Raw genomic sequence first — 61,220 nt, forward strand, 5'->3', positions numbered from 1 at the left:
CGTACATTATACTATGTATAATAAATATCAAATCAAATATCAAATGTATTGGATCTTAGAGTCCAACAAATAATTTGAAAGTGATATTGATTATTTTGGTAATACATATTTTATTCACATGTATTCATTAGATTTTTTAGTTTCGCTCTACAGTATAGATTTCAGTGTCTGATATATGATAGGAATATTATGGAGTAAAGGGTAAAATATTATTTAACTCTACCTAGAAACAAAGAGTTCAACATTTAACTACCAAATGTCAAAATTAAAGACCAAGCAGTTCATTCTTCATGGATGACTTTTGTCTGATTAGATCTTGCTTTTAATCTTTACCTTTTATCACTACACATAAAAGAGTTTCAATTAGCAGAGATGGTTGCATGTTGATTTGTTCTTTTTAATTATTTTAAATGTAAAATCACTAGAGGGTATAAAAGGTGTAAATAAAAAATCAAGGAATATAAATATTTTTAAAATGTTAAGTCACAGACAACTGAGACATCACATTAACCAGGAAAAAATATGCTCTCTTTCTCCTATTGCTTGTTCAAATTTTCTTTGTGAGGTTAGTTCTGTTTTATTTCTCATTTAATCCCCCAAATTCTTCTCTTTGGTTACAATAAGAACTTCAATCACATTAGTTCTCCAAAAGGTCTCAATTTAAAAGTGATAGATCCAATTCAAGAAATAATTTTTAAAAGTTCAGTTTCTATATTCTTAAGTCACACACTTTTTTTTTTTTTACTGGTACTAAGGCTTAAACCCATACTCTTGACATGTCAGGGAAATATTCTACCATTGAGTTACAAAATAAAAATTACATGCATGAGATCTAGCTACTTAGAAAGTAAATGTGGATGGTAGCCAGCTAAATGCGACAGATTCTTACTCCTATTTCATGGGCTACAATTATTGCTGGATAGGAGCAGGCGGCCAGCGAGAACATTCTCTACCTTTCCTTACCTCTTGGTAGTGCCTGGTGAGTGTTCTGCCCAGTGAAATGTGAGTAATATTGCATTTCTATTTACCAAGCTGTGTTCCATTTTCTTTTTTCCACTGCTCTTTGTATCAGAGTAAGGAATATAGGGAGGAAAAATCATAAGACAGAAAAATATACCAAATGCACATGAGTACGTGATTTTTATACCTTATTGGTATTAATATTGATTGAAACTATGTTGTTAAGAAAGAAGTTAAGCCTTTATGTATTTTGTGACGCAATTCCCCATGTGAGCCTATTGCCTACGCCCTTTGCAGCCTGTTTATAATAGAAATAGGATGTCTTTCTTTGATGAAGAGTTATAAATTATTATTGACTCACAGAATAGAGTCCCCTACAACAGAAAGAATGAAAAGGGATATAACTTAATGAGCAATTTTCATGTTGTGAAGATGTGTGTGTGTGTGTGTGTGTGTGTGTGTGTGTGTGTGTGTGTGTGAGTGAAATTGTTGCCCTTTCTTTAATGGCATTCCTGTTGGAGCATCGCGGCTCCAATGTCCAAATTTATTCTTACACTTTCTCCTCCTTCTCTCTGAATATTCTACTTTAGGATTTAGAGACACTTGAAAAGGATTTATTTTCTAGATTCAACTATACATGCATAGTTTATTTGATGTCAGCGATTTGGGGTATACTTTAGCCTTTGAAAAATCATAGCCTTTATAAAAATGATCTTTAATTTGTTCACGGACTGAAGGTATATGTCCAGTGAGAACTTCTAAGTTACCACATTGCAGCTTTTTGTGGGACTAACCTGCCTTAGCCAATCTTCTTCTACTCTTATCTCTAGAAGTGGTTTCATTTCACTTGTCCTAATTTCAGAGTATTCTGTTTTTATAACATTTTTCCTACAGAACATATGTGTTTTTTGCAAGCCTTTTGTGATTCTTTTTAATCTCCCTACTGTGTTTCAGTAGCTACTTTGTCAAACCTTCCTTATAATTTTAAGCCTCCTTGGGAGTCATTTTATGAGTATTGTGACTTGAGGTTGCAAACAGAATAGACAAGACACAGCAGTCCTGTTGATTAATTTCAGATCCTCCCAGTGTTTTTCACTTTGGATGATCCCTATCTCTGAAGGCAGGAAATAAGGTTCAGTCATCTTTGCCAGACATAGGCCTGGTACATTGTTGCTTGTTTGAATATTAATCTGCAGAGAAACTACAAGAATTGTTAGTATTTTATGCATTGTAAACACTAAGAAGCTATTTCTCAATTAGAGATATTTTCTTTTAGACTGCTATAATTTGAGCTAAACAAGTCCTTATGTCTTTAAGAGCAGTTAAACATGATGAAGAGAAGCACTGCCAGGTCATGTGGTAAACTTAATGAGACCATACTGCCAATAAGACTTTAAAAGATCTTCCCAGTCTTTAGTTAGAATGGACTTTCCTCTCCATTTGTGAATAATACTCTCTTCCAAATGAACTGCCTTTTATGTTTAGAAAAACTGAAAAATTCCACCAAAATCTCTGATCTTTTGTTTATAATAGTACTAAACATCCAGATTTTTTGAAACATTTAAACAACTGTAGCGTAGTTTGATCTGAGTAATGGCTTCTTAACATCTGTCCATGTAAAATATTTTGGTTATTTTTGCTGTATATCTCTACTGCTTATTTTGTATTTTTAGTGAATCACATTACAGAATTACTGTCAAATTTTTTAGAAGCTACTATACCACAACGCTTTGTGTGTGGTGTGTATGTGGTCTGTGTGTGTGTGTGTGTGTGTGTGTGTGTGTTTTCCCATCAGGAAGATGAGCATATTAATATTAGCCGTATTTATTAGAGCTATTTTTTTCTGGTTAGGAAATTCTGAGTAAGTGCTTTACTTTAGAGACGGCTGAATATATCAATGAATATGTTATGCTCTTGCAATTTATTTCACAGCTTCCAAACCTGAAAATTCCTGTAGTGGGTACTATGTCTGTTTCATTGTAAGTTGGTTCTGAAAACTTCCAGAGAGTATCTGACTTTGCTTCTGTTTACTGTCATGTATACATCACATCCACCACTATACTCTTCTGGAAGAAGATTTCCTTCCAAGTGTGTAGTAGTCTTTATGCCCAGCATTAAAACATCATAGTCCTTAGGCCCACTAGTTCACCCATGAGAGTAGTTTGATGGGAGCTAGACCATTCTTCATCACATGGCAGGGAAACTACTGCAATTGCAGTTGGTAAAGAATGCACTGTTACAAGAAAAATTGGAGACAGAGCAATGGAGAAAATTACATAGGAAACATTAACAGTATAATACTCTTGTTCTCTCATACTTCTGGGAAATCTCCAAGCACCATATCTCTGAGGACTTTGGCTTGAGGTTTTTCCAAAGCCTGAATCTGAGAGTCTGTGAAGTTCTCACACTATTCTATATTTTAAAGAGAGATGAGAGTGACAGAACTGCCAGCTGTTTTGTTGAATATGTGATGAATGTGCTGGAGACTGCAATTCAAGACCTGAAAAGAAATCTTAAGATGATCCAGTCTAGAGAATCCTAAATGTAGCTACACATTAGTAGCACCCTGACAGATTTTTAAATTACAAATGTTGGAGTCAAAACTGCAGAGCTGCTGATTTTTAAGACCTGGAATGGATCCCAGAAGACTTAGTCCTTGAATCCAGACTCTCTTTATACCTTCCTAATCTCTTCTGTTATCTTCCCATGGTACACAATTCAAGAAGCTGCAGACAGCAGGTACATAAAAAAAACGTGAATAGGTGACATGTACTATAAATTCACAATCCATTTTTTACTGACAGTGTATGCCACAGTTGTCCTGTAAAATGACAGAAGTTGAATATTCTTTCAAGATATAATAGCTAGGGAAGTTTCCTTAATTTTGATGGACATCTCTAATTCCTACCTTTTGGTTCACACCTGAAAATTGCTCCCTACCAAAAAAAATAACATGAAATAAATAAAAGTTCCCGAGGGTGACTTGTGTTTAATCTACTTTGCTGAAAAATAATGCTTCTGGATATTCTGGCATATTTCTCAAATACGTATCTCAAATCAGTTTTATAATTCAATGTATAGTTCTACAGAAGAAACCCTACTAAATTGATAGGTTTAGGGACCTTCATAATACTGATGAAAAGTATTTAGGACCACAGAGAAGTCTAAGATATTATCATCCTTTCAGCCTCTGTACCCTTCATAGTTAGCTTGATTTTCTTCCTTTCACATGTTCTGGGATGCAATTCAATGTCTGGATGCACCTTACTTCTAGTGTTTTTGTCTCTTTCAAGGTTACAAGAAGAGATTTATTCTGGTTTGCTTTTATTCAGGCTTTGGTATATTCCCAATTGTCCTCAGTTCTACGTATAAAATCTTAAAAACAAATCTTTATCTCGTTTCTTGATCTTTGCTTTTCATAAGTAACCATATTTAATTCCTGAATGTGGTTTCCGTCCGGCAGATTCCAGGGCAACAGATGAAGAAATGTCCATGCAATGATATCTCATTTGCGATGATTTACTATTGTATAAATAATATTCTAATACCACCATGGGGGTGAGGAATGGGGTAGGCATAGCTAAACCAAAGGTCTCTCCTTCAACCTCCCCCTTTAAAAGTTCAGATTGGCCCAGGGATTTCTTTAGGGAGTTATGAGAAAATAAACAAAAGGGCATGCTCCAAGAAGTAGATAACAAGAAATCAGAATAGACCCAGATAAGTACATAAAGGGATTCCTCCTGTCTTTTGACAGGCTTACTGCAGAAGGTCAAATACTCACACATACATAGCCAGGGTTTTCCACAGGTATCATTCAAACAACAGTGAAATCTCCTGCAGCTATTCACAGTCCCCACAGGGCTTTTGAGTTCCCACACCTAAATTTGTCCTTATTAGAAGAGAATATTACCATGGTTTTTGGGATTGTAAGTCCAATTCAGTTTCTGCAACAGAGATAGTAATAGTCTTGTTTCAGATAACACCAATTACCTGAAATTTGACTATTAGGGGTCATATTGACTGATTCCAGAACAAACTATTTTGTGATCTACATTCTTAAGATGGTTTCTGGGCTTGTCACTACTGTTGACCAACAGGCATCATACCAAGTTGTTATCACTTGATCTTCTATGAGTTTAGCCAATCCTGTTCATAGGGCTGTCAACTGACTTCTGTGTATAACTGATACCACAATCACCAGCTAGAAGGCTGTGTATGATGATATGTGTCTACAATGCCAGCTGTTTAGAAGGCATAGAGAGGAGATTACAGTCTGAGGATAGCCAGGACAAAGTTTGAGCAAGACTCAAATGAAAAGCTAAAGAAGAAGATTGGGGTTGTGAGTCAAGTGGTAGAGTGCTTGCCTAGCAAGTGTGAGCTGTTGAGTTCCATCCTTGGTACTACAGGGAGAAAAACATAAAGATGAAATAGGAAGAAGAAAGAAAATATTACAACTTTACCAGTAAAGTAAAATGTGTATGTGCAATGTCCTGGCCACAGAATAGCGTGATATATGTATCGTAATGTTCTCAGTGTAAAATAAAAATCTAAGAAATGGAAATAAATGGAAATAAGATTTTTGAAAGTAGCGATTCAGTAAATGCTCTACGTAGCAAAATCATGCCATGCCATTATCAGTAGAAGATTTTTCTCTCCTCCTCCTCCTCCTCCTCCTCCTCTTCCTCCTCCTCCTCTGTCTCTTCCTTCTCCTCTTTCTCTTCCTCCTCCTCCTTCTTTTTCCTTAGTGGAATTTTGTGTTTCACATTGAGTTTGGTTGCAAGAGACTCTGTGCCCAACTTTGCCCTGGGTGGCCCTGGAATTGTGATATATTGAAAAAGAAAAAAATCTCTTTACAATAGGTCAACTTAACTGTCAGATGATGTCATTATTCTTCCTCACTATACTGAGAACATGACTTATAGCACCTGTAAAATAGGTAAGAATGGCAAAGAAATATGGGAACAGTGGAATATTTTGACTTCATGGAGGCATGACACCAACCTTGTACTTTGTAACTCCGAATTCCTATGCATCTGAAAAACGAAACATCCAGGCTTGCTCTTCTCCACATGTCCATACCTCACAGTGGACTGCTAATCTCAACTTTACACATAGATTGAAATCACATTAAATTTACTTAACCGTGAATAACACCCTAATGAATTGTTTTCTGCATAAGCTATTAAGGATGAATTTCCAGGATGGTTTACACAGGTGTCCTTTTATTCATATATGTAATGCATAATCATACTTTTAGTATGCATATCAGTAAATTGAAAATAAATTAATCACAGGCATACCATGCTGGATAATTGGTATTTTCCAATGTAAATGCTAAATATTAAACAGAAAAACATATCAGATTGAAACATTCACAAAAGGGATCAAAGGCTAGATGTGGTGTGGCCCACAACTACAAATCCAATGTATTTAGGAGGTAGAGCTTGGGAAGATCACAGTTTGAAGTTAGCTCAGGCAAAAAATTAGTGAGACCTCATCACAATTAGCTGGGGTAGTGATGTGGCCCATCATTCCAACTCTGCAGAAGGTGTTAAGTACTGGATCTCAGGCCTGAGAACAAAGTGTCTGAGTCTCCGTTACACTCATCCCAGCTCCATAGTGGTATATGATATGTATGGAACATGGAATAATGAAACATGTAAAAGTGTTTTAAAGAGAGGACAAGGATAGAAAGAGTAAGAGAGAGATGAACTTGATCAAAATACATTGTGTGTATTTGTGAAAAAAATGTCGTTAGGAAACATACTTCGTATCATTAATATTTAGTAGTGAAAAATAGGAATAAAGAGAAAAAAAAGAGAAACAATGACAATCTTTTATTTTTTCTTTCCCCACTCTTCTGGGAATGCCTCTTTAGGACAGTGTGTTCAATTCAATTCTGTTCTTTTTCACCGCTCAGTTTCAAATCTGAAATGAAAATTCTGACAACCCAGTCATCTATTGTACCACGTGGCGAGTTAGAATCCCTTGAATTTCAATTGAAAATGGGAAAACTTCTGAATTGAGATAGAATTACCAGGAAGTTCCTTCTCTTGAGTAATTCAGATTTGATGGGTGAATATTTGCAACACATAGTTTAGAAATCTCCTTGTAAAGCATTGATCAGCCAGTTCCTGTCACAGATTACAAGTCAGTTTTAGCTGGGGATGTAATTAAAGTCTCAGATATTTTGATTTTCACAAATAGTAGTTTGTCCTCCCTTGTTGCCTTTTATCCCTGCTCAAAGTTCTTTGCAATTAGCTCATTAGTTCTAGTGGATTTTTAAATACTAATTGTAAATGGATAGACCCTATAGAATTAAATATAAAACAAACAGAATGTTAATGGCCAATTTCATGGATGTATGTGCCAATGGCTCAACCACAATTATCTCAACATGTACATTAATAGCGTGTATATTTTAACTCTCCCCTTATCATGATTCCATGCTTCATACACATTTGTACTACAAAACTACTTTCCTTTTTAATGCACTCATTTCAAATTGTAGTGTTTCCAAAATTTCTACAGATGTCAACTTTACCACTTTGACATATTTTTGTGTATTAATGTAGCAAGGTATTTCTTCTGTGCTATAAATAGCAAGTAGAGTATTTTGATCAAATACTCTAATTGTCTGCATACTATGTAAATCTTTACCAAGTATCTTCTATTATCATTGCATTCTATTACCACTTTGTCATGAATGCTTACAATTTTATTTTGCTCTACTATTAAAAATATGAATTGGACTTTCTTATAGAAAAAGCAGTCCTCAAACACCCCTGACACAGTTTTCAGTTCCACATCTCCCTCCCAGTAATCCTTCAGTATGGTGATCCAGATGTCTGGTGACCACTTTCTTGGTGACGACTAGATGCCATCTCCTTGACTTGACTTGCCCACTTGATCCTCACCTTCGGCAAGAACTGTGGGGACAAGCCATAATAATTACCTCCAGCAACCGCCTGCTTGCTTTAAACACTCCAGTGAATCTCTCCATGAGAAATCTGCTTCGATAAAACGTAGGGCTCTATAAAGGCATTTTCACATGGGCCTGCTTCATTCCATTCCTGCTTGGTTTCTGAGCCCCCTATGTGTGTTCTCTGGGTATCTTTGTATCAAGCAGAGTCTGTATTTATTAGATTTCTGAAGTTTTCACATTATGATTGTTTTCTGGAAGTCTTGCCTACAGTCCAAATCCTGAATACAAAGTCCCTGGAAAGGACCCATGTTGGTATTTGCTCTGCTGGTGGTGCTCTTCTCTTCCGGCAGCTGGTGACTCCTGGAGAGAATAGCTACATCCTGAGTCAAATAAGAAATTGGAAGAGTTTCACTCAAAACCTACTTCAGTCTTGGAAATGCCATTTTATTGAGGAACGGAAATAACAGGAGGTGTTGAAGGACTGAAAGAGGACAAAGATTTATCATAAGCGAAGAAGTGACCTGTAGCATTCCTATAGTTGGGGGAAGATAAGGAGTTATGTAGCTGGCAGGTTCTCTTTATCCTCAGAGACACCCCTCCCTTCAGCTGCCCTGTGGCTCTCATTTTGTTCCTAGTGTGCTGACTTGTGGCATTACTCAAGATAAACAGCAGTGTTGCCTTTATCTGGTCCTTAGTTCCCTGGCATTGTCCTCAAGAAGGAATCTTACTGGGTGGGTTAAATAGCAGAAATTTATTGTTGTACACTGCACACGCAAGGCTAGTTCCTTTGGGGAAGCTGTGAAGAAGCATCTCTTCTATGTTTCTCTTCCAGCTTCTGCTAGTTTAGGGCAAAATATGATGCCCATTGGGTGTAATGTGTCATCACTCTGATTTCTATCTTCCTCTTTATGTGGCATTTTCTTTCTATACTTATTTTCAAATGTCTCCTTTTTAAAAAATAGAAGCATCCCAGTCATATGGGCTTAAGAACCCACTGTGCTCCCGTACATATGACCCCATCTTAAATAAAAAATATAGCCTAAATGATTCTGTTTGCAAATAAGGTAGCATTCATAAGTATTCAGGGAAACAATTTGAAAACATAAGTTTTAGGGAATCACATTTCAATCCATAACTGCCCAATATAAATATTTATGCCAATCGGACTCAAAGAGGTTCAGTGAAGATTTCACTGTTAATTCTCAGAAATATTCTCAACATTCCCTTGTTCACTAGGTAAGAGATAAGTGCACTAAGAGACTAAGCAGTTGCAGTTATTCTGTAACCACTGGGTGGGGATAAGGAGCTACTGAAATTAAATCAAACTTCATGGAACTAGAGACAAGGAATATAGACAGAGATGTCAGTTTGCTTCTTATTAAACATGGAGTAAAGCTATATCTGAAGTCAAATGCTTCCTTAATTGCTTGGTTACTTGAGCTAAAACATTCCCCTTTTCCCCTTAAGCTTGTTTAAGTATAACTTTCTGCAACTTTTGACAGGAACGGAGTCAGAGTTAATATGATTGAATAATAGGATTAAAGATAAGGTGTCTAAGTGATCTGCAAAAGAGAGGAGGTTATGAAATGAATATTTCTTTCTGATTTTGAATTATTTTAGGTAAGAGTTGATGAGCTCCTGCACAGCAATATAGTACATTAAAACTGAACAAACACAAGTGAATTTAATATTTCTACTTCTATGAAATATTTAAATCCCTTTACATGACAGAAATATCTTATTCAAAGGCACAATTTCCTGTAACAACAAATCTCCCTGAAAGTTGTGGACCTACATACTAAACCTGTGCCTTGTTGGAAATAAAGGATTAACAGAGCTCAGGAGAAGACGACTAGCATTGAGACGAACAGGGTCAAGTGCAATCAAGGGTCATAGAAAAGTGGTCTTAAAGTTCTGGGTCAGATGGTGAATTGGAACTTTTCTTCATGAGACTCTTTGAATAAGAAGAGTCAGAGTAACAAAATCTCTGTTTTAAAGGCAGAAAGATGAATCAAGGAAGCAGTGATCATCATGGAGAAACAGAAAGATGATGCAAAAACTGAAGAGAAAGCAGCTCACAATTCCAGCCTTCGCTCCCCAAGGGTAGCTGAAACCACAGGGTAAATTTGAAGGACATGGGAAGGCTGATGACAGGAGATTTGCGATTTGTAGTCCCGGTTATAGGAACAACACTGGATTCTTGCATGCTTCAAGCCCACTTCAGGGAAGAATGCTTTTGCATGTCTCTCCGTAGGTCAGAGTGGCATCAACGAGGGGCTATGGTTCTAGATACAGATACTTTGGAGACTCCAAAACAGGGAGCCTGGGGACACTGCAGTATTTCGTAGAGAAAGAGCCACAAGAGGTGATCCTGGAAAGTGGAGATTCACAAGTTTAGGCATGAGTGAGCTCAGGCTGCCGAGGGCATAGTTGATGGCAAGGAGCAAACCACATTACTTCCAGATTCCTGCAGAGATGGAGAGCTCTAAGTCAATGACCATTGATTTGTCTGCTTTGGAGATGCTTCTCTTTTGTGGGTAGTTTACTGCCCATCTAAGCAGCTGAGTTCAGGCCTGATAAGTCACTCAATCTCCATAACCTCTCCCTCCTGCAGGGTGGTTTAGTGATGGACAAGGAGGGGAAGTATGGAGACTACCATGGAGAGGGGTGTTCCCTTTGTTCTAACCTTCCAGGCAGATCTCACTGCCTATTTGCTTCTCCTACTTTCTGAGGTCTTTGAAAACACCCTCTCACTTAGACTTCTCCCACCGAGTCATACAAAAACTGGCATACTCTTTAGGGACTGGGAACTCAGCCATTCCGCAGGTCACAGTGGAGGTTGATACAAGAATGCCCTCCTCTTCTGTATTTCCAGGAGCATTCTGGAGGCATGTTCCATAGGCCTGACAATCACAAATAAGGAAGGATTTACAAATGAAGGGAAACACAATTTCCTAAGTCATAACGCTATAATTTATAATTCATAATCTTGTATAAAACTTTTCAGCAGAATCCAGCCTGACCGACTCAGAAACCTTTCTAATATTGGCTTTCTCTTCTCCTCGGCCTTACTTGCTCATCCTTAACGTGGTTCCTGAGGGTTACCTCCAAATACCTGCACTAAAACTTTCAACTCAGACTGATTTCTGAAAAGACTGAGGTTACCAAATGATATTCTGTGTTCTGTGTTTACCACTTAAGGGATTTACTTGTCACTGAGAAATTTTTCAACCTTTGCAGAGTGGGGAACACTAAAAAAGAGTGGCTAATGTTTACAAATCAAACGATTACCAAAAGAGAGTGGAGAACATCAACTCTTACAGTTTGGGATGGTATTTAAAATCTTACCATTTGTTTTCTCTGTAATGAACGCCCTGATCCAAAGCCATGCAATTCTGATGAGGTTTCCAAGGTTTATTATGGATGATGAAACATTGTGACTTTTATGCACAGTGTATCTTTTGTGAACTATAAAAAGACCACTTTAAGTTTTACAACTTTGTTAATCTTCCCTTCTTTCTTTTTTATCTCACTTTTTCTTTCCTTTCCTTTCCTTTCTTCCTTTCTTTTCACTCATAAGTTTCTACTACAAAGTATTACCTAGTAGAATTCCAGCAATTCTACTTTTCAGAAACTATGTTAAGAAATGGCTGTTTCTTTGTGTCCAGGCATATTTAAACTGCTTCCAATTGTAGCAAATCTCAAGGGAGTTCAAATGTTTAGTTAGTGACTCAAGAGTATGTGTCATTAAAAATTAAACATTGCTTTGTTTTTTTATGTTTTTGACTGATTTTTCTGTTGTGAGCAGGAAAAATTAGTAGAAATAAATAATATAGCACAAGTTTTAATGAACAGATTCTAAGTGTAACAACTTCTCAAGATAACTTTAGTTGAATATGCTCTGTACTTAAGGGATTTTCTGTCACCATGAAACCTAATTTGGGGAAGAACAGGTTTTATAAAGAAAAGGTTTAAATTTGCATAATTCTAAACCATGAATTGTGATTGTTGAATTCTTTTGTTCACTGTGGTAGACATGTGCAGTTATTGTGGAAAATAAAAAGGGAAATTATAGTCATGGTGGGTTCAAGCAAGCGCTAATGAAACCCAGAGAAAAGCAGTAAGATTTCCAAACTGCTATTTCTTCTCATTTATTTTGTCACTCAGTCAACAAACATTTACTTAGAACCTAGTCGCTGAAGCACTGTTCTAAATGGTAGGAATATATATATATATATATATATATATATATATATATATGTAAATAGACCCAAATCTCTGCCTGACTCGAGACTTGAATTTCATGTGTTTTTGACTTGATATTTCATTAGACAAATTTGTGTGCTATTACCAAGGTAACTGAGAATTACTTATTGCTGCTTGTCTGAATAAATTGTGAAAGAAAATTACAGCAGAAATAGGATGCACCCTGTAAATTATAGTAGTGATACTTCAGCTTCATGTATTTGGGAAGATGCATGGAAACACGAGGCGCATGACAACGAAGGCTACATTGAATAATAAAAGTCATCCCAAGCTTGAGACTGCAGAGCTTGTCTTACAGCAGCGAAGTAATTTAGTAAATCATCAGGTCTGAACTGCTTGGCAGAAAGTGTTGCTAACCCATTTGGAAGCGTCAACAAAATACTTAAAAGATATGATTATTTGGCTAGGCCTAAATTGTGATAAGCTGTGTCTCAGGGTGTTCAAGAAATTAAAACCAAATGGACATTTTAATAAGAAATGTAATATCCGGACAGGCAATTCCTTAATAGACTTTGATCTAAACTTCTGATTTTCTCAAAAAACCGTTCTTCAGGTTTAGTCATTTTCTTTTCTTTTTAAACCTGATCTTGTCTGTGATGGGTGCTTTCACACGCACACAAAAAATCCTTATTTGAGTCTCTTGTGTCTTGGAAGTGGGATATTTTATCATGACTTGTTAATTGGGTTTACAGCCCTCACCGGACTGGTAGTCTTGGATTTTGAAATGGAAAGTATGGTTCCGAATATTCCCATCCTAATAACAAGGCATGTTTTGGAATTTTCTCATATTGGGATAATAAAGAAAAGAAAGGAGAAATAAAATCTACAGTAAAAGTGCCTATGAAACAAAAGATGATTAATGACCATGTGTTTTGCCTACTGTGGAAAAGAATTTTTGACAAGCTTTATTTAACATTTTTTTGTTCCATTTTCTTCTTTTATCATCCATTCCCCTCTGTACTCCTTGCTCCTTTTATTCTTCTTCATCTTTGTCTTCTTTCTCTTTTGAGAAAAGGAGGAGGAGGTGACTCTTTGAATTGTACTTCAAGTCACTTTGGACTTCTGCTGAGTGAGCAGTTGGCTTTCTTTCTTCTTTGCAAGTCGCTATGTTGTTCTGTCTCAACTCCAGTTCCTACTGCTAGTGGGAAACAATCGAGGGCATAGTTGTTAGGATCAAGGGCAATAGGTGCATGAATATCACATCGTGCCCATTCTTTAGTCATAGATGGAGATCCACAAAGAGTAGTAATCTTGTCAACCAACCCCGCTGTGTCCTAGGAGCAAGGATTCTGATCTGTAGTGTTCCTTGACCTAGGTACCCTTAAGTTCTGTCATTGAAGCTGATTTCAAGATATCAATGTAAGGTAACTGAATTCAGAGTTAGGAAGAAAGACATTAGGCATTCTTCTTTGGTGAATCACTTTTATTGTTTCTTAAGCCCTTTCATGGTTGATGAAAAGATTGTAGGAAATATAAGAGAAAATCAAACATAAAAACTGCATGAAGGGTTTTGTTGTTTGTTTTTGTGAGAGATTTGGCTGAAATTGAAGGTCATCACTGAAAGAACAGAAAAACTACGTGAGTGTCCTGGAGCTCTTAATTCTGGACCCCAGGATGAGATACTATTAAAGAGTATTCTCTTCCACATTGCTAGAATTTACCTTCTAAATCATTCATCTCCAAATATTTTGCTTTCCTCTTTCTCCAAGTTTAGCATTTATCTAGCTTTTGCAGGCTGTCTAATTTATTTACATTTTATAAAACCTGAAGGGACTCCATCTTCAAAGCTGGGACAGAGGAGTGGAAAGCATGCTGAACTGTGATTATATCTAAAGGTCTTTGAGAAATTAGAGTCAAATTAGCAGTTTAATAAGGAATTTAATATCCTGGAAGGCAATTTCTTATTGACTCTTAACTAAAAACTCTTGGTTCTCTCAAAAAAGCAATTATCCCAGTTTAGTTTAAAATTTTTTTTTCTTCCCTTAATCTTCTCTGTGGCTGGAACTTTCACACTGTGAAATCCTTATCTGAGGATTCAAATAAGGCTAACATGATATTTTTCACAACTATTTGATTGAACCCATCAGATATCACAAGTTATATTTCCTATTTAAGAAGTTGGTATTAATTTATGTAGTTATAAACCCTACTATAAATCAATATCCTGCTGTGTAAGGACCCAAAAGTAGCAGTTTTCATGTAAACTAGTGCCTCCCTTTATCACAGCTTTCCTTCAGTTTGACCAATTACAGATTATGAGATCAGGGGAGAGAGAAATGAGAATGTAGGAAGAAGAATTTATTGAAGGTATCATGAGATGGAAAATATTTTGGTGATTTAAACTCTGAACAAAACAGATGGGTGCAATGACAATTTTGGTGCTGAGAATCTTTGTATCTGAGGACTTTTTAAAATCTGTTTTACTAACATTAGAAATATGTATTCTATACTATAAAAATTAAAAGAATCCCCAAATATATGTAACTTACGATCACAGTCTTACACATAAACTGTAAGAAGACATACCATAATATGAATAGGTTTGTACATATTTATCTGTCTATATAGATGTAGATATGGACTATGGATAATCAATATTCCCTTTTAGTGTCTGTATTTTGTATAATAACAGGGTATTCTATAGTACTGAAATGACAAATTGAACTAATTAAAGTAACACCAGAAGAAAAGAAAATCTTTTAAAATCTTGGCTTTATTTCTTTGTTTGGAAAGTGTCACTCTTTTTGTTATCCTCAACTTTTAAATCCTAAACCAAGAATATTTTTTAAAGTTTGCCTTTAAATTTCCCCCTGAGAAGACTCAGAGATTTTTAGAAGTGAACAGATAACGCTCCGGTGATTTCTCTTTGCCTCCCTCCCCCAAATTGAAACCTTCTGTACCCTGGGTGGCCTTGAGTCAGAGCTTCTGATGGCTTAATTTTTTTCAGGAAAAGTAGGGCAAGGTTAGTGATCAAAGGGCATGTTCGGATATCAAATGGGGTCAGGGATGGTTGAGCAGATCCATTCCATGTGGGTGGTAAGAACCAACAGAGGTTGTTAAATACGAACAAAATACACATTTATCAGAGGATTTGAAAGTGCTATACAGGTCACTTACAGCTGAAGGCAGTTTTAGTTTTATCTCATATTAAGTAAAAGTACTACATGACTTTTGATTAGGCAATGTGTGCTCATTTTGAATAAGGTAAATGGTGGGAAAAAGAAAAATTAATAAAGTTGACAATAATCTCACCCTATAAAGAAACAAAACTACTAAAATTTGGTATGTTTTCCATGAATATAGTTTTGCTTATGGATAAGAACAAAACCTTGTATCTTACAGCCTATAAGGTCCTACTTTACATCTTAACACAAAATGACATAAGAAATTCTCTATTGTTTCTCAAAACACTAAACAAATTTAAAACGTTTAAGTGCAAATTTAAAAAGTCTATTTTTTGTTTCTTTTGTATGCTCTTCCCCCTATACTATATCCCTTATTATCACCGTATTTGATTTTGCTATCCTATATCTTGTATACACATTTATATAATTTGGGGAGGGGAAGGGGAATAACAAAATGCTGAAACAAGATCACAGGATGACCCATTGCAACAGTGAGACTCACAAGACACTATGTTGGAAATTAACTTTACAACTTGGGGGTGTAGAGGTTGAGGAGAATTGAGGGAGATGGGGGTGAGGGACGGGACAGTAGGAGAAAAACAAAGGAGGGGGTAACAATGCTGGATAAGAAATTTATTCATTACCTTACTCGTGTAACTGTAACTCCTCTGTATAGCATCTTTACAATAAAATAAAATTTAAAAAATAGAAATGTATGCGAGGTGAGAGATTACACCATGAAGTCAAATTGCAGTTGAGCTGTGTAGGCTTCATGCCTCACAGTGTCCTTGTTGTGGGGCACAGTTTGTGCACTCATTATTTTGAATGGAAAGAACAATGATGGAATGGATAGATCTGAAAAAGTAATTGGTATGAGAGATTACCTAGGAAAAATGTGAAGGGGAAAATTACTGAACTCTAGCCTCATATATTTGAACCCATAACCAAAAAGCTGAACCCCAAGGTCCTCACTGTGTTATAAGAACTCGGGGTAGTTGTGTTGACAGGGATTGTAGTGCCATTTATTGCTGTTGGAAACTGCTTGGCAGGAGTTGGAAAAGTCCACGGATGGTGGTAGGTTGCCAGTACTACTTTTTTTTTCTTCTTAAACTTTGCTGTTTGTTTATAGATACAGGGTTGGAATTCAGGATATCATACTTGTTAGGCAGGCCCTCTGCCATTCTGAGCCAAGCTTCCATGTCCCTGTGAAATATTTTTATTGTTATTGTAAAGGAGAGGCGTTACAGTTAAAGATCCTACCTAGAAATTAACTCTTAACGTAGCAATGATACTCACTAGACACGATGTTGAAAATGAAGTATACAACTTGTCCGGGAGAAGAGATGGGAGGGAAAAACTGGGAGAGATCAAGGGAAGGGGTGACACTGTTCAAAATGAAATAGACTCATTACCCGACTCCAGGTAAGATCTTAATGCCTAGGCTAGCCTGGCCTGTGATCCTCCCCCTGGAGCTTTCTACCAACCTTTGCAAATGGCAAGGACATGTATCAGGGTCTGGCCATCTTGCTTCTGCCTGTAGCTGAGAGAAAAGGTGTGTATGATCACCCCCAGACATTAGCTGAGATGGAATCTTGTGAATTTTTATGACTGGGCTGGTATCAAAGAATGATTTTCCAATGTCTACCTCCCCCAAATCTGGGATTACAAGGTTAGGCCATCCCATCTGGCCTGTCCTGCTTTTCTTGAATGAGGAAGAGCCTCTTCAGGAAGAGTATCTCTTCAGGGCTAGCTGAGGGAAAAGACAATAGCCACACTCTTTGAGGCCCTGAGGCATTTTCCACTTACCTCTGTCAAGTACCCTTCTCTCACAAAGCATCTTCCTTCCTCATCTATTTATACACACTTCTCATCATCTTTCAAGTCACAAGTTCAGCTAGTGGCATAATCTATTATAGAAACTTGGAACTTGGACTCTTCCCAAGGATCTTTCCACTGTCCCATCCTTCAGATCTTGATTTTTGGAAGTGGCATTGCTTTGCGTTTTCTAGTATTTCCTATATTCCTACAATAACCTCTTCACTATTAAACACTTCTATCGTGAGGTTCATAAGATTGTTTACTTAGGATAGTTCTGTAGGTGACTGAAGTATCCTAATATTTAATACCTAGTACCAAGTCCCTGACAAAGCATTCACATACCCCCCACATGTTATAAATTTACTAGCAAATTTGCAACCCTCCAATGCATCAACAACTTAAAGGATACAGGATAGTATGAGGCTGGCTCCCTTTCCTTTGGCTAAGCTCCATGTTTTTCTGATTTCAATATTTTAAAGTTTCTTGTTTAGGCAGTACTCACAGTAGTTCATCTCTTTTGAAACAGCGGGACTATATCATTTTGTTTTATTGCATATTCTTTTTAAAATTTATTTTAGTCAGTTGGCCTGATTTCCGTCAGAGACTTCATTCTCAGTTGTTATTTTATCCTGTGAGCAAAATAACTACTCAGTAGAGGAAAGACATAAAACGCTCAAAGAAGCTAGTTGTGTCTTGACACTATATTAAAATGTAAATGCAATGCACCTTGGAAACATTAAGTTGTGAAATAATCTGGATCATTTCTAAGTCCAAGGAAAAAAACACACCAAATTTTACTCATTTTCTCTATAGCAAGACAGTATAAGTCTCTCTGTGCATACTGGTTAACTGCAAAATGAAACTATAGCATAGTCATTCTTCATGGTCGGTTGTCCAATGAAGCCAGACTATGAAAAAATGAAGTGTATTTTAATATATGTTTCCAGGCAAATTATTTCTTCCTTCTTTGTCTTATGCTGCCTTTATTGGTCTTTTATACCTGCACATAGATCTTAGATATTCACCCAGCTTTGTTCACCTGTCAATAATCACTACTGACTATTATTGCAAAGTTAAGGCCTCTTTAGAAGACAATCTTTGTCTGCTCAGGGAATCTCCACGCCTAGTCTCTGTTTTAATAGGTTGCCACTTCTAACATGTAGGGAAGAAGAAACTGTTTCTATGACTGCATCTGAAAAGTAGAACCTTAAAGAATATTTTTTATTTCATCAGAGCACTGAACCCAGGGACTGTGGTATTCTCCAGCAGGTATTTGCTGCATCAACAAGGTCTCTTCTCACTTTCTGTGTAGAAGGCAATCCTATCACAGGGCCGATTTTTTTTTTTCTGCTGAAAAACCAAAAAGAAACTGGCAGTCTGGTTCAAGCATTCTTTGAATGACCGCCTTCCAAGTGCAGCTTTGTGAAGTTTCGGCTTCCCTCAGGCTTTCCCTGTGCCTGTACCTTTTGAACAGAACCAGATGTCGTCATGGTGATGTGTGACGAGATAGCAAGTGAAAATTCCTGTTCAACCCCAAGGAGCGTGCACTGGATTGTCTATGTGCATATTCTAGAAATGACCAGAGACAAGTCGCAAATTTTCACAAGTGTGTTAAATCGATGCCCATGGCTAACTGTTCCCTGGAAGAGCTGGGTATACTCCTCAGAATCCTCTGAGGCTGGAATGGACACGCCGTGGACATTATGAACAAAAGGTACATTGAGTATTATGATGGTCGTTACCCATCCTTCCTCTCTCCATTCGTCTCAACCTCTACCCCAGGCAACACATGTTCTAGCTTCCCGCTATTTCATCTTACAAAACTGGAAGTTAATTGTTCAAAAAAGGTACACTATTGGAATCCTCCCCTGCATGTACCATCTTTAGTTAATATGTTTGACTTTGACATATACATGACTTTCACAAGGAAAGCTACTCATTTCCATTATTGGAATCAATGAATAATTACCAAGGTCAAGTAAACACTAAAGCAGCTTTGAAGAGCTCCATGCCTGCCTATTACTTGTTTAATTCTTAGTTCAGTTGTGAAGTGTAGCTTAATGTTTCCACTGCACCTTTTGAATAAAATTCTGAAAATTCTTTACAAATTTTAGGACTGGGTTAAAAAAAAAGATGATTGAAATTTCCTTTGGGCCACAAAGGTCCTTTATTTTTGTCTATCTAGTGAAATAATGAACAAAAGTGAAAATATTTGTTCTTATAACCAAATTTAAATTGAATGAAAAATACTACTAGCTATTTGACTTTAGAAAAAAAATAAGGAATTCATCTCTCATCAGAACACATAGAAAAACAATACAACTGTGTTTTGGAAAAATGTGATCATTTCTTCTTGTGTAAATTCAACATTCTGATCTTTTTTCATGCCCTTAATGTGCTGGTATTTCCCAGTTTTAGTGGTGGAGTTCTCAGAATTGATGCAAACACCATCTCCATTCAATGAGTAGAGACCTTGGTTGTTTCCTTGAGGGGAAGGGTCAGAATTACATGAATTGGTTTTTCTGAGTGAAGATAGTCAGCTTTAATTCAGGGTTATAACTGAATTTCTCTCTTATGTGTTGGAAACACATTTAAAAAGTTAATTATAGAGAAAACTTCATTTAAAAGGGAACATTCAAAATCTCTTCCAATAGTAGTGGTACCAGGAAGAAGTCTTCTGCAAATTTCTTTTAGAATTGAGTACGTAATGCCTTAGTCAGTTATTTCTATTTTGTTCACCATCTACCCTTTCCAGTATTTGTATGAACCATTTGGAGTGTATTTTTAAAGTTTAAAAATCTGAGTAGTGACAAGTCCCCAGTTTTTCTGGTTCTTCTTTTGTCATCTAACAACTAATTTGGCTTACAAGTTTTGGTGTGAGGTATTCTTGTTAATTTTCAGTGTATATAATTAGTGTATATAAATTTTGTTTGCACAGCTAATGGTAATTAAAAAATAAAGGTGACCAATTTTGTTATTAAAAAAGCTATGGCCAATATCAAGATCTGTCAAAACTTTGGGAGTATTTAGATAGATGTTTTTAAGGGCAGAAATCCCATAGTTTAGAGATGTTTGGTGAATTAACTTTAAAAATATCTTGCAAGAAATACTCGAAGACTTTGTTGACTTAATAAAATTATTTTTAGGCTGTTAGAGTAAATGAAGTTAAAGTAAAAAAATATAATTCAAAAGTGGCCCATTCCTGTTATTCCTAATGACGAGTATGCTGAGATGTATGGATTAAAGGCACCACTGGCAAGAAAAAAGTCCATGCCTCTATTTCCAATTAACCAGCAAAATTCCAGACTAGAGGTGTGACTCCAGTAGTACAGTGTTAGCTGTAAGGAAGCAAATAGCATGAGAGTATGAGGCCCTGTGTTCAACTTCTGGTATTATCATAAAAATGTTCATCTAGTCAATGGAACTAAAGACAGGTACCCTGGACAAGTATATTTTAAGTATAGGCTAGAAGGTTAGCCATGGCTTTTCCACATCCAAAGTGTATCTACTCCTACTGTTTCTTAGAGAGAAACAAGTAAGCCTAGGCATAATTTATTTTCCTTTTTCTTTTAATTTTTATTGTAAAGGTGATATACAGAAGGGTTACATTACATAAGGCAGGTAGTAAGTACATTTCTTTTTGAACAGTGTCATCCCCTCCCTCATTTCCCCTCCCTCCTGAAAATTGTGTAGTTCATTTCCAACATATTATCTAGTGAGTATCACTGCTGCATTAGTTCACTCTTCGTTCTATGATTTCCATGCTTCTCCTTCCCTTCCCCAAATCAGATAAACTTACATACAAGACAAATGGTACAGAAATATAAAAACAGCAACCAAAGGGGAAAAAGAAGGGAGGGGAGGGGAAACTGCAAAAAGTAAAATAAAATACCTCCTCATTCCACTTCTTGGATTTTATTTTGATATGATCATATGCACATTACTATTGAGCCCTTGTGATCCTCTCCTAAGAGTATCCTCCTTTGGTCTCACTGCATAAATGGTTAGAGTCCTGTTTATCATGTCCAAATATACTTTTTTTTTTTTTACTATCCTTTGGGCTTACTTGTAGATTTATAAGCACATTCTAATTATTACAAATGAGGGAAACCATGCAGACTGTTGTTTCTTTGGGCTTATCTTACTTCACTTCATATAATTTTTTCCAAGTCACATCTTATTTTCAAGTTAAGTGATAGGACTTATGATGCCAGCACAGACACGGATTAAGCAAAAATCTTTCCGTCTAAGCCAAGGTACCAGTTGGCAAGAAAATAGCTATATTTAGAGGAATATGAATTTCAAAATACATTCTAAAGTTCCTCAGAATGAAATTAACCTTTGAGGTGGCACAATTTTTTGTAATATAAAAATTCCATACTCTTAGGAAGCCAGCTACATTAGAGTGTAGCAATCCTATCTCTTATCTGATCCATGCATCTCTATAACTCTCTTTGATTCTAGGATACTTTCCAAAACCTTCTAGCAAAACCCTTAGATATGGACATAACTACAGTAGGTTGATGTTGGTAAACGCGTTTAAGTAATCTGAAAAAGTTACACAATAGGCCAAAGTAAAAATCCTCATGTAAATATTTAAATATAACAAAAACACATATACAAAGGAAAATGTAAGAATAAAACAAAGTAGAAACACTGGTGATTACTTCCTTTACTTAATTGGAGTTATATATGTGAGGACATAGCTTGTATAGACTCATAATAAAAATGTCAGGTAGTCAGCCACTAGGATATAATCATTTTGTTATATTATACCATAAAATATCTTAATGTAAAAAAGATAATGAAATAAAGCAAATAGAAACCACTAAAACAAATATGACACAGGGCTAAAAAATAGTACAATAAACATGAGTGGTATCTTTCATCTTAACCTAGGATTCTTAATGAACACACTCTGGTGCAGTATGTATAAATCAAAAAGCCTGATGAGCATACAAAAAAAAAGCCCAATTTCTCCATCTTAGACACTTTCATGAACATACAAATCAGATAACACTGCTCATCCTTTAATTTAAATTAAAAGAAATAGATGAACAAGACAAACACACCAATAGAAAATTAGAAATAGGACAATAGAGAAATAGAGAAGCAGAATCACAGAATGTGCTTATGTATGGTGAGAATATCTCACTTCACATTTAATGAGGACAGGTGATTATTAATGACATGCTTTATTCTACCTATCAAGCCATGCACTTCTAGTTCACATATAAATTAGTAAAAACCTACTTGAGAAGTAATTTGGCAATAAGTGGCAAAAGCTTTAAAAATGGAACTTACGCTTTGACCTAGTAATTCCAATTTTTGGATTTTTTCCCCTTAGGAAGTAACAAGAGATACAGATAAAAGAAGAATGATTTATGGATAAGAATTAACACTTCAGTTTTTAAAATACAGAGCATTGGAAGGAACCTAAAATCTCGATTACATAAGCTACATAATTTATGGATCAGCCTTAGAATATAATATCATATGGCTATTAAAATATCATTTCCAGTGAACACATAATACTGTAGGAAAATAACCATGGCATAAGTTAAGGCAAATAGAAATAAATGAAAAAACATATTATGTTTTTATATAAGGAAAGACATGTAAAACAGTTATGATATTTATTCCAAGTACAGTCTTAGTGAATATATTTATTTTTTACTTTTTACTTTAGTTTTCAGTATTTTATTATGAACATACAGACTGTATAGTACAAAAGGGATCTATGAAACATTATCAATGTATTTCATTCCCATTATTTTTAGTAAGTTTATGTTTTTGCTTTAATTCAGCATTGTCCTTTAAATTTGCTCCATTGTGACTTAAAATCCTTGGTTCTTGGAAGTACCAATTTAATATTAGTTATTCTATTGGGGACTGTTACTGGATGAGCACATATGTTGAGTAATGCACAGCCCTTTATTCCACAAGAACAGAAGCATTTGTAGAGATTGATAGAGCAATTCTCCTCAGACAACGTACACATTTCCTTTCTAGGCATACACACTGAAAAACAAAATATAACAAAACAGTTTCCATACTTTTATTTTTATTTTTTTATTTCTCTATTTGATTTGAGCCAAAAGACTAACATGCCTTGCCTGCCTATAAAATAGTCCTCTGCATGAAATAAACATAAACAAAATAAATACATACAAAGTTCTTGCAAAATAATGTTCCTTGATAATATGCACAATCACAAGGAAACCATTTCATTAAGTTATACTTTGGTCTTCATATTCGTAATAAGATAATATTTTCTGTTATCACTGTAATTATGTTCATGTCTCAAGATACATAATGTCTTATTACTTTTCAGAAAATCTTGCAATGATCCTATCCAGTATTTCATCCATACTTCTACCACAGAGGTTTTATAAGCCAATGAACTGATTATTTCTCTTCTTAAGAATCTTGATTTCAGGCATATTGTGTAGGTATTAGCGTCACTTTGTATAGCCACTTTTCCTGCTGATTTTCTGCCTTTCCTTTCGCAGATCCACCCCTACTATTGCTCAAGATATAAAAATCTTCCAAGAAAGCTGGGCTCTTTCCATATTCTGCACCTTTGCTGGTTATTCCCTTTCTATCCTCTAATGCTTATCCAAATATTCTCGCCCTATCATATTTTAAGCTATAAGATTCATGCAGATATAATTATCTTGGCGAGCTCTTGCCTACCTGATACACAGAGAGTTAGTCCTTTATTGTCACTTTCATATCACCCTCAGATTGATTTCCATTATGTCATTTATTATGCTATCATGTCAGCATGATGTTTTTTATTTAAAGTTGTGCCCTCCACTAGGCTGTGCGTCTAGGAGAATGGGTGTGCTAAATATGCTTGCCTGACCTAAAAAAAAAATGGATTCAGAGACACAAAGAACAGTGAAAGTGGGCCTTTAATGGTTAATAGTGTTCTTACCAGTTCTGATCTGGTGGGCAGAGACATCTCAGAGGTTGTAGCAATCAGCTTTATTTTCTAACATTCAAATCCCTCGCCTCAGGCCCTCATTGGATGAGTACTCTGGGGTGTACTCCACTGGCTGTTGCCTAAGTTTCACTATTTTCTATTGGGTGATTTTAATTCCTGTACGTCTTAGAAGTGGGTTTTGGTTGTCTCTACCCCCTTTGCTCACTTGTGGCAGGAAGGCTTTGCTTTGGGAACATTTCCCTTCTGGCATGTACACAGATTTTTTTTTTTTACCATTTTCTTTCTATTTTCATTTTATTGTGGTCTACTCCTCCCTCTGCTAGTCAACACCCTTCTAATATCCTGTCTGTCTACAAAACTTTCAAGAGAGTGGACTTTATAATTACCAATCATCAAGCTTTCAAATTGTTATTATTATTATTATTATGCTTTCAAATTATTGTGTAACTAAGTTCCTAGTAACTTTCCACTCAGGGGCAGATCAGATGCCTTGTCTTGAAAGCGTACTTTGTTTCTAACAATAGTGTTGATGCCCAGTCTTTGAATGAAAGGATAAAGTTGGTTATAGTAGGAATCCAGCCTTGAGTTGGAATCCAGAGTTGAGTTGGGATATGGGAATACCTATCTAGGAATTCCTTGCCCAGCTTGCCATTCTCACTGGGGAAGGGAACAGGGGACATTAAGATAGGAACTGCAAAGGGTAAAGTTAGTTATGTAAAGTTAGCATATATTTTCTAACTTTAATCAGTAGCTCCAAAAATTACATTCTTTTCTCTTCAGTGATTCCCAGAATCTCAGGTCCCTGAATATAAACTCTACCTCTTCACTATAAGGAATTTGAAGGAACTATTGGGCTAATGATCATTAATATGATTAAGCATTTGCTACATGCTAGGTATTCTTCTAAGTTATATCAATCTATATATTTATATACTATAATTTATCTATATATAATTATACATTTGTAAACATAATTTATTTATATATATATATTTATATAAACAAGAGTTTATTATGAGGAACTGGCTTCCATTACTGTAGAAGCTAAAGTGGCCCAAGATATGTCTTCTGAATGTTGGAGAAACAGCAATGCTAGATGTATTTCCAAAACATGATTGAAGGCCTGAGCTAACAGTCCTAGACTGAGTCTGAAGGTCTGAGAACTAGAACTACTGATGCCTAAAAGCAAGAGAATATGCATATCCCAGCTTTTGTGGAAAAAGTGCATTTGCTGCCCTCCATCTTTTGTTTGTTTCATGCCTTCAGTGGATTGGATGATGCCTCTGGCATTAGTGAAAACAATGTATTCCCTTAGTCTACTGATTCAAATACTAATCTCTGGCAGAATCATCCTTAGAAATATTCCCAAATAATGTCTTACCAGCTTTCTGGGCAGCCTTTAGCTCTATGAAGTTACCTGGTAAATTTAACCCTACATCTTTCTTCCCAACAAGTTTTTATTCATTTAATAAAAAATTTGACTTGCTTAGGGGCTGTGGCTCAAGTGGTAGAGCACTATCCCTGAGCACAAAAGCTCAGAGACAGCACCCAGGCACTGAGTTCAAGTCCAAGGACTCTTACACAAAAATTTTGGGGGGGCTGGGATATAGCTCAGTGGCAGATCACTTGCCTAGCAAGTGTAATGTCCTGGGTTCAGACCCTAGTGCCCTAAAAGAAAAGACAAAACAAGTACAGCAAAAAAAATTGCTTGATTAATATATTTAACAGTCTCACAAAAGTCTACAAAAGAGAATACTATTAGGAGAGGATTACAAAGCTCAATAGTTGTGTACATACAATCATATAAAATAAGGTTTAACGAACTCTAAGATATGGAAACAAGAGGTTTTTTTGTTATTTTACTTTTTGTGGGTTTTTTCCTACTTTTTGACTTCTGTATTTTTGTTTTCTAAGTTTACCTGTTTGGGGGAATGTAAGGGAGAGTACAGAAATGGTGGGACAGAAATGGTGGGACAAACGCATAAAACATTGATACTAGACACTATGCTGAAACTGAACTACACAACTTGTGGGGAAGGGAGCCAGGAGGAGGGAAAAACTGGGAGAAAATGAGGGAAGAAGTGACACTGAAGAAGAAATGTGCTCATTAGCTGACTTATGCTACCCGTAACCTCTCTGCACATCACTCTTACAGTAAAAATAAAAAGCAAGGAAGAAAGAGACTGGTCTCCGATGGAGGCATTAAGAGAATGATTACTTGGATTTACCTTCATTTGCTTTACAGGACTGGGAAAAGAGAAGCTGAAGTGAGATGCACCTGTAATAAAGCCCCAGCTACTCCCATGATGCATTTGTTTCCTGAGTCTACTATAACAAATAATGTCAACTGGGTGACTGCAAACCAAACACATATTTATTTCTCATAGTGCTGGAGGCCCAAAGCCTGCAATCAATACTGTTGTGTCAATAGCCAGATGTTTTCTGGGGCATGTTCCCACTGAAGGCTCTTTGGGTGGTCATGGGAAATTCTTGGCTATGGATTCATCATCTAATCTCTGTCAGTATCATCATACCACTTTCTTTCATCAGTGATTGGACTTAAGCACCACCCTGAACACCAGAAGATTCCCTCCCAGTTTCAAACCCCATACCTTAAACACATCTCTGAGACTGGGTTTCTACATAAAACATTTCCTGGCTTTAGCAATGTGGGCCTAACTTCTTTTGTGGGGAGATATTTTTCAGCTGCCCATATTTGCAATTCCATTATAATGACACACTCCTGCCTTTCATTTGAGGCAAGCTTTTGCATCCCTATTGATACATCATATGACCCAGGTTACTTCTGAAGAGGCAGATATACCCTTATTGAGGAGGCTTACTTTAAACGAGGATGATTTCCAGGGAAACATTCAGTTTGGGTCCTCCAGCACAGAATATCATTGGCAGCTGAGACCAGTAGTTTTGTTCACATTGCCTCATCACCTCAACCTACTGCTTACTGTTTAGCGCCTATAACAATGCCACTGTTACTGATTTCTGAGCTTTATTTCTTACTCTGTCATGAAATGTTTTATAAACTTGACCAATACTTAACCCAAAGATATACTTTAATATGACTTTTGTGAAATGTTCCTGTATCTTGCTTCTCTCTACTTTTCTTCTATTCAAGATCAAAATTTTAAATTGTTCCAATGTGACCTTATTGATACCTCTTTCAGTACTTATTCTCATTGGGCAATGATTAATATTTGTGCATTTTTCTTCCTTCACTAGACTGTTGGCTTTTTAAGGGTGGGGTTACCTAATTTGTTCCAGCTTGCACCTGCTTCAGTAACTGGGAGATACTAGGTGCTCATAAATTTTAATGAATGAAGAAATAAATATGGCTTAAAGCATCCATTCATTGCCTTTCTGTCAATTGGTGGAGCAGACGGAACAGCCAGCTATATGAACAAAAGTCATCAAGCATGTCCAACAAAAGTGACTGAGTGTGTATCAGGAGGCAGTAAAGTAAACAATATCTCAAGGGTCACAGCTGTTTCGCTCTGCCTTTCAGCCAAGAAATGCCATGATTTACTTTCTGCTCTTGCCAAGGATGAAGAAATAAAGTTATAAACAAAAAGTGAAGGATTGAAGAATTACTCAGCTTGGATGGACAGGTCAATCAGCGTGCCCACCTGTGGCCAAGGAAGCGTGATCAAAGAATAATATGCTTTCCACTCTATCCACATCTCAGTCTGTTCTTTAAGGAGAATGAAAGGCTCATCCATGGGAAATGCAATTCCACTCCTGACATTGCTGACAAAGTTAGTGTTATACACAGATAACTTGGGTGTTTCAAAAACCAACTGCTGATACAATCTGTAAGAAAATCCTCTCTGCTGGGTTCTTGAATTCTAAGGCAGCTCCTGTACAATGTCTATTTTTATCAAGGTATTATTAGGAAGATTTAACAATTAGAAATTAATGCAGAACCCCTTAGACTATACAGCACACAGCCAATGACTGTTTTGTTTCCTTTATTTTCCTTTAATCTTTGAGCTGAATCATAAGTTACTCATTTTTATAGAAGATTCAAAAGAACAACATCAATGTGGATGTACACATGCATAAGAAGAATTCATATTTGAAGTAATATTAAATAAAATTATTTTTTCTCTGTTCTTTAGTCCCAAAGCCTTCTGCTAACAGAATTATCATATGAAGTATGTTGAAATATATTTTCTGAATTTACCAATTTCAGATAATAGGTGTGAACTTTGCCCATAAAAGATGGAGAACTTAACAAGTTATACTTTTGATTCTCCTCTTGTTATTTATGGTGGTACTGAATAGTTAAATTGGTTTCATTTATAACTCTAGATGATGTATATGTCTTTTTTTTCTTTTAGCCATATTAGGGTTTGAACTCCAGCCTTGGCTGGAACTCTTTGCCTTGAGCCATGCCTCCAGCCTTGTTTTTGCTGTAGAGATAGAACCTAGTAGACATTTCTACCTGCTTTGGCTTCTAATTGTAATCCTTTGGATTTTAGTCTCTTTGGAAGCAAGGATGACAGGTGAGAGACATTAGCATCCAGACTCAGTATTTATTTCTATCATTATCACAATATGAGCTATCCTTTGTTGTCAACCATAGAGCCTGAAACCAGTAGTTTTATAATAAATTGACTTACTGATAGAAGAGAGTTTATCTATAACCTTTTCCTTACTTTTGTGCCTGACTTTGAGTTACCAACTTGACTTTGTGTTCTCTTCTATAATGACAATCATCTTCAATGGCTTTTTATAGTTTTACTTTGGAAAAAATTGATATGCTATGTCAACAAAATTATGATTATGTAAATGCTATTCAATATAGAACCAAATATTTTGATTCCTGTAGAGAAAGAAATACGATCTTGATGGGAAACAAAATAGATAATAAGCTATGATTTTTAAAGTTTAAATTGTGTTTTATAAATAATTTAACCTATCACTCTGAAAGAACATATGCTTCTTTAAAAATTCAGAAGAGAAAAATCTAAGGTTTCAGAAACAACAGATAACTGAAAAACTCTAACTTTTACATGGGTCTAATCACAATCATCTTCTGTTTTGAAAAATATTTGGAATACCATCCCATAGTTTTTCCATTAAGGGTTACTACCAAAATGAGGCAGAATAATCTTTCTTAGCCATATTAGAATAACTCCACAAAGTACTGGAAACATAGGTCTACATTCCAAGTAAGAAGTTGAGTGGTATAAAACAAAGAGGATACAAGTTTTGCTTTGTATAAACATGTCAAATCAAGGGTTCCTATATGAGAAGTTACTGCAATGTAAACTTGCTTTTTCCTCCAAGTATATAAGTGCTCAGATGCACACTTGCATGATATTTTTAAATTAATTTTTCCTACTGGTCCATTATTTTCCACTCTTTTTGACAATAAGAGTTTCTGTGATAATGAAAATGTGTCATTTTATCACTGCTCAAATTTATTGATCTATCTATTTATCTATCTACCTATCTATCCATCTATCTATCATCAGGCATCCATACATTCATCTATCCAATGGTAGTTATTAGCTAGCCACGATTCTTCAGTACTTGAAAAGTGGATAGTAAGACTAGAAAAGCAATTTCAAGCTTGTTTCATTTCCATTCCATTTAAATGAAATCACCACAAGACTAGTGACTGCCTTTACCATTAATGTAGTTCTTAAGAAACTGCAGACTAAGAGTTTTCTATTGGGAATTTTACAGTTTGGCTTGGGAAAGAAGTAATATGTCCAGCTCCTGCTCAGAAGGTCCTCCTTTTCCTGGTACTAGGCTATCCTCCTTTCTTGTTTTATTTTACCAATATTTATTGTTGTTATTATCTCAGTGTACCTAATTCTAAACTTTATAATACATATGTATTTATAGGGAAAACCTTATGTAGGGGTCAATGCCCCCTGAACTTTGTAACATAACCTTCCGATAAGAGAGGCTAATGTTGGAGTGTCCCTGTAGACTAGGCCACAAGATCAGGAGAAAGCAAGAAAGTCAACAATTCTGTGACACACTAAATCTATGCTCCTGGGACAAACCATTGTAAGTATAATAGATCTTTTTATAAGCATAATATATCTTTTATTTCATTCTTTTTATTCTTTAAAATCATGATAGTTTTTGTAGTACTTTTTTCCCATCCTTCTCCATAATTTTACTCTTGAAATTACGGGTTACCTGAAGTCACCTGTGGTCAAAAAGTATTAAATGGAAAATTTCACAAATAAGCAATTCATATGTTTTAAATATGTTTATCCTAGCACATAGCTGTAATTAATCTATTTTATTATTTGCTATTATTTTTAACATACTGCTGTGTCATAAATTAAAACTTAATAATGTATCTTTGTTATTGCTGGAGAAGTATAAATGCTTTTACTTTTCCTGGTTTAAGAACTATATATCTTTAAAACATTAAAAAGTCCAGCTGCTTTATGAAATATCCTATGTTAAGTGTAAATGTTCTTTTCATAAAGATGTATTCCTAAGGACTTTGTGGATTAGGTCTCTTGATATTTTTCACCTATTCATATTGAATTTTCATGTCATATTCCCAAGTCAATTAATTCATACATTCAGCATTTGTTGAATATTGTTATAAATTGTCAAGAACCTTGGGAAGGTTTCTCCACCTACACATGAAGTTTACACTTCAGATTGTGAGACACAAAATAAAAGGTAGTGAGAATAAGGCAGAGTATAAAGAATAGAGAATACCATGAATAGAGAAAGATTTTCTAACTATTTAGATTAGTCACAGACTTTATTGGTAAGAAGGCAATTAGAACACAGCCATCTAATTGGTGTGAAGGTGGGTAAGGAACATTACCAAGCACAGTGAACAGCAAAGGCAAAAGTTGCCAGGTGAGATTGCTTAGGATGAAGAGTTGATCTCTGTTCATGGCAAGATTAATTTGTCCTGATTTATATAACTGAGACAACAGGAGGGATATCTTAAAAATGTTTTAACTTGGGGCAGGAACATCACCAACAGAGATCCTAGCTGCAAGCTGATTCATAGTGCATGCATGCGTGTGTGCATGTGTGTGTGTGCGTGTGTGTGTGTGTGTATTTGAGAGAGAAAGAAAGAAAACAATTACAACTGATCTAGTTGTTCTGTTAGTAGTTAATTAATTCGACATTAATTAAATTGAGCTTCTGTATTATGACCAAGAAAGGTCTCATTTTCACAACTTTCTCTTCAATTATGTAAGTTTTTGTAATACATTACAAAATTATTCATCCAACTCGACATGCTAGACCATCTGGCTTTCTCTGTCAGTTTATATCAAACAAGATGCCATTGCTTTCTCTACTATTCTCTAATATTTCTGATAATTGATAGCCCCATTCTCAGATAACTCTCCATTTACTTATATTTTAGTAGGAGTTTGGAAACAAAGTAAGCCCATGTGTCTTCTTGCAATTGAAGTCTGAAAATGTGATTGGAGCCTGAAGCACAGGCCAGAGTGAGCTATCTAGTGAGAAAATGCTAGAGTCAGCTATTACTCTTCTGTTCCAACATCCTTACCAGGTAAAACTTAGTGACAGACTATTACTGATGGTATTGGTATTATAAGACTACTCACAAAGCTCACAAAGGATCCATACAAAAACAAGATAACAACCAAGATAATACCAGAAACTGTGATTGAATGGTAGTATCAGTATGAAGTGGATATTGTCTTTAAATTATGAAGACATTTGAAGTGACAGGAGATGTGTTAAGGAGTCTTGGGTGTATAGTTTTAAAAGATTATGTTTTAAAGCCTTTCACTCATTTTTCCTAAGAGGGGAAAATCTTAAGAAATACTAGCTAGTAGTTAAAAGCAAAGAGGCTAGAACTAGATTTCTAGGGCTTAAAATCCATCTGTTAAATACAACTGCTTGTTAAATACACTGTAGCCTGCAGGCCTGGAAGCCTGAGAGACAGAAGTAGTCTTCCAGGATATGGCTCTATTAAATGAATGTGTGCCTGATTATCATTAGGTTGTAGTCCCAGAGCTGGGTCTGAGATAAGAGAAAAGAAAGATATTTTCCTGAGTGTGGGAAGCTTACAGCTGGATAGGGAGATGTTTCCATAAAGAGATGACAATATGTAAAACCAGAAGCAGAAGCAGGAAAAGGCACAGAAATACTGAAGCCAGGGTGATTGACTGCGTAGTCACAGAAGGTCATAGAGAGGACCAGCCCTGTGCTCCAGGTACTGGAGAATGAGTAGGATGCTTCAGTGGACTTGACAGGCAACTAAAGTTGAAACTAAAGATGAGATTAAAGTGCTCATCTCCAGATGTTTTTGATAGTTGTCTTAACATGAAGAGATTCAAGGGTCAGACTGCTATATCCTAGGGACCTTTACTGCTTCACTCCTTGTTTTTGAGTGTTGCAACTGACTCACTTTCTTGGCAATGTTCTTTTGTTTTTTCCCAACCCAAAACAAAACAGAACAAAAACTCTTATTCATAGCCTCTTTGGTGGTAGATGGAAGTGGTTTTTATTTATCTATGTTAATATTTTTATTTGCATGTTTGTTTTCTGTCTGCCAGGAATGGTTGGTGGGGGAAATAAAGCTAATTAAACCCTATGAAGAATGTGTTAAGATCCGTTTCCATATTATTTTGTTATTAATACTCAAAAATCTCCATGTTCTTCCCCCCACAAGGAGAAAAATTGGAATGGAAGCCAGGACCTCACTTGATACTACAAAATTTTCTTATTTCAATAAACATGAGGACTATTCAATCAGAAAGTTATTATTTCTGAAGACAGGGAGTGAAGAGAATAGTTCATTTTTAGAAGGAGTGTTTAGGTATTTTCTGACTAAATCAAAATATGTAATTTAAGAATAATATAGAAAATTATAAAGAAAGGAACATAATGATCACATCTCCCAGGTTTGTTATATATATATGGTATATATGACATTTTGGAGCCCTTCCTTAAAGTTGGTTTTTGTTTCTACCTACATGCCTTATATTTGAAAGATAAAGTAATTTAAACTGATTGTAGTATTTTAATCAAACTTGATATGAATGCTCAAGACATTGTTTACACTTCTTATGTCACATGCACACCGGATCTATCCTTTGTTGGATTTGTTTAGTGCCAACCAGAATCCATTTTATCTTCATTCTCAATGGGAATATTTTCCTAATTTCCCCCCTCTTTGTTTTCCTCCCTGACTCTGTAATTGTAGTCACATTATTCTCTATCTGTATGCTTCTCTTTCTGGTTTCATGTTGTATTATTTCTGCTGGAACTCCTTTCTTAGTAAACAGTAAAAAAAATAGAATAGTAATAAGAGTAGGATAAATAATATTTAAATTTGACCCAATTGGTCTTGGAATATTTGAGCAATTAGTGAAGGCAAGAACATAAAGTATTTTTAGATCTCTAGATTGTATAGAAATAATTAGTGCCAAGTAGTTAAATCTGAGAAAAACCTCTACGTATAATTCAATGAACAGGTGCATATTTAGATCTACCTCTGTGGAATACTGGCTTATGAAGAAATAAAAGTTGAAAAAGAAAAGTGGTAAGGATTTGGAAATGTAAATATTCACAACATAAAACTTGTAAGTATACAAATGTACTAACTGAAATATGATAGATTCAAGGGAAAACTCCTTAAAATGAAAAGTCAACGTTCAACAAAATAGACACCAGGAAGTAGATACTTGGAAGGGGTGGAATGGGTCTAAGGGGAAAGGGGAATACCAATGAAGAGGAAAAGAAGACAAGAATGTAGTCAAGAATCTAATGTTTATCCTACAAAATTACGAAGAATGAGGGAAAGTGTGGGTAGGGGAGGGATGGGTGAGAATGTTGAAAGGGGTAACATTAATCACAATTCGTTGTATTCATAAAGCGCCTTGTTAAATGGCAACTCCTTTGTACAGCTACTTAATGATAATAAAGATAAATAAAAATATTTACAAAATTCTAAGATGTCTGCACATGCTTTAAATGGAATCACTCATTACAACAGGAGTCACATTATTATGTTTGAGATCACTTTAAATGAAGTACTCCTCAGAGAACTAATCTTTATAAAGACCATTGAAGTAAGGTTGTTCTAACTGGAAGCTGTCGTATTCTTTATTTCTAAGACTGTATTACAGAAACCAACATCTGATTCATATAGAATTGTGGATGTCAACCTTGAAAACACTTAAGAATTTCCTTGTCTCTTCTTGTGCCAGTACCAATGTGTTTTGATTACTATGGAATAGAATTGAAAACCCAGAAATGAACCTACAGACCTATAGCCACCTAATCTTTGATAAGGGAGCTAAAAAAAATAGAATGGAAGAAAGACAGATTCTTCAGTGAATGGTGCTGGAAAAATTGGTTAAATACCTGTAGAAAACTAAAGTTAAATCCTTATATATCACCCAGCACCAGAATCAACTCCAAATGGTCAAAGTCCTTGAAGTCAAAGCAGACACCCTGAAAACATTACAGGAAGGAATAGGAGAAACTCTAGGTCTCCTAGGCACAGGCCGAAATTTTCTCAATAAAGACCCAGAAACACAACAAATCAAAGAAAGGTTGGACAAATAGATTTCATGAAGCCGCAGAGCTTCTGCATGGCAAAGGACATAGCTAGTAAGATCAATAGAAAGCCCACGGATTGGGAGAAGATCTTCACTAGCCATAAAATGGATAAGGGTCTTGTATCTAAAATATACTTGGAACTCAAAAATTTAAATCCCCCAACAACAAATCTTCAAAGAAACACCTGCCCAACAAATAAGTGGGCTAAAGACTTAAAGAGAAACTTCTCTGAAGAGGAAAGAAGGATGGCCAATAGACACATGAAGAAATGCTCAACCTCCCTAGCCATAAAAGATACCACCTCACCCCAGTTAGAATGGCTATAATCAAGAACTCTAATAACAACAGATGCTGGAGGGGATGTGGACAGAATGGAACCCTACTGCATTGTTGGTGGGAGTGTAAACTTGTTCAACCACTTTGGAAAGCAGTATGGAGGTTCCTCAAAAGACTCCACATAGAGCTCCTCTATGACCCAGCAATCCCACTTTTGGGCATTTACCCAAATGTTTACAAACAAGACAATACTAAAGCTACCAGCACAACTATGTTTATTGCAGCATTATTTACCATAGCTAAGCTATGGAACCAACCCAGATGCCCCTCAGTAGATGAATGGATCAAGAAAATATGGTATATATACACAATGGAATTCTATGCCTCCATCAGAAAGAGTGACATTGCCCTATTTGTTAGGAAATGGAAAGACTTGGAAAAATTATATTAAGTGAAGTAAGCCAGGCCCAAAGAAACATAGGTCCCATGGTTTCCCTTATTTGCAATAGTATATGTCTGGGGCAAGCAGAAAAGGCCAAAAGCTATGTACATATGACCATATAAGATGATGTTAAGTGAAATGCACCCCAAGATAGGGACACAAGTGGTTTTTTTCTCTCTTGCTATTGTTTCTAATGTATTTATAATGTGATTTTTTTTGTTTCTTTTTATGTTCCTGCATCTTGTATGTATACTTCTCTAGTTTGGGGAGGGGAAGGGAAAGAAACAAATGTTTAAATAGGGATACAGGTTGACTCATTGTAACAATGAGATGCACAAAACACTATGTTGAAATTTAGGCATGGCAGGGGGAGGGGAGAGGGTGGAATGTAGTTGTGGAGGTGGGAGGAGGAGGTAACAACGCTTGATAGGAAATGTACTCATTACCTTGCTCATGTAACTGACCCTTCTGTACAGTATTTTTACAATAAAAAAACATTTTAAAAATTATATTAAAAAAAAGAATTTCCTTGGGAGTTTGCAACAGAACCAACTCTGGATTCTTAGCACCAAGATATTGCAACCTCGGTTAGTCTGCATAAAGCCTAGATTCGGAGACTTTCAAAACGTTTTCATGTGATTTTATTTTTATTTATTTTTTTCTGTCAATCGCTGGGCTTGAACTCTGGGCCTGGGCACTGTCCCTCAGCTCTTCAACTCAGCACTAGCACTCTACCACCTGAGCCACAGTGCCACTTCTGGTTTTCTGAGTGGTTTACTGGAGATAAGAGTCTCCTACCCAGGCTGGCTTTGAACCTAAATGTCAGCTAGGATTACCAGCATGAGCCACTAGCACCTGGTGTCATGTGATTTTAATGTGTAGGCAATGTTCAAATTCTGCAGATTAGCGTGATCTTCTCTTCTTTAATTTGGCCTTTAATAGGCAGCAGATAAAGCTCTATACACCAGTATCATAATGCCACAATCCAGCTCATTTCAGATATAGCTATGAATCTTTTATAGATCAAATTTCTCTGGACATGAGAATATAAAACAAGATAACTTGACAACATAAAGAGAAATTACCAAAGATACTGCGTACCCATTGATGCTGATGATTCAGTAACTGTTACTGTCTCATTGGTTAATTTTGCCCTGAAGAAGGACAGCAAAACTAAAATAGTCATTTAGATTTAGATATAAACTAAATTTACAGCAATGATGATAGCACCTGAGCTTTTGAGATATTATAGACTTTCTTGAGTTTGAAAAACTTGCCTTGGACTATCAAATGTAAATGACTAAGTGAGTTGGAACAGTATTACTTTTTATTGTAACAACCAGTTTTGTCACCAGAGGGTGGAGCTTAAGAAGTGAGAGAGAAGTCAGGAAGTTGAGAGACAAAGGAAGTGGCTGCTGGTGTCACTCTGTAAGAAGTGAATCTTCTATTCTGATATCACCCTGCATCAAGAAGGAGAAAGATTACGAATACTAGAAAAGAATCCCAAGTTTACATTGTACCTTTGAAATGGAGGCCACGCAAAATTCTTACCTCATCGAGGCACCTCATGAAGTTCTGGGAGATGAATTAAGGTTAGCCAAATTTTCTACTTCAGATCCAAGGGCAGTTTCAGAGAAACACTTGATCATGGAAATTGAGCAAACGTACAAATGTTTTCGGTGCTTCTCAGGAAGTAGCTATTGCCTGCCTCACAGAAACGAATGAGTCTATCTACTGGGCTGGAATGAGGATGCATAGACCTGGTAAGTGGATGTTATGAAAACTCCAAAACAATTTAGCAGACACCAATGTTTGTGAAGAGATCCAGGCAGGGAGCATGAGGTCTCTGAAGGGCTATGGAGAGGAAAACACTTCAGTTTCATCTGTAAAGGTCACAGAATGACTGTCAATTACCAGCTTCCCTTCTGAACATCAGTTCTATGTATTGTCATTATCACCTCAGGATTTGGAGGTCCAAGAACAGAACACAGAATTGGCTGAGTTCAAATCCTAAATTGGTCTGGTTAAAATTTCTCAAAGAAGCTAAGAAAAAAATCTGAAAATGTTTGAACCTTTCTAAACAGTTCCTGGTCTTCAAGAGAAGACCAAACATGGAAGGGCCTGAAATGGAGGTTAAATTTGGTTAAATAGAGAGAAACACCTTGTGCACCTGTAAGACAGATATAAAAAGAATATCTTCTTTAGCCTTGGGGAACTCATGTTGTGACAGGAAAAAAGCATAGATGTTAATAAAATATAGATTATTGTGCACATTTAAGGCATCTGAACTCATTTTTAGGAGAAAGTGTGAACAAAAACCAATTGTTATCCTAAATACTTCATCTGTACCACTGAGGTTACTAGAGACAAAAGAAGACCTTGTAAGAGAAACGCCTTTTCACTATGTGCCTTTTCTGTACCCAGGAGAGGGATACCATTGAGTTGGTAATCAATGAGGCTTGTGTAAGCTTTCAGATAATGTGGAGATTCAAATGAGCAGATTGGACTTACCCACATAGCAGATATTACACAGAATCAAACGTTACAACCATTTTAAGAACATGGCTATTATAGATACTCAGACAAAGATGGGAGAGTTCTAAGATGCTAAGGCTGTATTCCAAGTCTTCCTTTTTTACATTGGATGCATGCTCTATGGCCCAGAGTAGAGGAAATCTGTAAGATTTGTGGCTTACTAAATCAGGGAACGGAAAGCATTTAGTTTACAAAGCACTCTTTTTATATACTCCAGTTTGCATACAATTTTCCAGGAGCCTATACTCATAAATCCATAAATTCTGGGTTTAATTTCTGTTAGAGTACATAGCCAGGGAAATCTGGTTACAGATACTCAATAAAGACTTGCTTTGAGCAAATATCATTAAGTTATTTGTCAAGAGGTCCAATTATCATGTTCACAAGGTTAGACAGGGTCATCTCTCCTGTTTGCCTTTTTTTTTGGTAACATATTCTTGGTTAAAGGGTATGAGTGGATCTTAGACCAACTGCTTTAACTCCTTCCTCCCAAACTTAATATCAAAGAGGGCAGTCTTCTCCTTAAAATGACAAAATTAAATTCCTTAAATGTAAGACTAAGTAGAAGCCATATTTTTGTGAGTTGAGGACTATTTGATTTTCTTTAAGAATCACTTTAGTTAATGCATTTTTATTTTTGAAGCATAGGAAAGCAATTCAAATTATAAAATTAGCATCTACTAAATTAAAAAAGATTCCGGCAATACAAACATTCAGACAGGAGATAAATATCATGTATCATGCATTCCTGTGATAAATTGTTATAATTTTGATATGAATCTTTCCACAACAAATGATATCATATTATGTATGCAGTTCTGCAGTCTTATTATTTAAATTAATGATCTCATTTGTCTATTTAATGACATGTATGCAAACATAAAAATCAAAATTATTCTCATGGGTTTTATTTAGCCAAGCTATTTCAAAATGCAGAGTGCTGCAGTACAATGTTAGCACTACAACGGATTCTTTAAGGCTATTACTAAAAGTAGAAACCGACATTATATTTTTTAGATTTTTTAGAACAAAGTACTGTGATTATGCATGCAATATATTTATTAGGTATTAAAATTTTAAATTTAAGAATTTATCAAAAATAAAACTGTCCTGTCCACTATATTAGCCACTTGTCACATGCAGTTTTATGAACTGAAGTCAATGAAATGAGATAAATAATTCAGTTCTATGTCACAGTACCCACATTGCACGTGGTCCACAGCTACATATAATGAATGGCTACCATGTTAGTTAGTAAAGGTCTGAAACATTCTCATCATTACCAAAGTTCTGTTGTGGAGTGTTGGTGTTGTTCTAAATATGTCACAATTTAAATTTAATGAAACAATTGGTTGAGCACCAAATATGTATCAAATGTTATATTAGGCACTTTTCACTTTTCCTGCAAGCTATTTTATCTTGTACTCATAAAAAGTTTGTGGGACAGATATTGTTATACCCACATTGCAGGCCTCAAAACATGGAGGGTCATGGAAGCAAAGCAAAAAGGGTTGGAAGTGAGCTGTAGTCCCAGCTCTTCACATTACGAGCTTTGCACCGGTCACTGGGCTTTGAGGCCTCATGGTACTCAGGGCTGCTGATTTGTCCTGTCAGACCAGCAGAGGAATCCATACTGAGAGTCAGCACTGGAGGAGCAGCAGCTCTGTCCATTCAGTTCTTCCTAGCATCCCATAAACTGACTTGAACTTAGAATATAACTTCATCTGCTCCTCCAAATCCTTAATATGAAGTTGCACCTCTTCAATACTGCTCACAATGCCTATCAGAATTTGGCTTGAAATGAAATTTTTTTTGGTCAGTTATAAGTCTTGAACTCAGGGCCTGGGCACTGTCCCTGAGCTCTTTTGCTCAAGGCTCAAGGCTCTACCACTTTGAGCCATAGCACCGCTTCCAGTTTTCTGGTGGTTAATTGGAGATTAGTCTAATGGACTTTCTTGCCAGAGTTGGCTTTGAACTGTGATCCTGAGATCTCAGCCTGCAGAGTAGCTAAGATTACAGGTGTGAGCCACCAGCGCCCAGCTTGAAGTGATTTCTTTTGCATTTTTTCACATTCATCCTGTCTCAGTGTGTATGCCAATGATGTCAAATTAAAATTCCCTAAGTAGACATCATACTGTCTTCTTCCTCAACCTCACTGCACTGGCCTCAAAGCCTCTTTAATTCTTCTAACCTATTTCACTCTTTGTGGCTTTTTATAACTCAGCTCATGTCCTGCTTTCTCCAGGATGCTTTATGGTAACTACAGAGTATGATTTAGGAGTTCCCTCCACTCAGGAAGTTCATGTAGTGTCCAGTTATTATTTATTCTGCAAAGCATGCTTGTCATGAGGGTGATCACTGATTAACTTGAATATATATTTGTTAAATATAGTCTCCTTGAGGACAGGACTCACATCTTAATCTGTCACAAAACCAAATATGTTACAATTTTCAACTGAAATTAATGGGGCAATTTGCTTTTCCAGACTTGAGGTATTATATGATCTGAAAAGTGGGAAATAGAGAGGAAAAATAATCTCTTGAGTTAAATTGCCCTCAACAGATTAATGAATTTCTATCTTATGTCTCCTTGCATTGCATTCATTCATTTTCAGCTCAAATAGTAAGAAAAGCCACTTGTCTTTGATGATCTTAATACTAAAATGGTGCCTCAGAATACACTAAGCTCTTGATTCAAAATATGGAGAAAAAGAGGAACAGCCTTGATTGAGGACCACCTGTAACAACCCTAGAAAGTGGAGCCAGAAGGCTTTTCTGACAACTTAGTCTACTAGTAGGCTCAAGTTCTTGTGCTTGAGAGGTAGCTTCTATTGCTTTATTTTCCTTCCCAGCTCCCAGCCATACTGTTTGCATCTGTCGAGATGTCCCTTCCACTCCTTCATTAACTCTCCTCTGTGCCAAGGGGAGCTGCTTGCTGCGATACCTGCCATAATGTGTCACAAGTTGGCAGGCAATCACTTTGTGGCAGATACCACTTGGCCACAGGACACACGTCAGACTGACATATTGCTTCTCCCTGTTTGTAAAGACTGATTCTTTCAAACCTTTACACAGGAGAAAACAAGTATGAAATGTCAGGCTTCTGTAGTAATATGATGTAAATAGAGACATTATAGAGTTTTTAATTGCCATTTACCCTTCTGGCTTCAGGGTAGGTGACACATATTTATGATCATCACTCACACTCATCTGGAGCATTTGATTCATTGTCCCCTCATATTTACTCATTCATGAAATTGTTGTCAAATGTAGGAGGTGCATCCTAAGACCCACACACTCATAGGAAGTACCCAGAGGATCCAGGGATAAACAAAATGTGGCATGTGCCATTAAGAACTTGTCACTGAAGAAGGAGACACAGGCATATATGTGTGATTCTAACGCAAATAAGCGAGGGCTTGAAAGTCAGCATTAAGGGATATAGGGTACAGGCTTTGGGCTCAATGCTCAGCATGAGCGAGACAGAGACAGAGACAGAGGGCAGAGACAGAGAGCAGAGACAGAAACAGAGAGACAGAGACAAAAACAGAGACAGACAAAAACAGACCGGGGGAATTCATTTACAATAAAGTGAGCACAGTGGAAGGAGATATTTCTGATGCCAAAGGAGTCACAGAGGCTCAAGGGTAGGAGGTGACTTTTTAAGGATCATAGCAATCTGTGTAGAAAGAAGTTGGTCCAGCAGCAACAATACCAAGTGAATAGGAAGTGAATATAAGGAAATCTAAATTGCTTGGTCCCCTGGCTGGAAAGCAAGATATATAATAAGAGTCCCAGAGGTCAGTTATGAGACAGGCAGGAGGGGGAAACACATCTAACAGACCTTAAAGCAGGAAGTAAAAGCTCTCTTGTTGACAATGAGAGTTAGCTAATTTGGCAAGTCTGAGCACAATCAGGGACTTTGAGGTGAATGTTTCTTACCTTTTTGAAGTTAGAAGCAATAATGGGCTTTTAAAACTTCTGTCTCTTCTGTTTATTTTTATATTTTCCCTGTCTGGGTTTACACATTGGCTTAAAAACATCAAGACACCCACATACAAGGTCTGTGGTTTAAGTGTTTGGGTAACCTTTTTTAAATAAGGAGAAGCTTGGGAAATGGAATCTTATTCTGTAGGGTACAGCAGGTCATAGAAGTATAATAGATAAAAAGAAGTGACTTGAAAACCTTCAGGCTTCTAGACTAAGAAGTGTCAATTGAGACAGAGAAGTGTAAAGTAGCCCTGGAGCTGAATTGCATGTTTCCTCCTTCCCAGTAAGGGCTAATTTTTACCAAAGGACTATTGTAAAGCAAGTGTCTGGAAGACTCTCTCACAATCTATGAGTCATAGGTGAGGCCAGGGAGGTGCATAAACTTCACAAATGCAGCCTCATTGGTGCAAGTATAGGGTTTGGTGATTGTGTATTAGCTGAGCAAAGAGTATTCATTCCAACTTGCATGGTATGTGTATTGGAGGAGGGCAGTATAGTTAGATGTTGAAGATATTCCCACTTAGATGCCATACTAAGAGGATGGATTTACTGGAAAGGGAAGAAATATTAAAGATTATGTCAGCTAGGAAGTATCACAGGTGTTGGGTTCAGGGAGATCAAAGTTTGAATCTCAGCTCTACTGTTCAGGTTCTGTAATTCTTGATAGCCTACATGCATTTAGTAAGACTCCATGTCCTCATGTATAAAACATGGTATAAAAGCATTTAACTTCTCAACGTGAGCAGACTGAAATAAAGTGTGTAACATTCCCAGCCTATTTCCAGGCAATTCAAATAATGACAGCTCTTATCTCACATAGCTATCATACTTCATCTACATACTTCACAGGCAACACGGTGCTGGGCACTCAAGAAACTTCTAAATCGTCTTTGATGTGATTTCTCTTGACTTGCAAAGGCACCAGGAGTTTAAATTAATCTTTTGCAAGTATGAGACATATTAAGAATTATCACCACTAGATCTTGAAGGAAATAGTCATTTGTCAGTAATATTGACCCAAGGAGAACCAGTCAGGTGTAAAAGGCATCATTTTGAAGTGATATGACAAATGAAGCTCCATCATTTGAACAAGGAGATAGAAACAGGGTCACCAGAATTTGTGGGCCTGCTTTGACATGTTAGTTAAATCGTCATTGCAACCCCAATAAGCTGAATTCCTTACTCATTTGGATGAATGATGTAGGCCTTCTCAGAGCTGGTCCATGGTAAAAGCAAAGATCACACTGTTATACTTCAAGGATCAAAACCAAAAATAGAATAGTTATTTAAGAAAGATGCAGTAAATGGGTAGTGCTGTTCTAACAAAGATATCTGCACATTTAAAAATGTTTCTTTGAATATGTTCATTATTCATTTGTTAGAATTATACAGTGATAATATTTAGATGTCCATCTCTGAAGACTAGTAAATTCTATTTTAAACTTACCCACAATCAGGGAAACTTCCCCTTCATTATTAAAACTGACATTTAGTTCAATGTTTTATTGTTTCTTAATTTGCTATGAAATAAACGTTCATGCTATGAAAAATTTATGAAAAGTTTATAAAATGTAAAGCAAAGGGAGGATACGGAAGGCAATCAAGGCTAATTATTGCTTAAAAATCATTTATGCAGCACAAACTCATATGTGTGTGTTCACAAAGAACTCAATATTAGAGGCTAACGAAACAAGTTCGAGGTGATCACATAGGGACTGCCCAGCATTGTTTTAGAAAAATTGTCAAACAGCATAACCTCCCATTTGTTTCCCCGCCCTCCAGACTTCAGGCCTTAATTCCTCCAATTAATATGGAGGAGATAAATACAGATAAATACAGATCCAACCTTATTTTCTCTAGGTCACTCTTCTTTTCCTTGCCTTACAGCACAGGAGGCTGTGAGTCTCAGTCAGCATCCAGTGGCCTTCTAGTTCTAGTAAAAGTGGGGAACAGATCACAGGCAATTCCTGCCAGGACTTCTAGGCTTAGAGGAGTCAAGGATGTTAGATACAGCTACAACAGCAACAGTGGCCTTCATCACCACCATCAGTAGAGAGTATTTGCTAGCCTGGCGTTTGTTAATACCATCACCTCTCGTTTCTGAAGTCCTAGGCACTTCCTGTAGTTCCTTATCTGTGTTAGCCCATTTGTTTTCTCTTCCTCTTCCTCAACTTTTCAAATATTTTTTGTAACAAGTGACTTTTAAAGCAGGTAGTGTCACTGTTGGTTTCCTGACTGGCCCCTTGACTGATTCAAAGTCCTATCAAAATATTACTTGACACTCAGCTTGTGAGTATAAATACTCAGTTTGTGAGTGTTGTATAGAGTAATAATGATCCCAGATTTGTTTGGTTTTTCCACCATTAGTGATGTATGTTCTTAGCCACCTACCTGCAATATTCTTCTATAAGCGTAATATGGTGGCCAGGCACTGGTGGCTCATGCCTGTAATCTTAGCAACTCAGGAGGCTGAGATCTAAGGATCATGGTTCAATGCCAGCCTGGGCAGGAAAATCCGTGAAACTCTTATCTCCAATTAACCACCAGAAAACCAGAAGTGGCACTGTGGCTCAAGTGGTAGAGCGCTAGCCTTGAGTTGAAGAGCTCAGGGACGGTGCACTAGGCTCAGAGTTCAAACCCTACAACTGACCCCCCCCAAATAAAAGAGTAATAGGGTGTAGTATATTTGACTATCACTGGTGTGGCAATTTAGTTGAAAAGTCACTTCATTGTCCCATTTCTTGGGCATCTGCCCATTTTTTTCTTACCCTGTATTATATCCCCATTGGTGTTCTGGTCAAGCTTGGCTATGCACAGCCAACATGCCAAAGTATGACATCAACCTCTCTACATTTTCCTATCTTTACATGTATGTCCAAAAGTGACAGAAACAGGATCTTCATAAAAATGTTCCTTCAGTTCTGCTATAAAAGTCTCATATAAGTTAAGCTATAAATTAGAATGATATAACAACAACAACAACAACAACAAACCCAACCCATGGTGGCTTCAGAAGGATAGAAATTTATTTCCATCGATATATTTCCTAGACATGAACAGCACAGGGAAGATCATGTTGCTTTTGTTCCAAACAGGTTGATTTTTTTCTTTCTTCTAATGGTGGCTCTTATTTTTGTATTCAAGAACACTATCCATTGTTACTATTTCTGAGACAGAGACTAAAAGAAGAGAAGATCCGGACAAAAGGGGCTTTGCATAAGAGGATGACGGGAAGCTATGTAAACATTGATTCTGCACATATACTTCAAGCTATAACTTATTCTCAGGACTATAAATATTGCATCAGAGGCTGGGAAATCTGTTTTTGGTGGGATACTACCAAAGACTCTTTTAAACTCTTGGGCTCAGATTGCTTTATGCTGATAAAGATGTATGATGTGGTATGAACAAGAGCTACCTGCTAAGAGCCTAGGGCAATGATGTTCCTTCAACACCTGGCTAAAGACCTGCTGACCAAGACAGGTTTTGCAGTCCATCTTTTCCACACAAACTTCTGCTATCAAGCATGGATACATAGAGCTATTTCTGCCCTAACACACACCTTATTCTAAGACTAGTGGCTCTCCTGTAAGTCTTACTGAAAGCTATCAGCACTCTATGCCACCATATCTTTTTATATAGACTTTGTAGCTAGTTGATGGTGTTGAGAAAGGTAGGAAGAAATTGGGAATGGAAACTATCCTGTGACCTCTTTCCAAGATGAATGGAATACAAAATTCTCCCTGTTTTTCTTTCTTGCTATTGTTTCTAAGATATTTATATGATGATTGTTTTGTTGCTTTTGTATGTCCCTCCCCCACGATATCACTGTATTTGATGTTGGTATAATTTGGGGAGGGGAAGGGAAAAAATTGTTTAAGTAGGAATACAGGTGGACCCATTGCAACAATGAGATGTACAAAATGCTATGTTGAAAAATGAACTTTACAACTTTGGTTGGGTGGCAGAGTGTAGTTGTGGAGATGGGAAGGCAGGGATGGTAGGGGAAAAACAAAGGAAGAGGCAACAATGCTTGATATGAAATGTACTTTTTACCTTGCTCATGTAATTGTAACCCCTCTGTATGGTATTTTCACAATTAAAAAACCTTATCAAAACTTTTTTCCTGTTTCAACAAGAAATAGACTCTCTTTCAAATCAGCTCTTACAAAATAATTACCTCATATCTACTCCACTAATTCATTCACCCCTTTATCACCAACAGTTTCAGTTTCATTATTATTATTATTCACAAATTACAGCTAAGATAAGGAACAGAGAGATTGGGTAAGTTACTCTCCCAAGGTCACACAGCTAGTAAATTAGTAAGTAATTAGATACCAATTTGAATCCATCTCTGTGACTCCACCACCATTATTCTTTATTATTAGTAGTAGTACTATATCACACATTAGTTACAAGCACTAGTACTTTGTGATAAAAAATGAACTACTTGTAATATGAGCTTTTTTTTAATAGCAAAGTTCCAAGAAACAGGACATTACCAGGATCACCGTGTCATTGTGGTTTACACTTACCATGAACTCTTCCCAATAAACATTTCATTTAAATTTAATAAAGCAGTTAATAAAGCCGTAAAGGTTAATTACTAGTTAAGGGGAAAATATGACTTCACTTTGGTGAACATGTGAAAAATGAATCAACTTCATTTTCAGTTAACCCATGATTATAGAGGCACTAAAGAATGATTATGGATTTAACATGTTAATTCCCAGTGGATTTAATAGCAGTGCTGTGAAATACATGACCAATTGTTAACCTATCTGACAAGTCTTCAGACAGCACTAATCAAGATTAAATCACTTGGCTCACATGTGGATGCAATATATCTTTCAAGAAGAAATGGCCGTAATTTTTCCTCACGGTAATATGGCTGGTTATAGGATGAGATATGGAGAAAGGAAGAGTGGAGGACACAATCTATGATCTCAATCTGACATCTCACTTTGGAGTGTATTTTTAAAGAAAATAACCTTTAGCTTGTTTTCATAATTTTAAGGCTCTTTCCAGTGCATTATTGCTGGCTGTAACAATCCATGATTTGTCTGTAGTGTTTGGCATAAAGCATAGCTTAGCATCTACATCCTTTAAAAGATTATATCCTCTAAAAGATCACTGGCAGACTCAACCTTTTGTGCCTCTTCTATTCTTGAGCTCATCTTCCTATGTTTCATCAGTATGACTTTAATTCTTAAATGAATAGAATCTTGGGTTGTTTTGGGTTTTTGTTGCTTTTTAAATTATTAATTGTATCACCTGATAACCAAACAAAAAAATTGACATCATTTTGGTTCTCCTGGTTATTTGAAACCTAAGCACAGGGACCTGGAAATTATACATTAGGGGACAAATATGGGCCATTATTGATATAGTAAATAAAGATTTATTAGTACACAGATGATTTCATATGTGTATTATTTTACATTTTGTATTTGCATTTACATTATAACAGAAGAGGAAATTAAACTTCCACAAAGCCTAAAATATTTATTATTTGTCCTTTCACAGAAAAATGACTCTGTGGATCAAGAATTTTTTTTCTAAATTATATTAAGTGAAGTAAGCCAGGCCCAAAGAAACATAGGTCCCATGGTTTCCCTTATTTGCAATATCTAGTATATGTACGAGTCAAGCGGAAAAGGTCAGATAATGTGATGTCAGGAAAATGAATCCTTAGATATGTATTTTAATGTTTTTTCTTTCATGCATGTGTTTCTAACGCATTTATAAGATTATCTCTTTGTTGCTTTGTATGTCCCTCCCCCACAGTATAACCCCTGCTTTCACTATATTTGATGTCAGTATAACTTGTGGAGGAGATGGGGAAAAACCAGTTGTTTAAGGATACAGGTGGATCTGATGCAACAATGAGAAGTACAAGTTGTCATGTCCAAAACGAGCTTTACAACGTCGGTGCGGGGGGGGGGGGGGGGGGGGGAAGAGAGGGGGTGGGGGGGGGGGGGGGGGGGGGAGGCTGGGAAGGGATGGGAAGGGTAAACAATGCTTGGTAAGAAATGTACGCATTATCCTGCCCATGCAATTGTAACCCCTCTGTACAGTATGTTCACAAATAAAATAAAATAAAATTTAAAAAAAAAAGAATTTTTTTCTGAATTCTGATTTAATTGCATTGTGTTTATATCCATTCCATCTATTTCCTCTGTTCATGCAATCTATTTTCTTCATCAGTTTTTAAAGTTTCATATAGAATGTTCTTTCTACCTGACTTTCCCTGAATGTCTCATTTCCCAATTAATCAGGCTCTAACCCCTTTTATCCTTCTCTAGCCTCTGCATTTTTGTGATGGCAAATTTTATGTGCCAACTTGAATGGGCTAGGTATGCCCAGGTAGCTGGTAAAATATTTCCACATATCTGTAAAGGTGTTTCTGGAAGAGATATATTTGCATTGGTAGATGAATACAGAAGGTACGCTTGACCACTGTGTACAACCATCAATGATTCTGTTGAAGGTCAGAAACAAGAAGGTAAAGGAAGACCAAGTTCTGTGTGGGAGATGGGACAGCTAGACCTCTTGCTCATGAACATGGGAGATTTTGGTTTTCTGGCCTTGGTCTCTGAAACTTATACCACACACTTATGCTATTCTCAGGTCTTGGGCATGGGACTGGAAATATCTTTATTTGCTTTCTGGGGCCTCTATTTTGTAGATGGAATTACATGGGTCTTTTCAGTGTTAACCATCCAATAATAACTCTATGTCTGTCCATCCATTTATCCATCCTAGTAGATAACAATGACAAATATACTCTTCAGTTTTTATGATCTAAATCAATTTTAAAGATATATTTTATATTCCCAAAAGTAAATATACATATATGTATAATATGTATAAAATAATACAAAAAGAGTTACATTTAATATCTGCTTAGACCTTTTGGTCTTTTTCCCCCCCAAATGTTGTGTTTTCTAATAGTTTCTAATTGTTGTTGATGGCATCTTCCATGAATGCCTGTGGCAAATTCAGCTGTAGCTTATAGCCAATGATTCCCCGATAGAAAAGACAGTTTCCATGAACATAACTCACTTTGTTGTTCCCAAAGAGCTATATTTTATTCTAATAACCTGATTTTGTCATATGTTAGAATGCTTATATCTTTATTTCTAGCTTTATCAATGTTTTCAATTACATGACTTTTCTCCTGGTTTTCATTCAAGATCTTAAGTTATTTTTTTTATTTTTAGTTTTTTATTGTGAAAATACTGAACAGAGGGGTTACAGATACATGAGCAAGGTAATGAGTACATTTCCTACCAAGCATTGTTGCCTCCTCCTTTGTTTTACCCCTACCAACCCTTCCCTCCCACCTCCACAACTACCCCCCGCAACCCTGCTAAAGCTATAAAGTTCATTTTCAACATAGTGTCTTGTACATCTCATTGTCACAATGGGTCAACCTGTGTCCCTATTTAAACATTGCATTTTTTTCCTTCCCCTCCCCAAGCTAGAGAAGTGTATATGCCAAATGCAGGGGCACTGACATCAAATACAGTGAAAACAGGGGTTGTAACATGGGGGAGGAACATACAAAGATACAAAAACAATTGCTTGGTACATTATAAATACATTAGAAACAATAGTAAGTCCCTAGCTTGGGGTTTATTTCACTTGACATTATCTTAAATGATCATATGTACCTAGCTTTTGACCTTTTATGCTCATTCTAGACATATTCTAGTTATTGCAAATAAGGAAAACCATGGGACCTATGTTTTTTGGGGCCTGGCTTACTTCATTTAATATAATTTTTCCCAAGTCTTTCCATTTCCTAACACATAGGGCAATGTCATTCTTTCTGATGGAGGCATAGATCCATTCATCTACTGAGGGGCATCTGGGTTGGTTCTATATCTTAGCTATGGTAAATAATGCTGTAATAAACATAGTTGTGCTGGTAGCCTTAGTATGGTCTTGTGATCATTTGGGTAAATGCCCAAAAGCTGTTGGGTCACAGGGGAGCATTATGTGTAGTTTATTTTTATTTCTGGATCAACTTTTCTGTCTCTCTTTAATTTTCCTTCTGAACTGTCACTGAGTAACAGGTATTTTCTTTTTTTTTCCCTAAATTTTTATTGTTCTTTTAAAGGTGATATTCAACAGGGTTACCTTTACATATATCAGGTAATAAGTACACCTTCTATTGCATAGTATCATCTGTTCCCTCATGCTCACCTATTCCCTCCCTCCCCTCTCAACCCACCAATTGCATAGTTCACTTCCTTCGATGGCCTGTGCAGCCAGTGTGCTCTACTACTGCACTTGCTCACTGTTTTTACTCTGATTTTGAGCCCTCCTCCTACCCTTTCCCAGATGTGCATGTGAATACATTTTATGTAAGATAAAGAATTCAGAGTCATATGCAAATGAAAAACAAATTGAAAGTCCTTTGTTTCCATATTTTTGCAATTGGCGTCATTATGTATATTGTTTTGCATGTATCTGAAGAGGCACTTGGGTATTTCACCTTTGTGATCCTCTCCTAAAACCATCCTCTTTTGGACTCACTTTATGTGAGTATCTGGAGTTCTGTGTAATTTGTCATACCCCAGTGCATTTTAGATCTAACTTCCACAGATCAGGAAGGACATAGACCATTTATCTCTGGTCTTGGTTTACCTCACTTAACACAATTTGTTCAGATTCCATCCATTTCCCTGCAAATTACATTATTTTGTTGTTTCTAATTGCTGTGTAAAATTCCATTGTATATAGGTACCACATTTTTTGGATCCACTCATCTATTGTGGGACATCTGGGTTGTTTCCATATCTATTCACTATTGTGAATAGTGCAGCAATGAACATAGATGTGAAAATGTTCTTATTGTAACCTGTCTCATGATGTTCAGGGTAGAGGCCCAGGAGTGGTATGGTTGGGTCATAGGGAAGGTCTATGCATACTTTTTTGAGGAGCCTCCAGACTGCTGTCCAGAGTGGTTGTACTGCTTTACATTTCTACCAAAAGTGCAATATGGATCCTTTTCCCCCACATCCCTGCCAGCATTTGTTGTTAGAATTCACAAAGTTGGCCAATTTAACTGGGGTAAAGTAGAATCTTGGAGTTGTTTTGATTTGCATTTCCTTTATGTCCAAGGATGATGAGTATTTCTTCATGTGTTTTCTTGCCATTCTTACCTCTTCTTCTGAGAAGTCTCTACTTAGCTCAATTGCCCATTTAGAAATTGGTTTATTACATTTGGGAGGGGTTAGTTTCTTGAGCCTTTATATGATATATTGCTGGTAAAGATCTTTTCCCAGTTAGTTGGTGGTTTTCTAGTTTAGTAACTATGTCCTTAGCTGTGCAGAAACTTTTTATTTTAATCTAGTCCCATTTGTGGAGTCTCTCTCCTATCGTTTGAGGCACTTTCTTAAGAATTTTACATCTACTGGCCCCAGATATCAAGGCTTTAGATATTGGGTTAGCAGTTTGAGCTTGAAAAATGTCCTAGCCTGATGGAAGAACACATTCTCCTGGTCCTGTGAAACAGGGTGAGGTGAGCAAAGCTGCTGCTGTAGTGATTGGAAAAGCACCAAATGGTGAAGCAAAGGCGTGATTGACCATGGGCTTGCTCCTGAACTTAGGCTGCTGTATCAATGTCTTTCTTCGTTAGAATGCTGAGACTCTGTATATGTGTATCCTATTCTTATGGATTCCTGATAATTATAGTATATAGATAAAATCTTCATATTTCAGTCTTTTGTGTAATATTTGATAAACATTATGTTAATATAGTTTTTAAAAATCTAAAGAACTTTATAATTAAAATTTTACAAAAACATTTCTGAAAATATTCATACTTACTTTATAATTCACATTAGTAAACAGTATGTCAATGAGATAAAATGCACATGACACCACTTCCAAAGAATATCCAATGTGACAAAATCTATTTTAATGCCATAATACTTCTATTAGCTCAATAGTTGTTTATGTAAATACTTAACCTACTTAAATAACAATCAAATGCTTATAAGATGTTATAAATTGGATGACATCTATAGATCCTCAAGTCCAAATTTTATTACAGGCCAATAAATTACTTAAAAGTCCACCTAGATGCCAGTAATTATTAGAAGGCTAGAATGCAAAATATGAGTCTAGTTGAAATCATTTGCATAGAAAAGTGTCAGTTAGGTTCAGATGTGAGACAGTGACATTATTTCCTGAACAGACATTGATTACAGAATATCTGATCAAAAAGTTCAAAATTTAATTAGTTTCATTTAGCTGATGTTAGAGTAAATTTCAGAACTATTAATTTGTTCTAAAATCACATAGTTCACTAAAACCTGAGCAATTAGAGGAAATATATTTGTTGAACAGTTCCCTAATGGAAAATATTGGAGTGAGTAGAAAGGGTACATATTTATTTAAGACAGGAAAGATGCAATCTGTTCTATCATTAGGAGAATTTATATGGTATGTGTATGCATATTCTTTTGCAATATATATATATGTACACATTTATATATATAGTTTCTCTTTCAGGATTAAAGGATAGAGGAATGGTTTAAAGCTGAAGATCCTCACCTACTAATAATTCGTATTGTGTCCTCTATACAATAACAAACCAGTAGAAACTTGAAGCAGAAAATTTTATGAGTAAATTTGTATATTGAAATGTTAGCATCTATGTGGATTATTCTCAGAAGAGAGAGAACCAAGAGTCAGGGAAGCCAGATAAGAGGATATCCTACATAGTAGGTACAAGGATTAATTACACATTAGCTAAAATATGCACAATTGAGAGGTATTAATAGCCCATTCAGTTTTGTACTCATACAAGATCATGACTTTCAAGTACTTTCTGATACTTTTCTCCTCCTTACTTGCTTTTCATTTGGTAGATAAAGTATGCCTCAAGGAGCTGAAATAAGCTAAGGAATATTAGAGGATCTAGAACAGAGGACCCTGGCACTTAACATTTCTTCTAACCACACACCATGAAACATACACTGTGAATAAAGCACATGTATTGAAAATCAGTCACTTGCTTTCTCCCAGCTGGCAGAGATGAACACTACTAGAAATGAAAGGATAATTTAGAGTAAACTTGGGGAAAAGAATTGGTTTTTATCCTGAAAATAAATAGAAGTGACTCTTTAGCATCTTAATCTTAAAAGGTTATGTTAGCATTCTAGGTTTTGGATGGAAATGTTTTGTCAGTAGTGGGAAAGACTGTCATTAAGGGCTTGACAATTTTCAAGTCATTTAACTTGAAAATCTCAGTCAACTGTAATGAGCTATAAAAACACAAAGCATGCACTGCTAGACTTACAATTTGGTTCTCAGCACTTGTTTGTTATAATATCTCTAAAACTAATTTTCTTCATTGAAAACACAAGCATAGTTAAATCAACCTTATTCACCACGGTAAAAGTAGAATGACATGTTTGTGAATGTGATTACCATAAGGTGTGAAATATGGACAACTGAACAGGTGCAACTGCAAAGGGAAAGAGTAGGTAATTTCAAATTGTGGTTTTAAGATCATTGTGCAGTTGGGCAAGCTAGATTTCCATTCACACTGTAATAGCCACATTCACTAGTTTTCTTCATTTATGAAGCATAAATTAAAGTAATTCCTTATCAATTTTATATGTATTTAAACAAGGGGACTACAAGTATATTTTCTCAGAAAACATAGAAAAGGGTTAAAATAACAAATCACTTGTAGGGCAGGATGACAGGCAGCTCCAGTTCAAGATCCATGTCCTGTGTCCCCACTCTACTTACAACTTATCTTAATTTTCTCTGTTAGTTCTCTCTTCTTTTACCTTAAACGGATTTTCTTCACAAATTGAGAATTACTGCTTCTGATACTGTCCACACCATCAATCTCTCACCATCTGCCACCAAGGAGAGAGAATGACCTCTTTTCTCAGAAACAGCTTGAAGAATCCAGTTTGGGGTTTATAAGTATCACTGAGAGTGAAAGGCTTTGGTTTTGCTTTGGCTTAGGTAGTATAATCACAATCACTTAACGAGGCTACTTTAGGTAGAAAATCAGAATTCTCTAAAAAAAAACTTGTTTCTAGTGATAATATCTATAAGTCAGCATATATGGAAGTGTAATTTTTAGTTTTTATAGGTAGGTTGATAGAGAATGTTTAAGGGTCAGCCTAAGTGCCCCTCAATAGATAGAAAAAATGCATAAGAAAATGTGATACATATATATATATATTATACAGATGATAAAGAAAATGTGAGATATATGTCATGCCTCACACCCCCCTATATATGGAGTTTTACTCATATACTCAGTCATCAAAGAGAATAAAATTATTTCATTGTTGGAAAATGAATATAACTGGTGATCTTCATGTGAATGGAAATAAGCCAGTCCCACAAATTTAAGGATTACATGTCTCTCATTTGTAGAAGCTAAAGGATAAAAACAACAAAGTTATGAAAGTTAAAGGGATAACTACCAGGGAGGTAGAAGGAGAAAGGAAAAAGAGGAGCATGAAGAGATAAGAGAAATAGATGGGATAAATATGATGGAAATGTTTACAAAGAACCTTCTTATGGTGGACAATTAAATATATGCAAATTACCTCATATATGTTCACTTTTATTGATATATTTGCACTTATTTTCACTGCTAAACTGTGAAGTCTCAAATTACTTTTTCTTAAAGCAGTGACCTTGTCTTGTTTCCCATGGACCAAGAATTGTATTAAACCTGAAACATAATATATGTATAGGTGAATATGCACATACACATTTGTATATGTATGTGTTAATCTTTTAAAACAATACATTATGCAACATACTTAGTGTGCCTCAAAATTAATGTATACTCTAGTATACTCGGTGGTTTTTTGAACTTTTGGCAGTGAATTTTCATAGGTAAATCTAGAAACTAAAAAGTGGATCAAATATTTTAGGAATTGTTATTTTTATAAAGCAGACACATAACATTTATACACGCAAATAATTTAATAATATGCATTTGTTTCCAATAGGAGCTTATAATTGGGTTATCAGGCCTTTTAGTTTCAGATACAAAGTGATGTGATGAAATCTACATTGACTTTTATTGTAAAGAGGATGTACAGAGGGGTTATGGTTACACAGTTCAGGTAATGAGTACATTTCGTTTTGAACAGTGTCACCCCTTCCCTTGCTTTCTCCCATTTTTTTCTCTTGATGCCATGTCTCACCTCTGTTCCTTCTTGACTCTTCCATGTTTATGACATGAATTCTGGCAGTTTTGGATTTGCCTCCTGCAGAAAGGTACATATTCAGAAAGATTGTTCCCTTCCCTTTCATTACCCCGGTCCCTGGATGCACCAGTCACCTCCATCAGGCTATCTGTAAACTGGCATTCTGTCTTCTTGTACCTAATATTTCTAGCTTGAGGAAACAATATTTGGGGCTTCATCTCCTGGTTACTGAGGGATCTACGTATCCCAGTCTGTGGGCCAGTGAGGCTGCTACAAGTGCTTCTAGTTTGGGAAGCACCTTGACATTTAGAAGGCAAGTCAGGCTTCTTCCTACAAGTCGATGGAAGCTTCATGAGTTGGAATGGGGACAAAGAGGCTCTTCTGTTACTTGCTTCATAGACATGTGCATTCTTTTCTCTTGACCACCGACAGCACATATGCTGGCAGCAATGCTCACTTGCACAACTTTCTCCCAGAGAGCGATTACTCACTTCTCTGCTTAGAGATCTCTTTCTAGGTTCAACACAGGTCCAGGATTTGGATCTGCGATTACTGCATTTGGATTGCCTTTGGGTTCTTCTACTGAAATGCGAACCAAATTTGGCAACTTGTGGGGACCGTCTGCATTCTTTTCTCTTTTTTCTGTGAGAACTCAGCTTTCTACCACTTCTCATTGGAGAAAAGAATTTTTCTGAAGGGCAACTCCAGAAACGGTCTCTTTCTCTGCATCTGCACTTTGTCAAGGATCTTCCTCTAGAGCATCTCCGAAAACTCTTGGGTGAAGATTTAGTGCATTTGTTTTCTTCTCCTTCTTTTGTGTGCAAATGTATCTTCTGGCAAGTGCTCACAGCCTTTTCTTCTCTTGCAGTGAACTTGGGAGGTTGCACTTCATTGGAAATTTCTGGAATACTGAAGTTGTAGTCAGTTGTTTCATTCTTGTGTAGATCATGGCCAGGAAACAATTTCATCCCTTCTTCCTTTTTCTCTTGAGCACAGTGTTTGTAACCTCGAACTCTTTTCCTTAAGGTAGCCCAAGTAATAACCATATTATTGTTATTATTGTTATTAGAAACTATGCCTTTGTGATCACTTGGTTTTAGTTTGTCTTTGGTACAAATGTGGCTTTTGTCTGCTGTTTCTTGATGGGCCAGTGGAATTCTCGTATTTTTGAAGGAAGAGTGGCCATTTGGGAATAGTTTCTTTCCAGACTGAGGCCTCTCTTCACTATTCCATTGAACCTGGGTGTTCTGAGACTGCTTCGTGTCATGCTGAGATGCGTTAGGAGCACAACCCTCAGGCCAAAAATAAACAGGAGCTGAATCCCTGGGCTTATTTTGCACCCATGTGGAGGTAGGAGTCCATTGATAGATGGCTCGCTGGTCATAGGTTTCTATGTTGTAAGGTGAACGAACAAAAGTGATAAACTCATGCAGGAAATGATGGGTATGTTGTAGGAGATAAGGTTCCAGAAGGTGAATAAAGGAATCACTGTCCAAATCATATTCTGTCATGTGATGAAGGACAGCATCTAGAATATTCTTCACTGTATATCCATAATTGCCATAAACAGCTGTTAGTTCTCTTTTCAGCCAGGGCACTAGCCGGTGTAGACTTCCAGGATTTGTTTTGAAATAATTAGCGGTCAACTGTTTATCCAATTTGCAGCCTTGGACATGTTTCACCCATATCCCAGAATAATAAAGAGCCCTTCTGAACTTCATAACTACCTGATCTCTCAAGTGGCCCAGAGACATAGAGTTTGGTTGGAAGTTCCCACAATCCCCAAACTCCTTTAGTAAATCTTGAATAGTGAGTTCTCTCAATGGTTTCAATTTCTTTTTGACATCTTCAGGGCTTAGACTAAGGTAATGTTTTTGAGAAAACCCCATAGAGCTTGTCTTCTTGGTGGGAACAAACACTGGATCTTCTTTGTTCTCGTCCTCCAACTTGGGGAAACAACCTTGCAAAAGTAAGTTTTGTGTGCTGGGAGAAGGCTTGGATTTCTTCCTTGATTGATAAGGTAAGGAGTCATGACTTCTACTCCTGGAATCAAGATTCCATTCAGAATCGCTCTGAACACCATTCGAACAGTGAGGACAATCACAATCAGAAAAGAAATCTACTGGCATTTTCTTTGTGCAGAAATACTTTAGAGTTGCACATGAGAAAAATAAAAAGCTTCAGTTCTTCATCTTGCACAGAAAATACCTATTAGTATTAAAACCACGCTATGCAATACTTGTTAACTGTGTAATACTTGCTAATTCTATGGAATTAGTGGTAAGAAACAAACTATCAAATGTATACTAAAGTTCAATGTGGATAAAGATATAATACAGTTCAATGTCGACAGGGCAATGAGGTTATAGGCACACTGATTTTCTCCTTTTCAAAGTAGTTGTTGCAAACTCTGAAAAGAAAATTTGATCATATGCATTAAAATTTAAGTAACATATCTTTTCACTTATCAATTTCTCATTGTATACATTTAATCTAGATGTAATATGAAATGATAGATGAGTATTTGTCTGGTAATGCTGAAATACTGAAAACAACCTAAATATCATCAGTAAAGGTGGGTTAAATACGTGGTATTTATCTCTATTATTTACGAATAGGCAATTCAAAGGAGATAAGGCAAACTTATAGATATATGAGAAGATGATGAAATAATATTGTTAAATGAAGGAATGTATTTATGTACAAGTATGAAAGATTGGGGCTGGGAAGGTGGCTCAATGGCAGAGTGCTTGCCTCACATGTATGAGGTCCTGGGTTTGAATCCTCAGTACCACATAAGCAGAAAAAAACAGAAGTGGCACTTGGCTCAAGTGGTAGAGCGCTGGCCTTGAGCTCAATAGCTGAGGGACAGCACCCAGGCCCAAAGTTCAGGCCCACGACCGACAAAAAATGTATGAAAGATTATTGTTATTAATAAATGCCTACAGAGATATCTATGTTGCCCTATGTCTGTATTCCAGCATTCAGGAGACTAAGGAAGGAAAAAAATCAAGATCAAGACTGTCCTGAGCTACATGGTGAGATCCTGTCACAAATAGACAGATATATAGACAGACAACACCAATAAAACCCCTTAACAAATGATATTAATTTCTAGTAGCATTGTGAGTAAAAGTTTTCCCACTAGGAATAGTAAAATATATCTAGGCTATATACATATACATAAATATATATAATATAAATATATCTAGGCTATATACATATAAATATATGTAATATGAATATATCTAGGCTATATACATATACATAAATATATATATATAATATGTAATATACATTGCAAAATTCCCAGAAGTGAAAGCAATAAAGCTCATTGGAATTCAGAGAAAGAAATGATCTCTGATTCAGCGGGTTCCCTATATTGCAGATTCTTGAGGTTCAGTTCTGAAACTGACCGTGGCAGATATTAGGGAGAAGGAACTGACTGTTCAAAAGGAAACATCTTCCTAAGTCCCTGTATACAAATGTTTTCATTCTCATCAAAATTAGAAAAAAAAATCACTCAGAGAAGAGTCAGTAAGAAGTTTTAGAAGAGTCTGACTGGAAATAGGACACTATGTCTTTATATTCAATTCATTGTTCTGCTAAAATCTCAGTAAAAGTTTATTCTGAGTTTGACAGGAACCCCAGGCAATTTAATAAAGTAGCACAACTTACATTCAGGCTTCAGGACAAACATCTCATAAATGACCTCACAACAAACAAGAAATCATTAACAAACAAGAAATAGACTACCATCATAGCATAAGTCTATAAATACAACAAATAACAAATTTAGCTTTTAAGAGAGTCTGAAAGCGGATGTTTTTAAAGAAATGAAAGTTTTACCACAAGACTCTATAGAAGATGACCAGAATGCTTTGAAACAACAAAAGCAGGCCTTTGATAAATAAAAATTACAATATTAAAATTTTAAATGAATAGACTCAATGATAGAATAAAACACAACTAAAAAGATTTATTAGTGTACTATGTTAGAGCTAAAAAAATTATACACACTGAAACACAGATATACCAAGAGATAGAAAACTTGAAGATAAAGACAATAAGACTAAAATGAGAAAGATCATAAGAACTGATAGAATTAAGAAAAAGGCAGTACTAAAAAAGAAAAGGCAATAGCCAAAGACATATTCCTAACTTTACAGAATGTGTAAAATAGGTAATGAGGTCCACATAAAAATGCTTCAAAATATAATCATAGTACACTAAAGATTAAGTGATTTTGAAATGTTTATCATGCAAGCCAGAAAAAGGTCAAATAGATCTTCAAGGTACCAAAATAAACAAACTTAGTCAGGCCAGGTATGATGGCTTATATCATTAATTCTACTTACTGGAGAGGCTGAAATCGAGGATCACAGCTGAACAATAGTCTCGAACTGTTCTTGAGACCCCATCTGAAACAAAAAGAAGCTTGATGTGATAGTTTGCAAACCTATGCCAGCCTGAGAGGAAGCATAAGTAGGAGGATCATAGCCCTGGCTGGCCCAAGCGAAAATTGAAACCCTATTCAACAAATAATAAAAGCCAAAAGGTCTAGAAGGCATGTCTAGCATAAATCCTGAGTTTAAACCCCAGGACCACCCAAACAAGAAAACAACAAAAACATTAGGTTCACTTACATAAACTGTGTATAACAGAATCATCAATGTCTGGATGATGGGATTAAAAGGTAAGTAAGGTTCTAATTAATGAAAATTGGAAAGGGGAGCAATTGAACTCAAAATGTTTTTTAAAAAATTATTTTTAAAAATTTTATTTTATGGTAGAGATGCTGTACAGAGTACCTTACACAAGTTAGGTAATGAGTACACTTCTTGTCAAGCATATCCAGAATAAAGCCGGGCACTGGTAACTCATGCCTGAAATACTAGCTACTCAGGAGGCTGAGGTCTGAGGATCATAGTTTGAAGCCAGCCTAGGCAGATAAATCTGTGAGACTCTTACCTTCAATTCACCACACAAAAAAGCTAGAGTTGTGGCTCAAGTGGTAGAAAACTATCCTTGAGCTTTAAAACTCAGGGACATTGCTAAATCCCTGGGTTCAAGCCCCAAGACCATCAAACTTGCATGCGTAACCAGCCACACAAGCGTGTGCACATGCGTGCATACACACACACACACACACACACACAATGTCCACAGTAACCACTAAAATAACCAAAATGAATAAAACAAAAATGGAAGAAAAATAGACTTAATGAAGGAGTACCGATAAGATCCAATAGATGAGTAAATTTAAAACTAGCATCAAGTTAAAATGATGAATAAAATTTTATCATACACATTAAAATACTAAACACTATAAAATTCAGACATACATTATTTATCTAACAAAATTATTTGGCAGGAAAAACTAAAGGCACACACTGAGAATTGAAGATAGTATTTACTACCAGGTGATGGAAGAGAAATGACATCCATAAAAGTCTGAATATCTTCAAAAGTATTGTACACATTCTATTCCTAAATCTAAGTAGTCAGTACTAGACTTTCAGCCTACTGTTATTATTTAAATCATCCATTACATTATCCTTAGTATTAGTTGCTATTTAATAAAAATCCTAATTGTTAAAAAGATAGGCATATACAATAGAAGTTTGTGTATATATAGAAAATTTCTGACTAGATATACAAGGGATTTTAATACTGAACAAGGAAGTAGAATTTTCTAACATACTTAAATAATATTTTAGTTTTAAAAATTGTAAATATGTCATTTTTAGTTTTTTTTTTGGTTGGTCGTGGGGCCTGAACTCTGGGCCAACGCGCTGTCCCTCAGCTTTTCAAGGCCAGTTCTCTACCACTTGGAGCCACAGCTTCCAGCTTTTTTTTCTTCTTCTGCTTTTTGTGGTGCTGAGGAATCTAACCCAGGGTGACCTCATGCATAAGAGGCAAGCACTCTACAACTGAGCCACCTTCCCAGCCTGTCATTTCTAATTTTAAAACTAGCTAAGAGGAAATTATGTATCTTAAGATAACCCCTGTTTTCACTGTATTTGATGTTGGTATAATTTGTGAAGGGGAAGGGAAAAAAACAATTGTTTAAATAGGGATGCAGGTGGATCCATTGCAACAATGATAGATGTACAAGACGTTATGTCCAAAAACGAACTTTACAACTTTGGCAGGTAGGGGGTGGCGG

General features: G+C 36.2%; 1 protein-coding gene across 1 annotated transcript; it reads right to left on the reverse strand.

The window, feature by feature from the left end:
- Positions 1 to 10,635: 10,635 nt before the first annotated feature.
- On the reverse strand, positions 10,636 to 57,180 carry LOC105990755 (E3 ubiquitin-protein ligase Topors-like). Its single transcript, XM_013023237.1, has 4 exons — positions 55,764 to 57,180; positions 55,161 to 55,658; positions 40,716 to 40,915; positions 10,636 to 10,788 (listed from the first exon to the last, which is right to left on the reverse strand). The coding sequence occupies exons 1-4, from the start codon at positions 57,178 to 57,180 to the stop codon at positions 10,636 to 10,638; spliced, it is 2,268 nt and encodes a 755-aa protein (XP_012878691.1).
- Positions 57,181 to 61,220: the final 4,040 nt, after the last annotated feature.

Source organism: Dipodomys ordii, unplaced genomic scaffold (genome assembly GCF_000151885.1).
Source record: "Dipodomys ordii isolate 6190 unplaced genomic scaffold, Dord_2.0 Scaffold67, whole genome shotgun sequence".
Lineage (NCBI taxonomy): Eukaryota > Metazoa > Chordata > Mammalia > Rodentia > Heteromyidae > Dipodomys > Dipodomys ordii.

Coding starts and splice junctions, on each gene's coding strand:
- LOC105990755 (XM_013023237.1), bottom strand. CDS start 57,180: ATGCCAGTAGATTTCTTTTCTGATTGTGATTGTCCTCACTGTTCGAAT. Junction 55,659..55,763: donor CAGATGCAGAGAAAGAGACC/GTTTCTGGAGTT, acceptor GGTCCCCACAAG/TTGCCAAATTTGGTTCGCAT. Junction 40,916..55,160: donor TGGTGCATCCAGGGACCGGG/GTAATGAAAGGG, acceptor TCCTGTGTAAAG/GTTTGAAAGAATCAGTCTTT.